Source organism: Pyrus communis, chromosome 12 (genome assembly GCF_963583255.1).
Source record: "Pyrus communis chromosome 12, drPyrComm1.1, whole genome shotgun sequence".
Lineage (NCBI taxonomy): Eukaryota > Viridiplantae > Streptophyta > Magnoliopsida > Rosales > Rosaceae > Pyrus > Pyrus communis.
Window position 1 is genome coordinate 15,347,662 of NC_084814.1, and position 70,579 is coordinate 15,418,240.

General features: G+C 36.3%; 6 protein-coding genes and 1 pseudogene across 7 annotated transcripts; 4 read left to right on the forward strand and 3 right to left on the reverse strand.

Moving 5' to 3' along the window:
- The first annotated feature begins 4,245 nt into the window (after positions 1-4,245).
- LOC137710963 (transcription factor EGL1-like) lies at positions 4,246-8,731 on the forward strand. The gene is made up of 8 exons (XM_068450137.1): positions 4,246-5,385; positions 5,833-6,087; positions 6,329-6,425; positions 6,573-6,587; positions 6,773-6,829; positions 6,922-7,785; positions 7,865-8,308; positions 8,404-8,731. Exons 1-8 carry the CDS (start codon positions 5,285-5,287, stop codon positions 8,470-8,472), a joined length of 1,902 nt encoding a protein of 633 aa, XP_068306238.1. The 5' UTR covers positions 4,246-5,284; the 3' UTR covers positions 8,473-8,731.
- Positions 8,732-14,849: 6,118 nt separating this feature from the next.
- Positions 14,850-17,817, reverse strand: LOC137710771 (uncharacterized). The gene is made up of 6 exons (XM_068449895.1): positions 17,170-17,817; positions 16,231-16,481; positions 15,746-16,121; positions 15,510-15,641; positions 15,243-15,418; positions 14,850-15,092 (listed from the first exon to the last, which is right to left on the reverse strand). Exons 1-6 carry the CDS (start codon positions 17,713-17,715, stop codon positions 14,969-14,971), a joined length of 1,605 nt encoding a protein of 534 aa, XP_068305996.1. The 5' UTR covers positions 17,716-17,817; the 3' UTR covers positions 14,850-14,968.
- A 544-nt stretch (positions 17,818-18,361) lies between these two features.
- Positions 18,362-19,315, forward strand: LOC137710061 (probable carotenoid cleavage dioxygenase 4, chloroplastic; annotated as a pseudogene).
- A 13,053-nt stretch (positions 19,316-32,368) lies between these two features.
- LOC137711460 (uncharacterized) lies at positions 32,369-37,791 on the reverse strand. Of its 2 annotated transcripts, XM_068450705.1 has the most exons (6): positions 37,340-37,791; positions 36,251-36,468; positions 35,923-35,990; positions 33,893-35,510; positions 33,404-33,808; positions 32,369-33,302 (listed from the first exon to the last, which is right to left on the reverse strand). In XM_068450705.1, exons 2-6 carry the CDS (start codon positions 36,441-36,443, stop codon positions 32,764-32,766), a joined length of 2,823 nt encoding a protein of 940 aa, XP_068306806.1. In that variant the 5' UTR covers positions 36,444-36,468; positions 37,340-37,791; the 3' UTR covers positions 32,369-32,763. The 2 variants fall into 2 exon arrangements, with proteins under 2 accessions (XP_068306806.1, XP_068306807.1); XM_068450706.1 differs by lacking the exon at positions 37,340-37,791 and having other exon boundaries at positions 36,251-36,602.
- Positions 37,792-47,320: 9,529 nt separating this feature from the next.
- LOC137710757 (UDP-N-acetylmuramoyl-L-alanyl-D-glutamate--2,6-diaminopimelate ligase MurE homolog, chloroplastic) lies at positions 47,321-51,513 on the forward strand. The gene is made up of 6 exons (XM_068449877.1): positions 47,321-49,229; positions 49,563-49,679; positions 49,911-50,086; positions 50,604-50,749; positions 51,000-51,207; positions 51,320-51,513. The coding sequence occupies exons 1-5, from the start codon at positions 47,384-47,386 to the stop codon at positions 51,016-51,018; spliced, it is 2,304 nt and encodes a 767-aa protein (XP_068305978.1). The 5' UTR covers positions 47,321-47,383; the 3' UTR covers positions 51,019-51,207; positions 51,320-51,513.
- A 4,924-nt stretch (positions 51,514-56,437) lies between these two features.
- LOC137709776 (signal peptide peptidase-like 2) lies at positions 56,438-61,981 on the forward strand. The gene is made up of 14 exons (XM_068448760.1): positions 56,438-56,761; positions 57,655-57,813; positions 57,917-58,028; positions 58,333-58,452; positions 58,697-58,848; positions 58,964-59,146; positions 59,371-59,405; positions 59,847-60,003; positions 60,143-60,196; positions 60,682-60,774; positions 60,898-61,040; positions 61,169-61,239; positions 61,334-61,417; positions 61,638-61,981. Exons 1-14 carry the CDS (start codon positions 56,612-56,614, stop codon positions 61,754-61,756), a joined length of 1,632 nt encoding a protein of 543 aa, XP_068304861.1. The 5' UTR covers positions 56,438-56,611; the 3' UTR covers positions 61,757-61,981.
- A 151-nt stretch (positions 61,982-62,132) lies between these two features.
- Positions 62,133-62,993, reverse strand: LOC137710062 (ribosome-inactivating protein bryodin II-like). Its single transcript, XM_068449018.1, has 2 exons — positions 62,753-62,993; positions 62,133-62,635 (listed from the first exon to the last, which is right to left on the reverse strand). Exons 1-2 carry the CDS (start codon positions 62,991-62,993, stop codon positions 62,133-62,135), a joined length of 744 nt encoding a protein of 247 aa, XP_068305119.1.
- Positions 62,994-70,579: the final 7,586 nt, after the last annotated feature.

Below are 70,579 nucleotides of genomic sequence, written 5' to 3' on the forward strand. Positions count from 1 at the left end.
CTGTGCCGTCGGCCCTCTCTTCCTATTAGTTAAATATAGGTCACAACACAATTAAGCTACAACTAATTTTCCATAAAGCATCGCAGCTAAAAGACATAGATTGGGATGCTCCAAATATTCCAACCACTTAATGTTAAGCCCAAGAACAAAACAAGTTAAGCACCAAGTAAGACTTACCTACATGACGAACTTACTTGAGTGAATATTTCTAAAACACTTGATATTCTTGTGATTGAGAGTACGAGAAACAAACTTAAACTTAAATAATTAAAACTGAAAACATGCACTAGTCTAAGATATTACACACTTACGTGTTTTGTTAAGAATTGCCTTGCACAAATTTTTCTCCCCATGTAGATGCCTAGGCACTAGCCCTTGGTCACAGCCTGACTAGCGCTTAGCGCTTAGCATTTTTTTGAACCTTGGGATTAGTTAGCTTATCAATTGTTAATTGAGATCAACGACCATATGGTAAAATATTTGAAGCTGTCTTATGTATTTATTTTTCTTAAAGGGATCGACTCGCAATTTGTTTAATTAAGTAATTGAGACAATGTCTACTTGCTTTGAAAAATGTCATCTGCACTAAAATACAATTCTTTCTTTATTACTTTTATAAGAGAGGAGTGCATATTACATTTTTAGAGTATCGGTACTAGTTTATTCATTAGTAGTCACATTTAAAGCATTCATTTTAATTAGTTAAGCTCCTTTTTCGATTAAAAAACGAAATTAGTTAAGCTCCTTTCATTTAGTTTAGAATGAAATTCTCTCCCTTTGTTTAGAATGAAATTCTCTCCTTTTGCTTTTGTTTTTGTTTATGGTTTTTTTTTTTTTTTTTTTTGTTTTGTTAAAGCAGACGAGTTGAGTTTTGAATAACAACTATAAGAAAAAGGAACGACAATCACTAAGCAAACGTGATTATTGGAATAATTATTGCTAAAAGCGTGACGCTATAAAATAGAATGACAAAAAATTCTACCCAAAATATTTGTTATCATGAATAAGTTAGATTTTGGAATAAACTCCACCATCTACCACAATATAAATTTAGGTTGAGAAGCAGTTTATGCACAACCTTTTAATTTGGACTGATGATTCTCTTTTTATTTGTTCAATCTCACTAGAAGACATAAAGAATATAAGGAAAAAAAAAAAAAAAAGTGTGCATAAATTATTTTCCTTTATTTTTTTAATATCGTTAATATTCACATTCCCATAATCTAAGTAGTAGTCATTTTGCCACTTAGAATTGCGGTCTTAGGTTCACTTTCTGCCAAAGTCGAATTTATACAACAATATTTGTGAGGCTTAACCACTCCTCATTCATTTAGTGTAGATAATATCATTTGTTCAAAAAAAAAAAAAAGTAGTGGTCCTTTTTAGAGGGATTTATCAAATCTACAATATCATCCAATATTAAAAAGAAAAAATATGAATAACCTTTTTTTATTTTTTTTTATTTACAAAAGATGAAATAATTACATTAAATTCATTTAAATTACAAAGAGATGGCTTTAAACTTGGGTGCAATAGGCGGAGCGCACTGCTCTAGTCAATTTGACTAAACCTAAGTCGGTTACCAAATTACGTGTTTACTTATATAGAATAAAAATAAGAATTTTTTTGTCCTTGAGTTCCATGCATTTACTAAATTATGGTATAAGTATCATTTCTTAACTTTTTATTGTGTTTGTTAATGCATATGGAATATAAAAAAAAAAAAAAGTGTGATTTTCCCTTCAAATTCATAATCTAATACCTAATAAACATTGAATCATATCAACTAGGAGGAGCTAGTCCCTCTTCTTACTTATTTCTGAAATCCCTCATTGCTTCATTGCTTCATTGTTATTCTGCTGAGTAAACGTGTCTTAATAGTTTAATTGGTTCATTGCCTCATTCCCTCATTGCTTCATTGAATCTATCCATATACACTACAATGCGACACATCACATTTAAAAAATAAGACATTTGTAAAATGTTTAGAATATTAGAGAGTTTAATTGGTGACGAACTTTTGATCTTCTATTACAATACTTACTTCCACCTCATAAAGCCACATTATATATGTTCACTGTGAATAATGTATTTTTACTGTACAAAGATGAATAAATTTGTACATCGTTTAGTTATTTATAATGTATTCTCATTATAAACCATTCCCCTCCTCCAAAAAAGACTAATTGATGGCTTTCATCTTTTTTGTGCGAAAATAATCTTTAAATAATAAAATATTTAATTATTTAATTACAAAGTGAAAATACATCAATCACAACTGAATAGACAAATAATTGAGCAAGTATATTCCATTTCCATAAAAATAGACTTGGCATTGATAAATTTCAAGTGGCGTGGACTTAGCATGAACAGTCCTCTATTTCTCCTGCCTAAAAAAGAGAAAGAAAAAAGAAAAAGAACAAATTAAAAAATAAAAAATAAAAAGATTCTTATTTGTTGATTTCTCCCTCGAACTTGTAAGGATTTGCCAATTTTCCTCCTGAACTTTAATTTTAGCCGATTACCCTCCTAAATTCTTATAATTAGCCAAATTCCCCATGCCGTTAGATTTCCTAATTTTTCATCTAATATTTCATCCATCCTGAACCAAAACGTCTTTTTATAGGTAGGCTAACTCGCTCAACTTAACTCACCACAGCCTCTTCCTCCTTCGAATCTTATGAGCCCTTTTCATTTTCTATGCTTCTCTCTCTCCAAAGTTCACAACATATTACACATAGAGCAATTAGCTAGAAATGTCACTCCTGCAAAATTCCCCACTAAATTCAACGCTTAAATCCCATTTCCAATTCTTTCCACCCCACGTCTCTAAACCTCAATCTTTCTCCCAAAACCACCTCCAAAAATCTGCTTCCACCAATTAACACCCAAATCCTAACCTGCCCACCACCGCATGCTTCTTTTCTCTGCAACCACCCCACCAACACCCATCAATTTCCACTTTTACCCACCTCTTTCCTCCTATTTCCCACAAACTCCCACATCCCTCAAACCCAATGTCACTTCCACTCACCGACCCCATGACCTCTTCACCGTTAACGCCTTCACATCCTCATTAAACTCTAGAAACCCCCCTTCCTCACTGCCCGCTACGTCATGTTACTCCAGCTTCGATGGCAACCCCAATTCCAAATCCATGGTCCCTTGACGTCCGTCGTCGCCTCCTAGCTTCCACCTCCCCCATTGACTTCTTGCAGAGGTTCGAGAAGGACCAGAAGATCATGCTCCCCAACCCCCACTTGCCAAATCGTCGACCCTGATGCTCTCTCTTGGTCAGTTTGGCTTTGGTGAGTGGCCAAATTACTTTATGCTCGTAGAATTTTCTGCGTTGACAGATGGATGTAATATTTGACGGAAAATTAGAAAATCTAATAGTATGGGGGATTTCAGCCAATTATAATAGTTCAGAAGGGTAATAGGCTAAAATTAAAGTTCAAGGAGAAATTAACAGCGACTTACAAGTTTGAGGGGGAAATAGACAAATACCTCAATAAATAAAAAAATAAAAAATAAAAATAAAAAATAAAAAGCTAGGCAAAGGAGACAATAATTTTTATTTATAATTTTTGTATAAATAAGTGTTTGTTTATACTTAAAATATATATCATTTCATCATAAACTATAAAATAGAATGACATATATATTTTGAGCTATTGGAACATAATAAAAACGTGGGAATAAGCATATAATGTTTGTTCATTTAAGTATTAAACAAGCCTCTTGTAATTTATTGAAAAAATAAAATTCAAAATGAAAGTTATTTATTTTCTGTCTAAGTGAGTCGCAATCTAGGCGGGTCTGGACGGGCTAGATGAGTGTTTAGACGGTCTAGACGGGCACTTTAGTATGTCTAGGCGCCCTTTCTTAACAAACGCCTAAACTAATTGGAACTGTTACTAGCCGCCTCCGCCTAGACGGCGCTAGGCGGGGATTTTTAAAATAGTGATAATTCCTCGCCAAATCCCACCATTAAAGCACATACAACGCCTAAAGAGATTTTTCAATGTGACTGATACTCGGAGTGATAAATCATGTGTCACCATACAAATGATGGGGTATGTGCGTTAAACAGTTAATAATTTAAAAAATAAAATTTCTCATCACTTATATAAAAACACGTAGTATGTCATCTATGTTCCGATCATATTGAAAAATTTATCTGACGTGTGCTAGCAGCGACTGTTTGGACCAGTTCACATTGAAAATTCTCTCTCTCTTTCTCTCTCTCTCTCTTTCTGCATCTCCATGTAATTTGGGTCAAATAAAATTCCAACAGAATCTCTCTCTTGCCAGTCCAACATCAATCTGTACATCTCTCTTTTGGGTTTTAAGGGTAAAAATCCATGAGAGTAAGTAATGCAGGTGAAACTCGGACAATCATTTCCTACCCGTTTTCCCAATTTTCACAAGCTTGGATTTTGAGCTGGTTTTTGAGCTTTCTGTGGTGACAAAAAAGAACCCAGATTGGTAAAGTTGGGGTTTTGGTTCTTTGTTTTGTGTTTGTAGGCCCAAAATGTTTCAGTTTTGGGGGTGATTAGAAAAACCCAGATCATTAATTGGTGGGTTTTATTAACCTATTAATTTTATGTTGGTGTTTAAAGCTCCACAGTGTTGCTGTTGCTACTCCTGCTCCCGCCCCCGCCTCCTGCCTCCGTTAACAGATAGCTTGTACCTCCTTTTACAGCAAAAAATAAAAAATCTAAGCAACTCAAATTCTTTGATTTTCATAAGATATTGTTTGCTTTTATTTTTTCTTTTATCTTTTATTTATTTTTTTTTTTTTTGTGTGTTTTTTTTCTTGAAAGTGAGTGTTGTGATTCTGTACAAAAAGGGAAACTCATCTACTACTGGTCCAAGTGATGGCCATTATTACTTTCTATTAACCAGGTTTTTTTTTTTTTTTTTTTGTATTTTTGATAATAATAATAAGCATTAGCTGCTCCTCCTTCCTATCTGGAGTACCATTTTAGAAGCAAATTTTCTCTCAAATTTCCAATCTTGGGGGCTGCTTCTGCTTCAGTAAGATCATGCTGCTGCCTCTGAGAGTCAAACCCGATATCGGTTCTTAGTGTTTGAGAAATAGCATCAAGAATTTGAGCTAAAACACCAGCTCTTCTGAGTCTTTTGACAAAAGAGCAGAAACCAATATATTTGGGTTCTGCTGCTTGGAAGTGAATAATCAAAGGAAGATTTTATCTGCATCTGGTGGTGATTGAGTGGCGTTTATTTCAGTTTCCGAAGTCAAAAGTTTTAAGCTTTGGATATGGCGGTGCCTGAGAACCTGAGAAAACAGCTTGCTCTTTCTGTGAGAAGTATCCAGTGGAGCTATGGAATTTTCTGGTCCATTTCAGCCAGACAACCAGGGTACTGACTTTTTATCATATTTTTCAACTTGGGTTAGTTGAACTTTAACTATATATATGTTTTGGCCTCCAGAAAAAAAAAAAAAAAAAAAAAAAAAGGGGTCCAAATTTGTGTACAAAGTTTCCCAGAAATCTTTGTTGTTTGTTGTTGTTGGATATGTTTGTGTTTTGAATGTCTAATTTTCTGCAACTTTTCCCTATCTTTTTGTTGTCTTGGTTTTGTTTTTCACAGTTCAAAAAACTCCTGTGCTTCTGCATTATCGGCAGGATTTGAACTTCCTCAAATGAAATTGATGTTTATTAAATAATTGGACTAAACCTTCACATTAAGATTAAATCCTTCAGATTAAGGCTAATCCCTTCACTCCCTGATGTATAAATCTCTTAAAATCTTATGGCATTGTCCTTATCTTATCTGCATTACGAATTGTAGTGTTTAACTTTGTAGGGTGTTAGAGTGGGGTGATGGGTACTACAATGGAGATATAAAGACTAGGAAAACAGTTCAAGCCGTAGAGCTTGATGCTGACCAAATGGGTTTGCAAAGGAGTGAACAACTTAGAGAACTTTATGATTCCCTCTCGGTGGGCGAAGCAAGTCCGCAGGCTAGAAGGCCTTCTGCATCATTATCACCCGAAGATCTGGCTGATACAGAGTGGTATTACCTAGTTTGTATGTCGTTCGTCTTCAACATTGGCCAAGGGTAACTTCATTCTTCACAATTCTTCAGTACTCAAATAGAATCTTAGTGCCTTTCTGATATTATATGCATTGACCAGCCATAGCGTCAATTGCGAACTTTAGAAGTTAAAGCTTGAAAAGAGACTTTGATTTGGTTAGACAAGATGCACTGTATTTTGTAAAAGACGGACTATAATTTGTTCTACATTCATGTCTTCATGGTTCATATAGCTTACATTGCTCTTCCCAAACTTACTTTTCAGGTTGCCGGGAAGAACATTAGCAAATGGCAAACCTACCTGGCTATGCAATGCTCACTATGTGGATAGTAAACTGTTTTCTCGTTCACTACTAGCAAAGGTAGCTTGCTGTTTCTTTGTTCATATAAGTATCATGATTGATTTCTGGTTCGTGTTACTTGACTAGTTTGCTCAGAGTGAAGAACTAAAACATCTGTTTTCTGTTTGGTTTTCTTTCGATGGCTGGATTTGTACCTGTCACCCTCAGAGTGCATCCATTCAGGTACGGATACAAACATAACATTAATTTTCTGGTATATGTTGTCACAGTTTCAGACAGCAGATTCCGAATTGTCAATATAAGTTTTCTGCAGATTTATTATATTGGGCAGAATCAATGCACAAAGATTATTTCTTAATCTAAGCATGTTTTTTTGTTTATTTTTTATTTTTTTGTTTTCTTTCCAGACTGTTGTATGCTTTCCATTTTTGGGAGGAGTGATCGAGCTCGGTGTGACTGAGCTGGTAGGTATTATTTGCTTTAGAATATCTAATTAGAATTACATATTTTTTTCCAAAATATGATCTACTGCATACCTTTTGCATTTTTTTTGTAGGTTCTAGAGGACCCTAGTCTCATTCAGCATGTTAAAACATCTTTCTTGGAGGCTCCATATCCCATAATCGCTTCCAAGAGAACCAATCCTAGTGCAGGAAGCACAAGACACGACAATGATCTTGCTTGTGCCGTGCTTGATGATGATATAGTCGACACCAAATTAATTCCTGTTGTTGGGTGTCAAGAAATGGATGTGACTTCACCTGATGACAGTTCAAATGGTTTGGGCCCTAATCAACCGGCTGATGATTCATTCATGGTGGAAGGGATGAACGGAGGAGCTTCCCAAGTGCAAAGCTGGCAATTTATGGACGATGAGTTAAGTAATTTTGTGCACCATTCCATGGATTCCAGTGATTGTATATCTCAGACTTTGGTGTATCCGGAAAAGGTTCTCTCTGGTCCTAAGACTGAAAAGGCAAATGATCACTGCCCGCAGGAACATAAAGAGTGCAATAGCACTAAAAGGACCTCCTTGGATCCTCAAGGCAATGACTTGCAGTATAAAAGTGTTCTTTCTGCTCTTTTGAAGAGCTCACACCAATTGGTTTTGGGGCCACACTTCCAGAATTCTCATCAGGAATCCAGCTTTACCAGTTGGAAGAGAGGAGGGTTTGTAAAATGCCGGACACAAAGAGGTGGAACCCCGCAAAAATTATTGAAGAAGATTTTGCTTGAAGTTCCTCAGATGCATGTTGACTGCGTGCTCGAGCCCCCAGAAGATACCAGCAATGTAAATGAGGTTTGTAGACCAGAGGCCGATGATATTGATACGAATCATGCATTATCTGAGAGGAGGCGGAGGGAAAAACTGAACGAAAGATTTTGCATTTTGAAATCAATGGTTCCCTCGGTTAGCAAGGTAGGTAAAACTCCATTTAAGATTTTTGTTTACTGACATCAACTGCGAAGTAATTTGTTTTTCGACTTTGCTTACACAGGAGGACAAAGTATCCATATTAGATGATACAATAGAGCATTTGAAAGATCTTGAGAAAAGAGTTGAAGAGTTGGAATCGTTTTGGGAGCTAACAAATTCAGACTCAAAAATGAAGAGGAAACTCCAAGAAACAGTTGAGAGAACATCAGACAACTGTTGCAACCCCAAAATTAGCAATGGGAAGAAGGCTATAGTTTACAAGAGGAAGGCCAGTGACGTTGATGAAACAGAACCAGAAATCAATCACATTGTATCGAAGAACGTTTCAAGTGATAATATAACAGTTAATACGAACAACAAAGATGTTCTAATTGAGATGAAGTTTCCTTGGAGGGAGGGAGTGTTGCTAGAGATCATGGATGCCACAAGCCGGCTTCATTTAGATGCTCACTCGGTTCAATCATCCACCGCGGATGGAATTCTTTCCCTGACCATTAAATCCAGGGTATGAAATTTTAGTTACATGAAGCAAGCACTTGATAGATGCTCACTCGGTTCAATCATCCAACTGCAAATAACTAACAATTTCTTAATATGCAGTTCAAGGGGACGAGTATTGCATCGGCAGGGACAATCAAGCAAGCACTTGATAGATTTGCCAGAAGCTGACGAATCTCGCGTTCTTAGTGATCTCTTGAATTCTGTTATTGTACAATTGCGTAACGTTGAAAGTCTCTGTAGATTTACGGTGTAAGAAACGCGAGCCTCATTGAGGATTTTTGTTTTCCTGCAGGTAGTACTAGTCTAGTGAAAGGAATTAGAACTTGTGTTACATATGCTTAATTTTCTCCCAAGTATTTATTTATGTGATGACAGAGACGAGCATTATTGTCATTTGAATAGATAATGGAGATGACATTGCTTGTAAGAATGACGTGTTAGACGTTTCAAAAAGTTGATTGTCCGCCATACGAACACGTACAACAAATATATGAACACTGTCTTAGCCGTTATATCGGTAGAATTACATGCGGAGAGTGCCAAAGTTCTGTTGATGATCTAACGGCTCAGGCAAGTTCATATGTTACATGTGTCATGTGTGTGTGAATTTTGAGATTTAACGATTCAGATTTCAGACAGTGCTGATACGACATAATTTCCATGCTTGAGGTTCGCATACGACTCGAAAGAAAATACCACCAAGAATGGAGTAGACAGAAAAGAAAAGGTCGAGTGTGATGTGCACAATGTTTTCTGTAGTCCATTATTTGACAACACTGGGACAAATAAATAACTGTGGGGGAGCCCCCCATTAGAACGTGTCTGAATCATAATTGGACTCGGAAACTCTCTCTCTCTCTCTCTCTCTCTCTCATGGGGACTTATGTACTGCATGCCAGTCTGCAACTTGATATTGTTCACTCAATCCAATCGTACATGACATCAGATTTGGAGGACTGAATACGGTGCATGCAGTTTTTTTTGTTTTTACTACTTAAATCTAATAGTATTTCTCTTTATTTGTAAATAAGAGATTTTAGATTCGATTCTCACCAAATGAAACTTTGAACCATATTATTGCCGATCCATTATAAGGTTTAACCCACCCCCTCCCCCGATTGTAAGGCTTAACCCACCTCATTTCTCCTAAGTTTAGATAATATCGTTTGTTCAAATTTTTTGAGCCAATAGTAGGAATAGTCTATTTTATTAAATAAGTCTAATTTGTTATGTAGGGACTGTTATTGGTACTCCAAAAATCTTATTCTACACTCCAAACTTTCTATATTTGGAAAGAAAAATACACTTGTGATAAGTGTAGAATATGATTTTTAGCGTGCCAATAACACTTTTCATATTTAATTATCAATAGTTATCTATTCAATGATAAAATTTATTATAAAAATCAAATTTCTTTCCAATTATCTCTTTGCTTATTTCCTTTTAGTTTTTTTTTTTTTTTTTTTGTTATTTCTCGTTCTTCCTCATGTTTTAAATCCCATTTATAGATTTTATTTTTAATTTTTATATTCAACTAATATCACAAGTTAATTATATTTATCTACCTATATAACAGATTCTTTTATTATAATCAACATGTCACAAATTAATGTGTCTTGCTTGTAGGTATGTTATGTTTTTTCTACCTTTTAATTAGGTTTCATATCCCACGTATAGGTATAATATACATTCATATATTTGTTACTTGAGTTATGGTAGAATGTTTTGCAGATAAATTTATCTTAGTATATTAAAATTTTTTGTTATAAGATATTAATTAGATTTTGGAGTTGGAAAATGCATAATATTAGAAGATTTTAATTGATTTTTAATATTTTTAGAAAATATAAAATGAGTATAAAATAAATAAAAATATATAATTAGATAACTGGACTCACTCCTAAAAACACTCATATTTTTGGACCTAAATCTAAAGTCCCTTAACTGGCTGATGCTATTGAAATTATCTATTTGAGTTATATTTTATAAACTACATGATATAGTAGTTGATGGTTGGTTTCTTTGTTTAATCATTAAAAAATGCCACATTATGTGGTTCACTAAATATAGTCTCCTAACTTTTTCCGTATGACTATATTTGACTATTAGGTGGTGAATATATTAAGGAAATGCATGTGCTGAAACAAAAATTCTGGAGTTTAGCAAACGTGGGACGCTATGACGCTTTATTTATTTATTTATTCTCTTTATACCTACAGACACTCAACATGAAACATAGACATGACATGAATGTCATTTTTTTCGTGTTTGTGTCATTTTAGTGACATACCCGATATCTTAACGGGTCGCGTCGTGTAACACCCATTAAGGTACGGGCAATATGACCTAACCCAAAATCAACTTGTTAATATTATCAGGTAATATGACCTCACACGTTACCCGTTAAAAAAATATTTTTTAAATCAATAAATAATGAAAATGAAGACATAATTTGACCCAAAAACTGAAAAATATAATACCAAATTAGTATATGCATACCACATTGTCACATAAGTATTATTTGCAAAACATAAAACAAAATATTTGTCTTTCAAGTACTACATATCCCAAAATAAGAGCCTAATGAACAAACATTACTACAAATACCAAATGTTCAAGGATATGCAAAATCAAGGAAGTTGCATTTCAAGGTTGAGGAACCTTGCACCTTTTTTTTTTTTTTTTTTTTTTACGTGTTTGGTATTTTTATTTTTAATGTGTTTTATAATTTTTTTTTTTAATCTCACCCTTTACCTATAGAATACTATAAAAATAAATAAAATTTATTTTTTGAATTTATAAACAATATAATACAATAATACATATAAACATATACATATAAACATATACACTATGGCGATTATATTTTAGCGTATGTTTTTTTAGTAGTTTAAAAAGTTAAAATAATCAAAATAATTTACGGGTTACCCGCACGTTACCCTCATGCAAACTTGTTAAAAATCCATTATTAACATGTTCTTATTTTGTGACTTAATAGAGATCCTATTTCTTCTTGTGTAAATAATATAGTTTGTTTCATAGAAAAAAAATTGATTTAGCCACAAAAAGAGAATATTTCTCATCTTGGCATAATTTGGATGGTCAAAAAGGAAGCGCCAGGCGAAAAAAGGACTTGATATGGTAAGATGCGAAAGCTGACAAGCGACAAACTGGCACAAAAAAGTTACCAGCATAAAAAGATTCAGCAGCTATTTAAAATCATAATAGTTTATATTTTAATTTTATGATTTTGTTAAAAAGAGATTTTGATCACATGGCCTAAAAAGGTGGGAAATATTATTTCGGTGGCAGAGAGGATGGTAATATTTAAATAAAGTGAGAGCAGTTGAGCTGTCGCAAGAGAGTGTTGTACTTATTTATACCTTCTATAAACTCACATTTTGAAACGATGAGAGCTTGTAACTTTAGCGGTTAAATGTATTTGTTTGGAATGTGAACCACACATTCCAAAGATACCAGGGGATCTAAGCTGACACCAAATTTTCCCAACCCAACCATAAAAGAAAATTTATCCTAAATCAAGTAGTAAGACAACTGTATTTAATACTTAAGTTGTCACCCGAGTCGTGACAAGAATCATATAAACATTTGTCTCATTTAAGATGCTAAAAAACGTTAAGTATTAGTTGATCGGCCGGCTGGGTCTTAATATTTAAGCAGATTAAGTAAATTTATTATATATTATACTAATAAGCACATATTTATACTTTAAAAAACACATAACCGTATTGGCATGCATAAATTGGAAAAAAAAAAATGACATATAGGTTATAAAGTATTAGAACATATGAAAAACATGGATAACAAGCATATAATAAGTGTTCATCCAAGCATTCAACAAGTCTCTTACATTTTATTGACAAAATAAATACACAAAGAAATTTATTGACTTTCTGTCTAAGTGAGAATCGCAAGCTAGGAGGGTGCCAGAGCAGGTTTAGGCAGGCTAAGCGGATACCTAAGTGGGCTAAGCGGACGTTTAAGTGGGTCTAGGTGCACTTTTTTAATTCTCAAATGCTTAGGAACTAATCGGAGCGATGATCAACCACCTAATGCCTAGGCATCGTTAGGCGGAAATTTTTAGAACAGTGGTCTCATCACTTAGTAGGTATTAAAATCCACAATTCATAAAAAGAGTTAAAATCTACGAATCAAGAGATGATAAATTTGACCTATAGAACCCCTCGGTTAATCACATTTTTTATGAGTAAAGTGGCACATCAAGTAAATCATTGTGACCTATTTGTCTTGTTTTCAAAGGTGGAACCTAGATCCTCTCTATGAGCCTACAGATCAAATGATCTGGATCGTTGAAATTTAATCCAGCAGTTATAATTATTTTAACTTTTAGAGAGGCCTCCTATTTGTAGCTGTTTGATCAAATTTTAACAGTCTGAATCATTTGATCTATAGGCTAAGATTTTTTAGATCCGGAGAGAATGTGGATTCTCAAAGTAGGGCAACAAGCAACTGTTTCTGTGCATGTGTAAATTTACTCGTGGCCTTCCATAATCATGATGGGTTATCATCCACGTTGATGCATCATTTTCTCAATGTTTAATCAACCTAGGATATCTTTTTAATCCTAGATTAGTGCTTCAGTCAAATTTTCAAATCCTGAGTTCGAAGGACGGTGATAAGGTTGATGCACTCATGATTAATCTATGAATCTCTATCATTACCAATCTCAAGAGTTCCCCACTCCCACTCCGGTCTCCCGTGTGATCTAAAAAATTCTTTCATCCGGAAGCCCGAACGACATAGTTGTTTGGCTAAATCAAAGACATATTGAACGGGATTAAAAAGTGTTGAATGAAGAGAGCAATTTGCATTGAACGAATTCACTGTCACGTAAATGTTCCTATTATATCATGTGCCAAATATTATAACTAGGAGGAATAGACCAGAGTTAGATGTTTTCAAGTCCAAATTTTGTGTGTTCAGCTAGAGTTATTTATACGGACACTCTTGATGTTTTCCTTGTTTTAACAAAAACCCCTTGAAGTTTAAAAGATTATACTATCATCCTTTAAGGTTTTAAATTGTTCCACATAATCCATTCTGTTAGGCCATCTCCAACCATCCGGCTAAAGGGCAATAGGGTTAAAAATAACCAGTTTTGACACGAAAACCGTCTTCAACCGAAGATTAAGAGCTTGTAGACTCCACCTGGCCAAAAATCTCAAAACAGGCCAGCGGGCTGGCCAAGATCAGCCAGCCAGCCAACGGGCTCTCTGATTGCTTTCTGCATACTTTTCTCTTCTCTTTGTATATCTGAAGAAAATCCATTGCAAAACAACCAAAGTTAAAACTACCAATTAATCCGATTTCTTGATCCATGAACCTAAACCATCATAGAAATTAACCCACAACCCAAAAGTTCGAAGAAAATTGAAAATTATGGTAAAAATTAGAGCAGGGTAAGTTAAAAAATACCTCGAATTTGTCGTTCATGTTGCGATACTCTTGACGAAGCTTGTGCTGCCAATCTCTCAATTGCTGCTGTGGATTTGGCTTTGGCTTGATTATGTTCATCACCCACTCCATATTTTTTTATTATAATTTTTGAATTTGAAAAGTTGGGGTTTCTGATTGATGGTGAGGAACTCAATTCTGCGATGCTTTGCTTGATTTTGAAGCGAGGACGAGGAGGACGATGATCAAACTCAAAATTATTAAAATTAAATTGTGAAAATGGAGAAAGGCAAAACCTATCTGGGTTTTTTTTAGCTTTTGAGGATGAGTTTACACTTTACGGACAACGATGGAACATGTTTTGTTTAAAGCCCATACGCCCTTAATATTCTTTGGGTCCGTGTGGCCCGTTTAATATTAATTGGCGTGGATCAAGTGACTACAGCCCAAAATAATTTGTAAACACAGGATTTTTTATTTTAAGTTGTAGTTTTTAAATTAAAAATAATAAATTATGTTTGTCCTTATGATCCTTTGGCCCCTTCGGTTGGAGATGGTTTTTCGTCACAGGACTATGTTTGGCCTATGACCCTCTGGCCCCTCAATCGGAGATGGTAAGAAATATGGTCTAACATTGTTCATTAAAATATTAATTTATTGGAGGGATATAGGATTAAAACGAGCCATCTAGCTCTCATTCGGTTCGATATGGCCTTAATTTCCCATCCATAAACTGTCGATGGTGTCATAAATTTTCTCTAAATGACAAACCAAATTGGAATGATTTGAGGGTTGGAAGTCGACTTCGTAAGTATAATTTGGGCGATGAAGAGAAATCCTTGAGTTTCAAAGAGATCAAGATCATACGCAGGCGTGCTTAATAGCGTGAAAAGGGTCTCGGTTAGCAATCATTCGATAAGTTATGGACTATAGTGAAGGAAGATGCTAGCATCAATCGTGCATAACCACGTAATCCTGACACCACTCTTATAGAGTAAAAGTGTAAACTGCGACATAAATAATAATCGGTGCTACCTATTCATATGCATTGAATAATCATTTTCCTTTTCCCCAACGGCACTTGAAGAGTATCTTTACGCCGATAATGCTTCTGGGGCCATCCCCAAAAACAAACATAGAATACAACTTACAATCATGATGTTTCACATAATGTTCATGGAATTGCCATTCAAAACCCCATCGAAAGAAGCATCAAACAAACAGGACATCACTCCCACTCAATTGTTGATGGGGGCTTTGACGTAATGTCTTGAACTATTCTGTTTACACCCCGGACACTATTGCAAATCTTTCGGGACACATCATCAAGGAACTTATGTTCAAAATAGTACCTGAAATTTTCAAATGGTATTCCGTATCATCAGGGAACTTATGACATCAACAACTGATGCTAGCATGCCTAACGACTTAGAGAATATAACCAACAAACATAAAAGTAAGAAATGATAAATAACACAATATTGGCACAATTGAGAGCGTACCAGTCAGCTGTCATCCCATCTTGACTTGTTACAGCTCTGAGGGCAACAACGTGAGAATGTGTTCTTTGATCGCCCTGAACCCCAACTGATCTTACAGGCAAAAACACCGCAAATGCTTGCCAGATTGTATCGTACAACCCAGCATCTTTGATTGATTCTATGAAAATCTCATCAACCTAAAAATAAGTAAACAAAGAAAAATGTGACCCACAAATATTAGAAAACCAAAGCAGTCAAGCATTTAACTCCAACGATAAGCAAATATACCTGGCGGAGGATATCCAAGGCATTGCCTTGTGTTACATCACCCAAGACTCGTACTGCAAGGCCAGGGCCAGGAAATGGATGGCGCTTTAGAAATCCCTGAGGAACATCTAAGATCCTCCCTAATTCGCGAACCTTTATATGTCAGGGAAAGAAAGACGACAAAATCAATATATGTGCACCAAAGGAAGATTAAAGCATAGCATATGCAATTATAGTAGGAAGGTGGAAGCTGAAACCTCATCCTTGAATAAAAGTTTAAGAGGCTCAATGAGCTTCAGTTTCATGTCTTTGGGAAGCCCTCCAACGTTGTGATGGCTCTTGATGGTGTGGGAGTGGGTCCTTCCACTTCCAGGTGGTGGGCAAGATTCAATCACGTCCGGATACAGGGTCCCTTGGACCAAGTAAGTAGGCCTCTTCCCTAATTTTTGCTCCAAATCATGTGCAAAAGCGTCGAAAATGCAAATGAACTCCTTTCCAATCATTTTCCTTTTCGTCTCAGGATCAACAACGCCTTTAAGCTTACTAAGAAATTGTTCTGTGGCATCCACACAAGTAACAGGCAAATGAAGATCTTTTTCAAAGGTTTCCATCACACGTTCTCTCTCCTTAAATCTACACAAAGAAGAAAGTTTTATTAGGGAAACACAGAACATACAATTGAAGTCTACAGCAACCACAAAGTGTTAAGACTTCCATGTGGTTAAACTGCTTCTGCTCTCACCTCAATAAACCATTGTCAACAAAGATACAATGAAGCCTATCGCCAATTGCCTTATGAACAAGAGTTGCGGCAACTGTGGAATCCACACCTCCTGATAATGCGCATATGACATGATCTTCAGTCCCTACTGTGCTTTTAATCACTTTTATTTCTTCATCCAATACATTTTCCATACTCCATCCTGCACTGACTTGACAAATATCAAACAAAAAGTATCGAAGTGTCTCCATCCCTTCAGGCGAATGTGTCACCTACAAAGGATTTTCAAATCTCATTCACTGAAGCAACTTTAAATTGCCAATAACATTTGAAATTTCCACCGAAAATACTCAAATTTTCAAATGCTAGTACATACAAGAATGACAATAGGCATCCAAGAGCAGTTACTCTTAACATTTCCTATCACATTTTATCCCAGAAGATGACTAAGTTCCAAACAAAACGGACTCCTAAAAAATTGATATTTTTTTATAACAATCCAAATGAATGAAAAAGGATTTTATTATAGAGGAAAGCCATTCGTTTAAAGCAACTTACGAAACTTTGCATCAGAGTTTCGTAATTTATTTTGACAAGATAACAAAGATAGTTACTGACGATAGTTAATGACGAAATTTATTTTGATGCTACGCCAAGACAAGCATAGCCATTCCACAATAACCAAATCTGTAAAGCCCAGTTTAAAAGCATACCTAAAATCAATAATCCTAAAAAAAAAACCGATTGACACAAATTTTTATAATTAACATAATCTAAGAACACTAAATTTAATGTACCGACAATGGAAAGCGTTCAATTTCTTATTACCAAATGATGACTAACACCAAAAGGATTCAATGAAATAATAACATAACCATTCCAGCATCATACACCAAATTTCCAAATCAAATAACTATCCAAAAACCAATTAAATCAAAAATTCAAACCAAACCCAATTACCTCTGGGTGGTACTGCAACCCATAGAACCTCCTGGCCGGGCTCTCAATTGCAGCGACCGATCCCTGCTGGCTCCGCGCCACGACCTCAAAACCTTCCGGCAGTTTTACCACCTCATCCCCGTGGCTCATCCAAACCACCTGTTTATCCCCAACCTTCTTGGACCCAAAAATCCCAGAGCTCCTCTCCACCTCAATCTCCATCCTCCCATACTCCTGCTTCTCCCCAACCTTAACCACTCCACCGAGCCTCTGCACAATCAACTGAAGCCCGTAGCAGACGCCGAGCACGAACACGCCGTTGGCCTCGGCCCACTCGGTGAACCCAGCCGGGAAGCTGGGGGAGTCCAGGGTGTGGACCGAGTGGGGCCCGCCAGAGAGGATTACGACGCGGGGGTTGAGGTCGGTGATGGATTTGAGAGGGCTTGTGCCGGAGATGCAGACGGAGAAGACGGAGAGAGATCGAATTCGGCGGGTGATGAGGTGGGTGTATTGGGAGCCATAGTCGAGAATCAGGACCAGCTCCGATTTCACGGCTTTTGGGTCCATGGATTTGGCGGCGGTGGATAGGTGCCTAGGGTTTATACAGAGGTGTGGGTTTCGGAGGTTTGAGTGTGATTGGCTGTGCTTAGGTTGGAGGGTAGGGTTTAAGGAAATGGGAAATTAGGGTTTTTGTGGGAGAGAGAACCACGCCCTCGAAATGTTTGGCGGGAAGTTGGGCTTCGTTACGATTTTTTTTTTTATTGTGATGGAATACGGGTATAACATTATATGTTTTTATGTAAATGATAATGAATTTTATTTTTTAAAATTATTAACTTTTTAAAATATATATTATACTATTTGTATAGTAATTGTCAAATCTCTCCTTGGTTACTAATCCTACTCTCTTTTTTTTTTTTTCTTTTTTTCTCCTTTTCTTTTGAGTAATGATAGTGGCGTTTTTATTTGTTACGAGACAATATTTCCACTATTCTAATTTATGAGAAATAAGGTTTGAAGTCTCATGCATAACTCCCACTCCACTATCTATTCTAATTTGGTTTCTAATGCATGGAACAACAACACTTGTCATTTTTCTACTGAAAGTAACTACAATTCGAGGGACCCATAGAAAAATGGTTTAATATATAAAAGGGGTCACTTGCTTGTCCCGGAGTTCATACTTAATTACCTCAAATTCCTAACAGCTCTTATGGATGCGTTGCATTCTTGTTTTCTGTCCACAATTTCCACTCGTAAAAATCTCATTCCAAACACAAGAAAATCACAACCTCCAAAGAGCACTAGTTCTCCATCCTTGCTGCTAGCAATAACAAGAAAAGATCATGATTGTCATGACGATATTGCTCCAAGTACAGGTACTAAACGATGTGCGATGATCTTGAAAACTCTGGATGACTTCATAAACAACTACTTAGAGCCACCAACTCTCCGGCCTTCAGTTGACCCGAGGCTCGTGCTCTCGGACAACTATGCTCCTGTAACCAAAGAGCTTCCCCCAACTGAGTGCGAGCTGATACAAGTCCCCCTACCACAGTGCCTTGACGATGCCTACATTCGCAATGGCCCCCACCCACTGTACCTTCCCCAAGGGCAGCCTTACCACCATTTTGAAGGGGATGGCATGCTTCACTCCATCAAGATCTCCCAAGGCCGAGCAACACTTTGCAGCCGCTACGTCAAGACCTATAAATATACCACATAGCGCAAAACTGGTTATCCATTCTTTCCCAGCATCTTCTCTAGCTTCAACGACCTTCTTGCCTCTACCATGCGCGCAGGTCTCTTCGCTTCCCAAATCATTACTGGTCAGCTCAATCCTGCAAATGGTTCTGGTGTCGCAAACACTAGTTTAGCTTTGTTTGGCAATCGTCTCTATGCGCTTTTCGAGGTTGACCTCCCTTACGCTGTGAGTTTGACATTGAACGGAGATATTCAAGCCCTGGGGCGCTGTGATTTTAATGGGAAACTCTCCGCGAGCATGATAGCTCATCCGAAGATAAACCCAGAAACAGGCGAGACCTTTGCTTTTCGCTTCAGCGCGGTGCGTCCATTCCTCACCTATTTTCGCTTTGATGCAGATGGGACACAGCACTCGAACGTGCCCATATTCTCTATGCGTCGACCATCTATCTGTAAACTTTAATAAAACCTAGGGTTAATGCTACAAGGTTTTGGCGACATGCACACGTGGTATTTTTACGAACCGGTGTTAGTAATAGTTCAGGATTTTACCTGAAGAAGCCATTACACAGATTGAAGCCTCTTACTTTGATCTTCTACTCAATGGAAACCTTATGTTCTCTTCTAGTAATGGATCTAGATTTTATCTCAGAAAATGGAACCAACTTTCGTGCAGGGACCAAGTATATATAGACATCTACAAACATCTCATCATAACTGCCTCCTCCCATTAAGGATGGTAGTTTGATAACTGCAAGCATTACGCTTGTCTTTCGATCATGGTGTGTTTCTCTACTTCATCACATAATCCTTATGGTCCTACATTATAGGAGATTCAATTAACCAAGTCATTAACTCCTAACTGAACTCTAGTGTCTGATATGGATAATTAACCTTAATTATAATTAGTAAAATCCAAATAAGTTCCAACATTCTCCCACTTTGGATTATACTAATTATATATGTATAATTATCATATCCCTTCAATAGAGTTCAATTCCTTAGTGATCACATGAGTTAATACATAGTCAAATTGTCTCCTTACACATCAGTCACGATCAGCTTGTAAAATCGAACTCCAGAAAATCTTGCATAACATCTTAATGCAAGCACTCTGAAATCACAATTTTCTTTACTTATCACACATGATGAAATATTCACATTTTGAAGAATGATAGCTCGTCCTCATGCTCCCACTTAATCACCCTCTTTCATTCTCAGTCTTGGCATTCAATTGCCTCCTTGATATTTATAGTATATATTTGTATATACATATAAATTATAAGCAAAATCCCATAAACCATAATCAGCAAACTTAATCAATGCAGTAAACATATGTTCACATCAGTTCATACATGACAAAGCAACTTAAAAACATGAAATTATGAACTGGAAAGTCTGAAAAGACATACTAACTTTCACTCCCACATTTCTGTTGATTCAAAGGATTCCAAGATTCCCATGTTCGCCACATGCCCTTTGAAAACTCCCACTGATAAAGGTTTTGTAAGAGGATCAGCTACCATCAAGGTTGTATCAATATGTTCAATAGATACAACACCTGCTCGAACATTATCTTTGACTGACAGATATTTCACATCCATCAATCGAGTAGCTGAAGACCTCTTATTGTTCTTGGAATATAGCACAGCTGAATTATTATCACAGTAGATCAATAAAGGTCTTGGTACTATGTCAACAACCTTTAAGAATGAAATCATATTTTTCAGCAACATTCCTTGTTCCATGGCTTCGAAACAAGCTATATATTCTGCTTGCATTGTGGACGTTGCAAGTGTCTTTTGTTTTGCACTCCTCCATGATACTGCCCTTCCTGCCAAGAAAAATATGTATCCACTGGTGGATTTTCGATCATCTTGACATCCTGCAAAATCAGAATTTGTATACCCAAACAGGTCTAGATTATCAACTCTCTTATACACAAGCTTGTAAGTCTTGGTTCTTTGCAGATACCTCATCACCTTTTTAGCTGCTACCCAATGTTGTTCCCCAGGATTGGATTGAAATCTCCCCAAAACACTGATTGAGAATGCTATATCAGGTCTTGTGCACACCTGAATGTACATTAACCTCCCCACAAGTGATGCATACGGTTTATTTTGCATATTTTCCCTTTCCAGATTGTTTTTGGGACATTGATCTTTGTTGAGTCTGTCTCTCTTTCCCATTGGTACTTCTCCTTTCAAGCAACCTTGCATGTTGAATCTCTTCAATACTTTATCTATGAAAGATCTCTGCGACAGTCCCAAAAGCTTTCTTTTCCTGTCCCTGGTTATTTCTATGCCAAGGACAAATGATGCTTCACCTAAGTCTTTCATATCAAAAGTCTTGGTAAGCAATCCTTTGGTCTCCTTCAACAGATTCATATCGTTGCTAGCAAGAAGAATGTCATTGACATACAGTACAAGAAATATGAATCTTGAACCACATACCTTTATATATATGCAATCATCAGCTTTATTCTCTATAAAACCAAAAGTTGTTACCTTATCATCGAACTTTAAAAACCATTGTCTCGATGCTTGTTTCAATCCATAAATGGATTTTTCTAACTTGCAGACCATTCCCTCATTCTCTTCTTCAATAAAACTAAGTGGTTGGTGCATGTATATGTCCTCTTGTAATTCACCATTCAAGAAAGTCGTCTTTACGTCCATTTGATGAAGTTCTAGATCATAATGCGCCACTAGATATAGTAATATTCTTAGTGAATCTTTTGATGACACAAGAGAAAATGTATCAGTATAGTCTACCCCTTCAACTTAGGTGAACCCCTTGGCCACGAGTCTCGCCTTATGTCTCTCTATGTTGTCATTTGAGTCCTTTTTAGTCTTGCACACCCATTTACATGCAATCGGCTTTATATTTGCATTCGATTCTACCAACTTCCAAACTGAGTTTTTACTCAATGAATCCATTTCCTCTCTCATTGCTTCCTGCCAAAACTCAGTTTTGTTCCTGTTAATGGCTTGATCAAATGTCAATGGATCATCATCACAACCTTCTTCATGTTCCACTTCATGTAAGTACAACAAAAAAATCATTTGGAATAGCTAATTGTCTTGCTCTCTGAGACACTCTTCTTGGAACTTCAGTGACTTGACTGCTACTCACATCACTTAGTTGTTCAACTGCAGGTGTTTAAGGTTGCGGAGCATTCACAGTAGTAGTTATCTCACTATCCAAAATTTGTTGTACTGGCATTGGTTACACATCCACTACGATTTCTGAAGAAACTTGGTTTGATAATTGCGTTGGTGGCACCACAAACATTTCCTCCTCAAAAGCCACATCTCTTTCATGCAAACAACTTTGATTATTATCATCTTCAAGGAATTTCGTATTATTTGTCTCAAAGAATCTTGTGAATAAAGTGGGAGAGTAGAACTTGTACCCCTTCGATTTCTCTGGAAAACCAACGAAGTTGCAACTCACAATCCTTGAGTCCAACTTTTTCTCTGCAGGGTTGTACATTCTTGCTTCTACCTTGCAACCCCAAACATTTAGATGATTTCAACTAGGTTTCCTCGTAGTCCACATCTCAAATGGAGTCTTCTCTGCGGCTTTACTTGGGACTCTATTGAGAATATAATTTGCCATTTTTAACGCTTCACCCCAAAGAAACATTGGCAGACTTGTTCTACTCATCATGCATCGAACCATTTCTTTTAAACTCCGATTTCTTCTCTCAGCAACACATTCTGGTGAGGTGTACTAGGAGTGATGTACTGAGCTTGTATGCCACATTCTTCCAAAAACAAAGCCAAGGGACCCTTTTGTTGGCCTTCTTCTATGTACCTGCCATAGTACTCCCCTCCCCTATCGGATCTCAAGATTTTAATTTTCATGTCTAATTGGTTTTCAACCTTCGTTTTAAAGATTTTGAAACACTCTAAAACTCTTGACTTTTCTGGAATTAAAAACACATAACCATATCTTGAAAAATCATCTATAAAAGTCACAAAATAGACATTTTTTTCATATAGTTTGAACTGAAAAGGGACCACACACATCGCAATGGATTATCTCTAACAAGTTTTGATTATGTTCGCACTAAATTTCCTTTTATTTGTTAATTTGCCCTTATAACAATCAATGCAGTCATGAAGTTTGGTAAAATTCAAATTCGGCAGTATATTATCTTTGACCAATCTCTCCAATCTTTTCTTAGATATATGTCCCAATCTCCTATGCCAAAGCATAGTTGATTGTTCATCCAATAAAGGTATTTTAGTATGTGTTACAGTGTCAACAACTAAACAATTTGGAACCACACAAACATCACAGAATAACTGCCAAAGATCACTCTTTAAAACGCAAACACCAAGAACATTGTTCAAGTTGTTTTTCTCATAAATCCTGATGCTTTTATCGTCACCAATGAAAGAGAAACCAGACTTTACAAGTTTTGATGCAGAAATTAAACTTCTTCGTAAGGAAGGTACATAGAGTACATCTACTAACTTTAAAATAAAACTACTGGATAAACTAAGCTTCAGTGTGCCTAGCGCCTCCATTGCAACTTTATTTCCATTCCTAACATGCACTTGAAAAACTTCATTTTTTGTTGTAATCCTTCTTGTGAAACCCTGTAGGGAATTGGTGATGTGCACCGAGCAGCCAGTGTCAAACCACCAAGTATTTGGAGGAGCTTCAACAAGATTTAACTCAAAACAAACAAAAACATTTTCAATTTTAATACCTTTCTTGTTAGCCCATTTGATGTATTTGTCATACTCCATTTTCATGTGACCATACTTCTTACAGAAATAGCACTTAATGTTTTCAACATTCACCTTAAAAGCTTGAGATCCTTTGGAAGAGGACGGAGTACCAATGGCATGAGATTTAGATAAGTTATAGGGCTTGTATTTCTTACCAAAATACACCAAAGGCTTCTTCCAATTGTCTACTTGAACAAAGTTCACCACATCAGCCTTGCCCTTTTTGATTATGTTCTCTTCATTCACACATATTGATTTCATCTCATCCAGTGCCCATTTTTCCTTCTGTGTGTTATAGGAGATCTTAAGCTGCTCAAAAGATTCAGGCAGAGAATTGAGAGCCATGTGTACGACAAAGGTTTCATCCACAAGGACATCCAAATCCTTCAGCTTTTCTACTGCACTAACCATCTTCAAGATATGCTCTCTCACACTCCCATTTCCATCAAATTTCAATGAAGTCATAATGGTCATGAGATTTCCCATTTCAGCTTTCTCAGACATTTTGAACTTGGCTCTCGGCTTCAAGGAAATCCTTTGCATTGTTGCTGTCTGGTATGCCACCTCTAATAGTCTCACTCATGGACCTTTTCATAACCATAAGTGATATCCTGTTAGCCTTGTGCCACCTCTCGAACATGAGCCTTTTTTCAGTAGTGCTAGTGTTAGTCACTGCAGCAGGTTGAGTCTCCCTAAGTGCCAAATCCAAATCCATCAGCCCCAGCATTATTTCCACATCCTGACGCCATTTCTTGTAATTGCCCCCGTTCAATGGTTCAATGGATGAGAAATTAAGAGAACTAGGATTCGCTGAACAAGCCATTAACATTTGTTAACCATATTATCAAATGAGAATATATTTCACACAGTATAACAACACACTTTTGAGCAAGAGTCATTATTTGTCATTCATGCATTCAATGCATTATCTATATGACAATTTTATTAGAAAATTGAATTACAACAATCCTTAAGTCTTTGAACAAAACGATGGTTGGTTCAATCTTCCACTGAGAATTTCACACACTAATTCAAGATTTGAACCATTTAATTATTTCTTTCTTTGAAAAGAAATAGAAACATGTTATAAACCAAGAATCACAATTTGATATCACCTTCAAGGAACAATATTTCATAAAAGACTCACTTTGATGAGTATTTTCAAACAATTGATTCAAAGATATCCCATATATGATTATCAATCACAGTTTGAGTTCTCCTTGTAAGGCTCGCTGCAAAACAAATATTGAAGAAGCCAACATATATAGATACACATACACAATGCAGTCATGTCATATGAAAAGAAAAACCACAACCAACTAGGTTGGCTCTGATACCAAATGTAAACTTTAATAAAACCTAGGGTTAATGCTACAAGGTTTTGGCGACATGCACATATGGTATTTTTACGAACCGGTGTTAGTAATAGTTCAGGATTTTACCTGAAGAAGCCATTACACAGATTGAAGCCTCTTACTTTACTTTGTCTCATTTAGATCCCCGTACCGTTCAGGTTGAAATTGAAGTGCAGCGCATATTAAATCTCCAGAGCATAGCTCAGAGCATGCCAGATGCTTTCACTGATCTAATGCGTGTGACAAGATCACATATTCCAACTGCTAATACGCCTGCAAAGATGGATGTTCCAAATGTATGACGGACTACCCTCCTAGAAGCCTGGGATGCCAACTTTGGTGATCCACATACATTAGTGGCTAGCCAATCATCTGCCCATACACAAAAGCATGGTAGACCTCTTGGTTCAAATGATTCATACCCCCAGAAGAGGAAAACCATGGCACAAGGTCTCAAAGAGACTACCGTGAATCCGATTATCGCTTACTCATTCTATCCAACTCATGAGAAAATTCTAAATTATGGAAACGTCCTTGAAGAGACAAATTATCCTCCCTAGAATCGTGAGATTTCGGTCTACTATGCTAGCTTAGATGATATGTGGCGTAGAAATGAGATGATTATCGACGATGCATTAGCATTTGCAGTAGCTACTGAGATCATGTTGAGCGATGACATTGAACCGCGTTCCGTTGATGAATGTTGACGTAGAACTAATTGGTCAAACTGGAAACAAGCAATCCAAGTTGAACTCAATTCGCTTGCAAAACGTAAGGTGTTTGGACTTGTAACTCATACTCCTCCACATATGAAGCCCGTTGGTTACAAGTGGGTTTTCATTCGGAAGCGTAATAAGAAGAACGAAATTATGCGTTACAAAGCTCATCTTGCTGCACAAGGCTTCTCACTTCGCCCCGGGATTGACTATAACGAAACTTATTCACCCGTTATGGATGTTATTACTTTTCGTTACCTTATCAATTTAGTAGTTTCCGAAAAAACTGGATATGCAGCTGATGGACGTAGTAACCGCGTATCTCTATAGGGATCTTGATATGGAAATTTATATGAAAGTTCCCGAAAGACTTACATTGGCTGGTTCAAATATTTCCAAACCCCGAAACACGCTCTCAATTCGGCTGAGGCGTTCACTCTACGGTTTGAAATAATCTAGAAGAATATGGTATAACCGTTTGAGTGAGCATTTGACTAGTCAAGGATATGTGAACAACAAACTATGCCCTTGTGTGTTCATTAAGAAGTCACATTCCAAATTTACGATTGTTGCAATATATGTCGATGACATAAATCTTATTGGAACTCCTGAAGAGCTCGTGAGAACTATCACGCACCTGAAGTCAGAATTTGAGATGAAAGATTTAGGTAAGACTCAATACTATCCCGGTCTCGAGATAGAGCATTGTTCAGATGGAATCCTAGTACATCAATCGAACTACACCCAGAAGGTGTTACGCCGTTTTAATGAGGATAAAGCGAAGCCTTCGAGTACTTCTATGGTCGTTCGATCACTAGATGCAAAACGAGATCCATTCTGTCTGAATGAGGATGATCAAGAGATTTTGGAGCCTAAAGTTCCTTATCTAAGTGTGATAGGCACTTTATTGTACTTAGCTCAATGTACTAGACCTGACATCTCATTCGCTGTTAATCTTTTGGCAACATACAGTAATGCACCTACACGCAGACACTGGACTGGCGTGAAGGACATCTTTCGTTACCTTAAAGATACTAGGGATTTGGGTTTGTTTTATTCCTTCGAATCCTCTAATGATGTCGCACATTCTACTTCTCGAGTCAATTCTTGCCTTGCTGGTTATGCCGACACAGGATACTTATCTGATCAGCACAAGGCGCGTTCTCAAACGGGTTATATCTTTACTGATGGAGGCACCGCAATCTCTTGAAGGTCAACTAAACATACTAGTTGCCACTTCGTATAACCATGTTGAAATTCTCGCCTTACATGAAGCAACTCAAGAATGTTTTTGGTTAAGAGCAGTAGTGGACCATATTTCTTTATCCCACCATTAATGCCTTGATATGATTTTTAAAGACAACGCAACTTGCATCGATCAGCTCAAGAAGGGTTACATCAAATGAGACAACACCAAGCACATTGCGCCGAAGATTTTCTTTACACATCAACAACAAGAGCATCAGAAGATTGAAGTCACGCAAATCCGTTCACAAGACAATCTGGCTGATCTCTTCACCAAATTACTGCCGAAGATGACGTTTCCAAAGCTTGTTCATGGAATTGGTATGCGTAAACTTTTTGAGTTGTAACTTTGCTATTTCTCTTTTGGAACTATGTCAAACTCAGGGGGAGTATCCTATAGATACTTGCTTGATCTTAATGTACTCTTTTTCCCTATGATTAGGAGCATTTTTCTCATTGGGTTTTTGTTACCTAACTAGGTTTTAACGAGGCACCTACCTTGGGTTGGTCATATCCCTAAATGACGTCATGTAGACGTTTCTTTGACTTTGTATTTCTCATACATTTTTCCTTAAACTATGAATTTTGTCCCTCCTCGGGCTTTTGCCATAGCCTTAGGGTTATTTAGTGAGACTTACTACTTATGCAAGTTCCTACCTTATTGAGAATAAGCGTTGTTCCTTGGATTCAGTGCCGATGAGTTGACTTCCTCAACTTCTGCATGATTTTAAATCTACCTTGAGTATTTAGAGCAGTTCCACCGGGGAACTGATAGGCCGACACCCAACCAAAAAAATGGCCCGGCACCCAGGCTTTCCCCTCCAACCCAGCAGATAGGCTGGCACTCAGCCTAAGCCAGGCAAGAGACTGGCTCAAAATCGACAGACCCAGATGCTGGGCTATCTGACATCAGCCGGGCCAACCGTGACAACCTCCGATTCCGACAAAACAACGATAAATAAACCCAGAAAGCAACCCGGCAAACCAAGAAAAACCCATATCACAATTTGCAATACCAAGCTTAAGAAATTAATTTTCTGAAAATTTGGATAGAAAAAGGCCATTTCTAATAAAACCCATGAGGAAAAACTGGTTTTCGTGAGATTTGTTGGCTGTTTGGTTGATTTTCTGGGAAAAACCAGCTGAGGATGGAAAAGGTGGGCCGAGGAACCTTACTGCTGCTGCGGTGTTTCATTTTTCTGTGGGGAAGACCGGAAGAGTTCCTTAAATCCGAATGGGGAGAGAGAGAAAGAGAGAGAGAGAGAGAATGTGAGAGAGATGCAGAGGGAAGTTCCAGGGAGCGACGCGACATGGTGAGGTTTTGAGGGGGAGTGGGAGTGATGAATTGGGGTTTAATAAAATTGATAATATTTTAATAAATGAAATTATTATTTTATAATAAAAATTAATAATATTTTATTAAAATTGACTAGGCTATTAAGTTTTAAGGGTGGAGATGCTCTTGGCCTATTACTGTTCATTGAGGTCTATCACTGTTCACTGAGTGGATAAATGCGCTGGGTGCTAGCGCAAAGTCTTTAGGGGTGGAATTGCTCTTACACACTCAAGGAGGAGTGTTCTAAACATTCCTAGTTTAAGTATAATCGTGTAAGTCCTAGATTATATTTGATTCTAGTTATCCTTTCCTATTGCAACTTGTATTCCTTGGGGATGAAGGAATATCTTCTCTCCCTTTACTACTATAAATAAAGGCATAATGTAGGAGGGATAACAACACACACATTCCCCTACAATTCAACAAACACATATCTCTCTTCTTCTTGCCGTCGGCCCTCTCTTCTTGTCAGATAAAATAGACCACAACAAAATATACTAATTGTAACATTTTTAACACTAAAGGAATATATTTAAAAATAAAAAATATTTTATTATTGAAATAATTAATGATGTTATTAATACCCAAGGACCTTGATAAAAAATTGAAAAGAAATAAGGTTTTAATCAATGGAGTAACAAAATGAGGGATGAGAACCTAATTTCTCCTATAAAAAAAAGGAAAACTAATGAAAAGGGCTTCAAAACTTTAAGTTTTAATCAAAAACCACCTAATAACTTTATTTAATGATAAGGACAAGAGATTAAAAAGAAGAAAAACATAAACTAATCCAACCAAAGCGCATGCAACGCACGCCAAGCAATTCATCAGAGTTAGAACCGAAAAGAACCACGTGTAGTCTGTAGTGCAAAAGCTCATCACCTTCTTCAACCTTTTCTCTCTCTCTCTTTACCCGTCCATATTCATCCATTTCCAAGGGACTTGCTTCATTAAATTTAGATAAAAGTTAGAAAATGGTGGGTTACAATACCAAATGAGGCGACTTGCTTCATTAATTTTGGTAGACATAGATGCCTATGCCATCTTCTTCTCGAGTAGTCCAACGCCAATGTCAGCATCTAAAACTGTAACAAATTCTGCTAAAGTTGTTCTTGTGACTCTCTCAAACTCGTATCTCGGTGGGTTTACAAGGGGTGGCCTAGGTTTAATTTGGTCTAGGTTATGGGCAACCAAAACTGATGTGGGTATTTTTGTATGCATAAATGGAGAGAGAAGGTTGAAGAAGGTGAATAGGAAAGAGGAGGGGAAGAGATGACTCAATTTGTGTGGAAAAAAAAAAATTAAAGGAAAGTTAAATAAATTGATTGAGAGGAATGTCAAATAACAAACACGAATGTGATAGTACTAGTTACGAAATAATGATAGTATTAGTGTTCGGTTTAAAAAATAGTCAGTGTTTAGTTTACGAACTAGTGATAGTACTAGTGTTCCTTTTAAGAAATAGTCAGTGTTTAGTTTACGAAACAGTGATAGTACTAGTGTTCCGTTTAGTTTACGAAATAGTGATAGTACTTGTGTTCGTTTGATAAATAGTCAGTGTTTAGTTTACGAAATAGTGATAGTAGTAGTGTTCCGTTTAAGAAATAATCAGTGTTTAGTTTACGAAAAAGTGATAGTAATAGTGTTCGTTTGATAAATAGTCAGTGTTTAGTTTACAAAATAGTGATAGTACTAGTGTACGGTTTGATAAATAGTCAGTGTTTAGTTTACGAAACAGTGATAGTACTAGTGTTCCGTTTAAGAAATAGTCAGTGTTTAGTTTACGAAATAGTGACAGTACTCGTGTTCAATTTATGAAATAGTGATAGTACTAATACTCAGTTTAAGATATAGTCAGTGTTTAATTTAATAAATAGTGTTCATTTTAAGAAGTAGTCAATGTTTAGTTAAGAAATAGTAATAGTGCTAGTATTCGTAAAACTGAAAAATTACGAATTTTCTTTATTTTTGGTCTTATAGTATTATTACTTAATTTGTTCTAAAAAAAATTACAATTTTTTATTTATTTTTAATCTTGGAATATTATTACTTAATTTGTTTTAAGAAAATTACGAAACAATGGTCAAATTTAAAAAATAAAAAAAGTATATTGTTTATTGAGTAAGAGTTGAAGAAGAGTGGGGAGTGGTGAAATGAGAGAGGAGAAAGAAGAGAAAAAGTTGACGTGGAATGGTGATTTAACAGAGAAAATTAATAGACTATGTGAAAGAGTGGGGGGGGAGAGGGAGAGACAGAGAGAGAGAAAGAGATTAAGGACGATGGGCGTAGTGAGTGTGCGTGAGTGATGTGACGTGCGAGACTCGGTGCGTCAGTTTTTACTTTTTGGTTTTTTTTTTTTTTTTTAATTCTTACGTTAAATTGTTGTCCTTTATATTAAAATTTAAGTCCTTTTAATTAAAGTTTAAGATCTTTTTATTAAATAAAGTTAGTGGATGATTTTTGGTTAATGAAAAGTTTAAAGAATCCCTTTTCAATAAAGTTCCGAAAAAAATAAGTAGTCCATCAACACTTGAGTAATAATCTAATTACCAACAACCACTTCATTTAGTTTACAAAATTTGATTTCCCTAGCAATTATCCATATTAGATATCAACCCTAGAACAAAACCGACGGCACTAGCTGACATTGGCTTGCATTCATTCAGTAAAATCTCAAATGATGGAATATATTGAACAATGACTATAAAATCTAGTAGTTGAGATGTTTTGAGTTAGGAACAAAAAATTTGTGCACTTTAGGAAAAGCGGTACTCGGAGAGCGAGGAATCAAACACATAAACTCATTGCAAGGGTGAATGCGCTCAATTTCTTGAACTACTACTCTCTTGCACTCTAGAGAAATTGAAGAAACTAGTTAAAACCGACTGTCATTAGTACTTGAATTTCAAAGGAATTAAGTGTCAAAATTCAAGTTCGAAGGAAATTAAGTGAGACTTAACTTGAGTTTCAAGAAATGTAAATATAATCAATCCTCGTATACGTATCAGTGTTTCACTTGTTCGGAAAAGATAAGGTTCCAAAACCTCAGTTTAATTAGACTTGGTACATATCGGTATTTCACTTGTCCGGAACATATGATTACAAGGGCCGCAGCCAAGGGAAGTACAGAAAGCCAACTCAGGGCTAACAACGTCTGACAGAAACACAGTAAAGGAAAGCCGTCTCAAGGACCATTTGTCATAAAACCCCATTTTTTGAATGGCCTTTTAGGATATCGCATGTACATAATATGAGAAGTGAAGAGTTAAATGGCTGTTACCAAAATTAGGGGGATAGTGGATATACAATTGCAGATGATACTTGTTTCGGCCAATGCCTTTAACACTTGTGATTTGGCACAAATATTGTGTTTCAAACTTTGTTTGGGACGGTGTTCCGATCACGACCAACCTCAGAGCTAACTTGTACAAATCCTGGATAGAGAACATTAAAGCAAACCAGTCCATTGGTCGCCATCTGCGTGCAGTACGATTTCCCAAAATGTATAAGGGAACGGCAATAATATGGTATGATCGGGAGCACATTATACTGGGGGACAAAGAAAAATAGAAAGGTCAACAATACGAGTTTGAGGCTTCAGAGTTAGAACGAGCTAGCGTATGTACTTCTGAGTTTTGGTGTAATATGAAAGCAGGCTATTATATAACAGAGCCCTAACAATTAGTGTTCAACTTACCTAATTTTCCTATTCAACATGAATATACATTTTAGCCCAAGTTAAATGTACAGAAACTATTAGTACCATTTGTCAGCAATAAGTACCTCTCATACATGGAAACATTGATGGGTTCCGAGTTTGCTTACCAAAAGAAAGAATAGGGTTCTTATTCATTTACCCAAAAAAGGTTTCTAATTTAGAAAACTCTAGCATTCAGTAATTAAGCTCTCGTCCACAGAATCGTACAGTTCGTAGTTGTACATATACCCAGACTAGCAGGTGTTCATGAATAACAGGTTTAAGTTTCTGATGCATTAATAGGTATCCTAAAGAGTGTCAATCTAAGAAAATTAAACGACACTATTGAACGGAAGCAATGAATACATGGACAACTCAACCTTTTATATGATTCCTTTCTTCACTTTGTTTTGTTAGCTAGTTTGAAATACATTGTTGGCTTATTCCGTCGACACTAGACCATAGACAAAGCATAAGGCTTGTTATCTTGCTTGATATATACATTGACCTCCCCTTACAGAATAAAATGACACAAATAGCTAGTAGCTACAAGAGGTTTGATATAAACTATACAGAGTATACTCAAAATTTGATCCAAGGGTACCTCATACCGATCTTATGCACGTTAGAAAAGAAGTTCCTTGATCCAGCTCCACACGTAGTAACCTTGTTTTTGCATGTTTGTTCAAGGAGTCATAAGACATTACTCATGTGGCTTGAAACCAGTTCTTCCAACCTGCCTGAGCTTGCCAAATTACTTGGTCTAACTCAGACCAAAGCTAATATATAGTGGCACTATAAATTTTCTGAAGGGTTGTTAAAATATAGTTTCCATGATCAATTCTTCTAAAACGCCTTCTACCATCTTAAAAATGACCTCCTCAGAATCATTCCGGAGATCTAGCCATGCCCCAGAGCATGCTATGTCCTTTTCAACAATTTGTTGCAATGTCTGTGGCAATGAATGCGGTAAGAGGTACCAATCAACAGACTTCATCACCTCATGAATCACAGCATTCTCGGAAAATTGTCTTGAGGCAATTGGCTTGATAAATGACACCCAAGGGGAGCATGGAAGATGAGTATGATATACCCCGTCAAGGACTTCATTTATACAGTCAAAGAACAGCATCCAATCACTATTGAATTGGTTAGCCTGTAACTTTACTGCATCAAACAAGAATGGATCAAGCAGTTGATCTGATGAATGGGGCATCAGTGGGAGCTCATTCCAATTTGGGGTGGAAGCTTGCAACACTGCCTTAATGTACTCAGAGATAACTTGGTGTTCCCTCAAAGAAGAAGTTTCAGGGTCCAAATGGGACCTCGTAAGAGAATGAGAATGGTGCTCTTCAGCTGCAGAAATGGATGCATGGTTTACCTCAGTCAGACTCACATGAAGTGGATAGGGGAAAAGAAAAAGAAAGGAAAAATGGTAGGTCTTGGTGAAGGCTTACCAGGTTCAAATATGGTGCTTGCGGGACTGGTGGCGTCTAGAAAATACTGCTCAAGTACAGAAACTGGACTTGGCTGCTCTCGTTTACCTTTGATGTTATCAGAATCTTCCACCCTCTGAATACTTGGAGTTGATGAGAAAACATCTGGTGAAGATGTTAATGGCTGATCCTCAAAATGATTAGTTTCTCCTTGGTATGTAGCATCACTAGTCTCTATGGTATTGGTCTTCTCCGTGCTCTCTGGTTTGGATAGAACTTCCAAAGAACTAGTTTCCCCTGATTGGATAGTATCCTTGACTTCTATGGTAGTTACTTTGTCTGTGCTGTCCGATTCAGAGGGAAATTCTAAGGAATTTGCTTCTCCTCGGTGCATGGTGGAATTATTCTCTAAAATTTGGACACAGCCTGCAGAAGATTGATTATTAGCTAAGAAAATAGAACATAAGTAAATATCAAATAATGAAAAATATGTAATTACTAACTCCATACCTTTAGGCCTTGAATTATCTCCCAGCCCTTTGATGTCAATATTTTGCAGTATATCAAGAACTTGCAATTGATCATCAAGTTTCTTATTCTCAGGCATGGCCTCTTCGTCCTGCCTCAGTGGAGTCAAGTAGCAGGTTTTCTTTTCTTTCTGAAGCCTAGACTTGTTCTCATATACCAGTTGGTAATTGCTGTAGGGTGAAAATCGCATTGGTTCATCAACAAATGTATTTTCCCAGTCCCTCTCCAGACTGCGTGTAGGCAAAAAGTCATCCTCAGGAAATGATGCCACCCCTTCGCAGGTTTTTGGTGTCCGTCTTACAAAGTTGTTCTTATCCTTGTTTCCCTTCAGTAACAATTCTGACAGATGCTCCAAAGACTGCGCAAAAGTCTCAGATTCCTTTTTCTTTGGTTGGCTAACAAGTGAAATGTTGGGGTTTTGAAGGCCAGTTCCACTGGTTGATGCAGTTGCACATCCAATGCTTGATTCACATTCATTCACCTTGCCTGTGTTGTTTCTGTTCTCAATATCAAAAGAAGACTTGCTAACTACTCCACTGTCAGCAGAATTATTGGTGCTAGGCGAATTTCTTCTCATGATCTTGACACCTTTTCCTTTAGAGTCTTCTGAGCCTTGGCAAGGAGATATTTGAAGTGTACCATTGATTGTTTTCGAGTCCTGCTCTTTGCTGCTTACCCCTATAGCACGTCTCAGTTTCCTCTTCATACGGCTGAGGGAAAAATTTGCAGGCCTCTCACTTTCCCCATCTTTGTTAAAGCTATAATAAGATTGCATAGAGGAGCAAGAATAGATACCGTCTGAAGAATTTTGCAATCTTGATGGGCCAGCTGTTAAAACTACAATTCTCTCTGCAAATTCAGAATCACTACTTTCCTGAGATAGGTAAAAATCAGAGGAATTTAAATTGTGAATGCCGGGAGGACCTTTAGATTGCCTTGCTTTACTTGTCCTACATTCAGAAATGTTCTCTTCACAGACAGATTTACTCTGATGTTTTCTTGTCTGAGATTCTCGGGGGTCCTCGATGTGTTTAACTATCAGAGAATTCGGGTCTTGTAGGAGTTCTACAAATAATTCTTTATTCGAATTCAAAATCTGCAACGCATCTGATAATTGTTTAGACTGGTGGTTCACCCCATCAATGAATTTCTGACTTGTGATGGCATCCGCTGCATTCATCTGTACCGGCAGATGATTATTTTCATTAATCTGGCCATACTTAACGTAATCAATACTTTTACAGCCACATCCTCGTCGCTTTTTTCTATGCACCTCCTTGCTTAATACTTCCGGCAATGCTGCTGAGCTGAGCTTATTTAAAGGTTTTTCCGCTGAAGTTGAATTAGAAGGTTTTCGATGCTTAGTGTCATTCTTCAGACCATGAAGAGGTATATCATAAGATCTCTGACAATTATTGCTGGTCTTTCCATTATTCTTTGGTAATGGACCAACAAATTTAGAATCAGATTGCAGATGTTTCACTTCATCAGCGGCAATGTTCTTATTCAACCGCAGCTCAGTGGACAACTCTTCCCCCTTAAGCTTTCTTTTACTTGCCATATCAGAATCAACTGTTTGAGTTTTGTTCTTCATTCCGTCCTGGAACAATTGAAGTTGCAAATCAGCTAATTTGCTTTAGCGTATACTATGTCAGCAGTCAGATGTGTGAGAGAATATTAAAGAAAACAGAACAAAAAATGAAAGAAACTTTGTCAAACCATGAATGTTCTCAAACTCCGAAATTTTGTCTACCATTAATATTTCTCCCAGATGCTTTGAAGAGCCTATTAATATATCGGTTACATTTGTTTCTTTTGCATAGTACTCCAGTAATTGATCAAATAGCATATTGGCAATGTATATACACGCACGCACGCACAGAACTCAGAAGAGTCGAAACAGAAAAACTAGCAGACATCAGGAATCATAAGAATCGGTCCCTTGAACAAACATTCAGGTACATGAAAATATACACCAAGTTTGATTGTAAAAGTAGACCGGTGGAACTTACATCCATGTTTTCGCACTTCTCATCTATTTTGTTAGGCAAATCAAGCTTGGTCCTTAAATTTCCATCATCTGCATACAAAGAAAAATTATGAATCTCTTCAGTACTGCAGGAAAAACAAAATTCGGAGTATGTCTTATTCGGTACTTTTCATTACTCAGTAAGTCTATCACCAGTTTGCAAATGACCAACTTAAACCAGAAATAATTAAACAACGTTCAATTCACAGTTGTGCATGCGGTAATTTATAAAAATGTAGCAACCGGGTGAGTAAACAAAGTTCTTAAGAACTTGCATTTGTGATTGTGCAATATGATTGAAAAATCCTTACCAATTCTCTTTAAATGCCTCCTGTGTGAAAGCAGCTTCTTATTCGAATGACCTTGACGAAAGTTAAAAAGGCCATATAAATGCCACATGCATCCTGTCTCGTACTTTTCGCAAACCATAGGGCTCTTTGGCATAGGGCTCTTCGGCATAGGACTTCTCGGCATAGGGCTTCTTGGCGATGCCATCCTTGCCATGATGAGTGAAATTGGGAGAGCTTGGCTATAGAAAATAACACCAAATTTACATCACCAAACTAGAGATTGTGCAAGGACGAACACCCAAGTATATAACATACAAGTTTTAGTCATTTCAAACCCAGTGACCCCAATAAGAATGCAGTTATTTTTCTCTTGGGTTGCATATAAACACACAAAGAATGACATGAACTTAACCAAGATAGCATATAAACATATATATATATATATATATATATCATATAAACACACACATATATATATATATGTATGTATGTATGTATATACATACATATACACACACACATAAATATGTTCGAAGTCGACAATTGCGGACCCTGATCTGATCTTCTATAAATATATGATTGTGGTGTAGGTGCAGCCTGCACCAATAGTCTATGTTTGTGTCCTAAATTTTCTGTGTCCCACCATGTGAGTGTTTTTTCAACAATTCATAACAATAGGGATTTGTTTATTCAGAGATTAAAAAAAAAAAATTCAAATCCCCACGAACTCTTTTACCTTAAAATTTGAAACAAGTAAATAAATTTTCACTTTTTCAGCAGTGACATTAAAAATTAAGGAATAAAAACAGGAAAACGAGGAAATTCAAGTCAAAATATCTTCTACTATGTGTTACCTCAATTCTTGCTAGCTAGCTGCCTCCAACTGTGATTAGCTCTTGATTAGCTAAAGTAGTAATTAAATTTTGTATAAACAGGTATCTTCTGTTTGTTTCTAGGGAAAGTTTTTCCACTGAAATTCTTGTCCAGAAATCAAACCAAAAATATGACCATGTAACAAAAACTTGCATACCCAAGATTTCAAATTTCACAAATATCAAGTAAACTGAAGAAACTTAGACAGAGAGAGAGAGAGAGAGAGAGAGAGGGTACCTGAAAAAACTTGAGAAAAAAAAAAATGGAAGCTTTATGCTTTTGGGCTGAGCAGAGAGCAACTATATATAAATTTCAAATCTTTAACATGAAACTGAATTAATGGCAAGAAACCCAGAATGAAAAATCAAATGGGAGGTGGAAAACCTTGAAGAATAAGAAGAATAATGGAAAATTAATGTAAAAAATATGGAAATAGAGATGAAAAATAAAAGCAAAGGATGTGAGAGATTTTATGGTGAAAGTGACTGGTAATTTGCAATTTGCATTGACAACGAGGATGAAGACTCGGGAGGAAAGCTTTCAACTGAAGAAAATATTAAGTTGGGTTGCTTTCCACTTCCCTCTCCCTCTCTCTCGCGCTCTCTCTCTCACTCTCTCTCTGGCTTTCTGCATTTCCAACTTCAACCGTCATCCGACAGACTCTTCACCTCCTCTCCTCCTATTTTTTTGTTTTCATCAAGACTCTCTCTCTCTCTCTCTCTCTTCACGTTAAGCTAAAGAAAGATAAAAGATGTCTGTTTACGTGTTTGAATTTTATAATAAGATTGTTCTGCTATAAGCCTATAAATGCTTTGTTATATTTTATGATGTTAATGTTTACAAAAACAACGATATTGTTTACCCAAAAAAAAATACAATGATATTGTAAACAGACGGCCGTTGGACTTTTACAATGTTTTTTAGGGAGGTTCCACACTTCTTTTTACCTTCCAGATCTTCTTTGTCAATTTTTGTCCTTTAATCTTTTTTATTTCATTTGATCTCTGAAAACCGAAATTGAGGTGTGTGTAGAAGGTTAAAGGGTGTTTGTGGATAGCAACACCATTTTCTTATATACAAGATATTTCACACTAAGGTGTCGTTTGGTATAGAGGATTTAGGCTAGCTAAGCCACATAATAAGTCCGTTATAGTAATGTGATACCATACTTGCAATTCACGAAAGTTGAAACCAAACTTCTCGCTTATAAGTGATAAGAAATATCATTAAATCGTAATATTAGTGACTATTTTATGAGACTTGCTAAATTAATGATAGAGGTTTCCTTCATTCTCGACAGGAAGAGGGTAATACTTTCATCGTACCTTATTGACGTGGCATCATTTTAATCTATAGTGTCATAATCAGGACTATTCATTCTTTTATTATCATAAAAATCAAATCTAGAAAGAAAAAAAAATCATTCAATTTGTAGACTGTTTAGTAATCTATACGAATCAAAGAAATTGATAGTTTATCATTAAGATTCTACTTCATAATATAATTCTCGATGTGTTCAACATGTATAGATGGGTAAACTGTATCCCAGTTGAATGAATTTTTCTAGAAACTATCTTTAAATAATGTTAAACAAAATAAACAATTATTGTATGACGAAACGATACCAAGTTAGTTTGTTTTTTTTCTTTTTTCTTTTTTTGACTTGTGCCCTCTCACCTGTCCAAATGATAGCGTGCTAGTGGGGAAGAAGGAAATGAAATGAAAGAAGTATTCTCCTTGAATTATGATAATGGTTGATGGTAGCAAATTACACATATTATATATCACGAAACTTATTAAATTAGTATTATTGGTGGTATTAACAAATTACTCGTCATATTCCATCAATTCAATAATTTTTGGATAATACTTGCATCCTTACGAAAGAATGAACATATTTAATTTTTAGTAAATAATGTACTTTTATAACTTCTAAGTCGAACAATTAATACTTGCATCCCTGACTTGGAAGGATGAGATCACTCCTATTTGATATAAATTAGACTAAAAACAGTAAAGTTCTGTAAAATTGAAAACATTTACCAAACTATTGTTTCAGTTTATAAAAAAGTGAACAAAAATTGAAAACCAAATAGTTATTAAGAGAATCTTTAATTGGAGACCCTAATGTAGGGCCTCCGCCACCACTTTTGATGACCACTTTAGGGTTTCCAAGAGAATATTCAAGTTCATAAAGAAATATTGGTTGTGACGGGGAGTCCTTATTGTTAATCTTTAAATTTATAGACTAAATTAGGGTCTCCATCACCACTTTTAACGATCATTTTAGGATTTCCAAGAGACTATTCGGATCCATAAAAGAATATTGGTTCTGATGGGGCAGTCCTTATGGTTGATCTTTAAATTTAGGGACTAAAGGTTTGAAAAAAAAAAAAATCATTGTTAATAATAGCCGTTGATCTAAAAAATAAAAAATAGAACAATAACAAGAAGCTATAATAGCTGTTGGTTCTCAACTTTGAAACAAAAAGAAAAAAAAAAAAAAAAAAAAAAAACAGCATGTGTTGCGGGGCCGCTGAGGACGCTGCGTCACAAGTTATCCTCGAGTACATGCTTTCCCGCGTCCATCCCGGCTTTGGTGTATACATCACTTGGTGGGGTATGTTTTCTCATAACAATAACGATAGGGCTCCACCCTAATCAGTCCTTACCCAGTCCTAAGTATAAGGATTTTTTGAGGTTTCCGGCGAGATCCTATAAATTAGAGTACTTTGAGGACTCTTTTTTAGCATATTGGAGGCATTATGGTCCCTATAAATGAATTCTAACTTCGGATGATCCTAATTAAGAGACGTTAGGTGCTAGTTTGCAAGCGGGCTGGAGCACCTATGTGCCCAGACAGGATTTAGGCAAAGGCCTAGGTGGACTAAGTAGATTTAAGTAAACTTATTGTGTATCATTACAAGTAAGTGCCTTTTTACACTTACAAATAAATATACTTGCATTGAAGATTTGAGGTTTATTATTTAACTAGGTTCATTATTCAACTTATAACACACAAAAATATCATAATTTTTGCTTTAGTATTTTATGAATTTGATAGTATGAGAGTAAAGTGCAAGTGACTACGAATTCATAATACTTTACGAAATACTTTTCAGATGTCGTATGAATTTATAGGGAATTTTTGTAAAAGTAACATTGTCAAACATATGGTATACAAATATTGGTTGAGATATAACATCCGTTTGCTAATTAAAATGCTAGGGAGGCATAACTTGATTGGACAATGATTTAAAAAAAAAAAAAAGAGTTGGTCACATGGGAAATGGAGAGAAAAAGTCTTTCTTCTTCGTTGTAACCAATTTCCAAAAATAGCAGAGTCATAGTGGTCTTCTTTCTTCCATTACATCTTCACACCGTTAGATGGCCCTTGGAGATTTTAACAGACGCTTCTTCGGACGTCCGGATGACCATGAAATGACTTTTAAGAACTATATTGGAGATGCTCTAACCGACCTCTAAACCCTCAAATCAGTTTTTACCCCTAGGAGGAGGATAAACGTATGAACAAAAAGAAAAGCTGCATTTTACATTGTGACGATGGAGACTTGTGGGATCATGAAATAGGGTGCGTTTTCGGATTTAGTGGGAGAGTTGTCGTCGTTGGTGACAAAACACTGATATTGTCAATCTAATGACGTGATTCTGAAGGAAGCAAGCAGCCAATCCATGTATAGTTGATTGGTTGATCAGAAAACTTTTTAAAAAATTTGTCTGTTCTTACTCCCGAAGTTTGAATTTCTTGTCTCAGCTTTTCAAATTTTGACCTCCATGATTTCACCTCACCGCCATGGATTCTGGATGCCTGGACGCCTGGACAGTGGATTATGAAATGGTTGCCAAAGATCTAAAACATAGAATATATCCAACCTTATTATATAAACATATAATTTATATGTACATGTTACAATAACTCCATGATTAAGTTGGAAGTCAATGCAACGATTCTTACAATGCGTATGCAAATATATACATACACATATATATGAGTAATGCTAAAGAGATTAAATTTATAGACAAAGTTTTGAAAACTAAAAGACATGGAAGTTGATGATTGATTTATCATTTACATGTTAATAAATATCTTATTTTTATTGATAACACATTATTTAGTTTGCAAATTTAATCTTCAAATTAGATCTCTATAACACTACCTTATATATATATATATATATATATATATACACACACGCTTATGCGTGCAAACTACTCTTGGCGTCGCATGCGATGGGTCGCTCAAGATTCCACTTGGGACCGCAAGCACCAACAGCCACGTGGCTAAAACAAGTTTGCAACAACAAGGAGGCTTAAATTTTTGAGCAAATTATTGTTCCTAGTGCACCGAAAAGTCTACTAGCTAATTTAGCATTGGATAATATTATTTTAAACTAAATTTGTAAATTAAATAATGTGTCACCGCATGTTAATCGATATTTAATTAATAATCGAATCATTTACAATCACATCATTTGATTTAAAAAATTTATTTTTCCTAACATTACCCTTTTATATACATTGTTGATTTCCTTCCTTACAATTTAAGTTTTTGGCGGGGTTTAACATGATATTAGAGTTTTGGTTTGATTGAGTAGTCATGCGTTCAAAGCTTCCAACTTTCATTTTTACAGATATTATATCTTTGGATGATGATAAAGAAAATCAACAATTTTGATCTTATAAATAAGGGAATTTTAATGAAAAGTTCCTAGTACTGTTCATTTTAACGAAAAACCATATTTTTACATTAAAAAGTAAATCATGGTACTATTCACTTCTTTATTTTGTCATTATCTTCAAAACTCAAAGTTTTCAAGCATTTTTCATTAGTTTTCCTTATAAATAATCATTCGAATCGAAGATCGTTTAGTCATCTGAATGTATCAAACAAATCAATAATTCTCATGAATATGCTACTTGGTACTTACACTGTTAATTTATCTTAATATATTTGAATAACTAAACAGTTTCCGACTCGCATTATTTTTTGTAAAGGTAATCTTCAAATGGAGAATAAGAGATTGAGTGATTCTAATTATGAAATTTTTATGGTGAAAATACGTTATTTGCAAGTTAAGGCATGAGCTCATCCCTCCAATGGAGGAATATAAGTATTATCCGTTTAAAAATACATTGTTCACTTACTTGTATGAGATTGCCTCTCTAAAAAGCAATTATCTTACTTGTATGAGATTGCTTCTCTAGAAAGCAATTACGCTCATAAAGATTTTTTTTTTAATTAAAAATCTTCTTGAAAAGAAAAAAGGGGCATTTTGATTTTCAAGTCCAAAAAATAGGATAAGTTTATAAAAAAACATTTTGAAAGGTAGATAACAAAATTAAAAACTTGTGATGTAGACAATATAAGGGGCATTTAGATTCAGGTCTGAAAAATTCAACTGCATTTAGATTGAATCTAGTTCTATGTTCTTACTAGTTTAGGTCAATTGATCTTTTTTATTCTCATCTTACCCTTTATAGTAAAAATCAAAATACAAGTAAATTTTTTAACTTATGCATCATTTACTCAAATTTAAATTTCAAAATTTGAATCTTCATATTCCTTCAATATACCCACTATTTAAGAAAAAAAAAATTAAAAAGTACGAACAAAAGCCTGTGATAATACGCATTTATTATATTTTTGTAAATTGATATTGTGGGTCTACTTCCTGCAATTAAACATGGCTGTGTGTGTCTTATCCAAATGGACCATTCCCCCACTAATGCCATGCAACATACGTCAATCTTGAAAATTGAAAAATTTTAAAAATGACTAACCACTAACAACTTAGAGTTTTTTCTCCGTCTGAGAGTCTTTCTCACCTTCTGGTGTGAGTCTTCACAAATCACGAAAATCCGGTGGCGCCGACCCTAACCGTGGCTAGGGTCGGTCGCCGTTTCCTCCCTTCTTTTTTCCTTTCCTTTGTTTTTTGTTTCTACTACTCTCTCCCCCTGCTTTCAACCCAGATCTATTCTATCCCTCTTACCTAGTTGGTGCCCCGCTTTTGTGTTCATCTTTATTCCGGTTTTCAGCCATGAATATCGTGGAGATCATGTGTAGAGCTCCGGTGGTTTTTCCGGCTCGAGTGTTTCTAACACCACCAACTTCTCCAGCTTATCTGTCTTTTGCGGCAGCATTGTTCGTGGGTTTCCATGGACTTCATCCTGATAGTTGCCTTTCGTTGTGTTGTTGTTGGCTATCCGTTCCTTGTGGTTGTGCTCGTGTAGCAGATCGGGGTAGGGTGCTGCGTTTGAAGAGGAGATACTCGGCTGGGGATGAGGGATTGGACGGATTTTGGTTGCTGCAACGGGGATGGTTGCAGTGGATGTTTCTAGTGTTCTTAAAGTTATCTGTGTGTTTGGGTTGCAACAATTGGTTGGCCCGTTGTACTTTGTTTTGTCTTGGCCCACTTTTTGCTTGTTCATGTGTCTGTTTTGGGCCCTGTGTTGTTTGCTTGTTTGGTTTGTAATAAAAGTTGCACTTTGACCCCCCAAAAAAAAAAAAAATCATGAAAATTGAAAACGATACATATCTACCTAGGCTTGTATTTGTATATATATTAAAACCATAACATATTATGTGGGAATAACCAAATAATTAAGACAGATAAGAGTTGGACTGGAATATTTCGACATATAGACAAATATGCTTTAGTTTAGTATCCTTGTAGCAATTTTTTGGTACGAAACTCTAAGCTCATGACAAGGATCACAAGAACATGGAGCATGGAGTGGTTTTTTTTTTTTTTTTTGGTTTTTTTTGGGTAATTCCAGATTTTTTCTTTTAACATCGAGACTTTTGACATCTAGAATAACTTGCTATTTTGCTCATTCCTTCCGACTCTACATTTTTTTTTTACCAAGGTTTAGCTGTTATAATGAGTGTGAGGATAAGTGCTCTGCTATAAAAGTTACGCAAACCCATCACTAGCTATGTTTGCAATAAATTTGGGATGCTGTTTTGGTTTAAAATTTGATCAGTCTCTCGTTTTCTTAGTATCTAGTGTCCAAAAAAGTTGTGGTTAAGCTAAAAAATAAAAGTTTAAAAGAACATTTATCTCCACTACAATTAGACTAAGATCGAATGGTAGGTGTCATGTGATCATAATTTTCTTGGATCCTAAAACCCAGGAGGGTGAGACTCAAAATTTAATGGCTAAAATGCTCTATAATGGGGGCTGAAGCTGTTGTCGTGGAGGCTTCTTCTCATGGGTTAACTATAGCAAGGTGTCATAAAGTTAACCCCCTTTTCTTTTTCTTTTTTCTTTTTTTTTTTCTTTTTTTGTTTTTTGTTTGGAAACTTCATAAAGTTAACTTTGACATGGTTGTTTTCACAAATTTGACGAGATCGTTGACTGTCGAGGGAAATTTATAGTCTAGGAACAAGTTTCTTCCAACACATTTCATCACTACTAAAAAAGAATAGGTTTTATCACTTCAGTTCAGACCAATTCAATTTTAATAAAGAATCTCTTAATTACTATCTCTTGTAACAGATGTCTAAACAAACGTAATGTCGGGGATGGTTGTTTGTTTACGTTTGTTTAGTTTTGTAGCTGCACTTAAAATAAATCCCAAATTACGTGTATGAACCTAAAATAATCTCAAAAATCTTAAAGACGACACGTGAATTTTTTTTTTCTTCTAAAGAATACAATATTGCTCTCATTAAATGGGTTGGGCACACAAATCTTTCCATGCCCAGTTCAACATACCTGGAGGTCAAAGCAGCTAACTATGCCTCCTTAAAGTTCCCTTGCTCGTGGCATGGAAAAGTTAAAGGCATTAAAGATATAATTCATCACCAATTCATATCTTTACTACATTCTCAATTGAAAATCAACTCAAACAAGTAAGGAATCTTTATCACAATCAATTGAGGATGCTTTCATCATCATCTCAAGATATTATCTTCTAATTAATATCTTGGGATAATTATTTCCTCATCCATCCTACGGATGATATAACCTTGGCCAATAGGAAACAACCACGTGTACGACAAAACCCTACACCTAGGCTGGCCACCTCCTTATAAATACCTCATCTCCATCAATTTTTGGTAAGTTGTTGCTACACATACAGACCCTAAACACTCACTCTTTTCAAAGTTACGGACTTAGACATCGAAGATCCTTTGGTCAAACCCATCCCCCACCTCTCGGGCGTGTGTGGCTTTGGCCTTAATTGAAAGTGTTGCTTGTTTTGTTGGTACAAATTCGTCAAGACCGAAGACGGTGAATTCTTGTTACCACAAAAATGGTGTTTTCATTGAGAGCTTGATTCAAACGCTCGAAGAAGGCTCTCGCATTTGCATTTCAAAATTTTCCGTTACATACATAAAATCTCCACACCTTCCTAAATTTATTTTATAAGTTCTTTGAATAGCCCTAGGGAAACAATAAAATGGCGAGAAATTCCAAAACCACGATGAATGAAACATTCTACGTTGAAGAATATGGACCAGATGATGGAGATCGCGACGTGGCCTTACGTCGTCACTCCTTGAGGCTCAACATGGCGATTGGAGTTTCACTACCACTACAGGGCACCACCATGGCCATAACAACACCGGCATCAGCTACTGCAATGGCCCACGGTGCACCCCTAGGCCACGATAAAGAAGTTGTAGAGCAGCGACAAGCCCAAGGTGCAACCCTATGCGAGGCCCAAGGCATTCTTGTCCCAGCCGTTGTGTAGGAAGCGCCTAATCTAATCCCTGTAGCAGTCAAGGCCCAAACCTAGTGCAACCCAAAGCTAGGTGGGTCACACCGACGAGGTCAAGCGCCTGTGGCCCCAGATTGTGACCCGACCTGTTCTAGTTGCCTAGTACGTTCTCTCGGCCCAACTTTCATCCCAGACCAATTCAACGATCCGACTCTAGGTTTCCAGACCGATCCAGGCCCAAGCAAGACGGGCCAGAAAGACTGTCGAACGACAATTGAACCGTGGGTATTTTAGTTCCATTTTCCCCAGATTTGACTCGTCTTGGCGCAAATTTTGCACCAGAAGTCATTATACTTCCACTACTTATGGAGATGCCTACCCTTCAATCTCTTTTGCCCCAAATGGTGAACACCTATTTCAGTAGGTTGCATATTTGACAAGCACCTTCGAGCAACAAACGACCTTGGTGAATAAGCTCTTGGAGCACATTGAGACTCAGCACACTATTGATGAGATATCACGAAGCAAGATGAGGGTAGGTGACAACGTTTCTTTCCAGCAGCTTCCAAGTAAGCAGCTACTTAACTAGCCATTAACCTATCATTCTGGCAATGTGCATTCTCGCTTGGGCCCTTAGGGTAATGGTTTCTCTCACCTTAGCATCCAAAGAAGAGTTCACTCTCGACTAGGTCCACAGGCAAGTATGCATTCACGGTTAGGCCCACACTTTGATAAGCGCATTCATGGTTGGGCTCACACTCTGACAGGCATTCCAGACCCAATTCTAGATGAAGAGTCCATTCACGGCTTGAACCGCAAGAAGTATCCTCCACCTCACATCGGAATAGGCAATAATTCATGGGAATTATTGTAAAGAAGAAAGGTGAAGAGAAAATGGGATTGTGAGAAAATACTTTCTTAAAAAAGTGATTTTGTAGTTTGACATAAATCTCCCCAATAAATAATTTTTGTTTAATATTAAGGGAAAAATTGGAAAAATAAGAACATAATTGAAAATTGTGAAATGATGTTGACAAAAGCTCTTTTCTTAATAAATAGCAAGTATAGATAGATAATTACAATAAATTATATCCATAATAATAAAATTATTATAGAGGGTTGATTTTCACTCATCCTCCTTAGTCTTTCACACATTTCTCTTCTTTATTGGTCGTGAAATTAAATAAATCAAACCAAAAGCCAAAAAATTAAATAAAAATGTGTCAGAAGCTAACATAGATGTGGGTTTATCATCTTTAAAAATAGAGTGGGTCTATTCACACACCACTTTTTACGTTTTACCACCCGTTACATTTTTCGACGGTTGGATCAAATAAATTAAAAATAATCAAATAATAGAAATTAACTCATTTAGATGTGTGGATATAATCGTTCTAAAAACATGTCTAACTCATTATGGTGCACTTTGGCCCAAACACTTCGCCAAGCCCAAAAACTAAAATCCAAAAGAAAACAAAAACCGCGAAAACAAAACCCGCCGCTCGCCACGTCAGCACTAAACCCCCTATCCCCTTCCCCATCGCCAAAACCTCTCCCTCTCTCTCATCAGTCTCTGCAACCTCAATCTCTCTCATGGCCTTCACTTTCCTCTCAATCCCCCACTTTCTCTCTCCTCAACCCCACTTTCTCTCTCTAAGACCCAATTTCACCTCCCTCAAATCCTCAATTCCCTCCCTTTCCACCCGGCCGATTAAGCCCACCCACGCAATCGGGCCGGACGGCAAATACTACCCGGACCCGGCCGACGACGACCCGCCGGAAGCCCCGGAAGACTCGGGCCACGGAGTGTCCAAGTTCCAGCAAATCCAGCGGCAGGCCTCGCGGCACCGCAAGCTCCAAGAGGAAGACTACTTAAAGCACCAGGACACCTTCCTCAACGCCATTGCTGACGTGGAGGACGCGCCGGAGAATCCCAATTCCGTAGTCAACGACAACTCCGGGGACGATTTGTTTGGCGACATCGACCAGGCGATTGCCTTGAAACGCAAGGAGTTTGTGAAGCAGGGGCTTCTGAAGCCAAACCCTAAGAAAGAGATTGTGGCGGTTGACGAATTGGACCCTGAGGAGGTAGTGGATTTGGAGGAGATTGAGGAGCTTCAGGGGATTAGGGTTGTTGGTGAGGACGAAGAGGAAGACGGGCCGGAGAAATTCGATCCCAAGGTCAGTGATTTGGATGGTAAAGATGGGATTTTGCGTTTGAATTCTGAATTTGATTTGGATTTTGATAATTATGGTAAAACTAGGGCTAGGATTGTGGAACCTAAGTTTAAAATGAGCTTGGCTGAGCTTTTGGATGAGAGTAAAGTGGTACCCGTGTCGGTTTATGGTGACTTAGAGGTTGAGATTACGGGAATTCAACACGATTCGAGGGTGGTTAATGCCGGTGATTTGTTTGTGTGCTGTGTTGGGAGCAAGACCGACGGGCATTTGTATTTGAGTGAGGCTATTAAGAGAGGTGCGGTGGCTGTTGTAGCGAGTAAAGAGATATACATGGAGGAAAGTCTGGGGTGTAAGGCATTGGTCATTGTGGAAGATACAAATGCGGATTTACCTGCATTGGCTGCGTCGTTTTATCGGTACCCGTCGAAGAATATGGCGGTGATTGGGATAACGGGAACAAATGGGAAGACCACAACTGCATATTTGATAAAGGGTATGTATGAAGCGATGGGATTGAGGACCGGTATGTTGAGTACAGTTGCATATTATGTGCATGGGGATAATAAGTTGGAGTCACCTAACACGACCCCGGATGCTGTTTTGGTTCAAAATTTGATGGCTAAGATGCTCCATAATGGGGCTGAAGCCGTTGTCATGGAGGCTTCTTCTCATGGTCTTGCTCTATCCAGGTGCGATGAAGTTGACTTTGACATAGCAGTTTTCACAAATTTAACGAGAGACCATCTGGATTTTCACAAGACTGAGGAGGAGTATAGGGATGCAAAGGCTAAGTTGTTTTCAAGGATGGTGGATCCGGAACGGCACAGGAAAGTTGTGAACATTGATGATCCGAATGCAACCTTCTTTATTGCACAAGGCAACCCAGATGTTCCAGTTGTGACCTTTGCCTTGGAGAATACGAATGCAGACGTTCACCCCTTGAAGTTTGAACTTTCCTTGTTTGAGACACAGGTTTTAGTCAATACTCCAAATGGTATATTGGAGATATCATCAGGCTTACTTGGAAGACATAATATATACAATATACTGGCTGCTGTGGCTGTTGGGATTGCAGTCGGAGCACCATTGGAGGATATCGTTAGAGGAATTGAAGAGGTTGATGCAGTTCCAGGGAGGTGTGAATTAATAGATGAGGAACAGGCCTTTGGAGTAATTGTGGACTATGCTCATACTCCTGATGCCTTGTCTAGGCTATTGGATTCTGTAAGGGAGCTTGGTTCAAGGAGGATTATTACTGGTATGCTTCTTATGCCTCGTTTTGTGTATTTTCACATCTGAAGTTAGCATAACTGTTTAACTGCAGACTTGCAATATGTATACAACTTCTCTGCCCACGTCAAAACTGCAATATTGCTAATAAAATGTAGCAGTGTCTAGGTTGAGTAAATTGTAGGGTTGAAACCATTTTGTAAGAAGGCTATTCTTAATTCATGTTCTGTGTTTAAGAGTCTTTTTATCATAATTTTTTTTCCCATGATGACCAATTATGGAGCACTAATAATAAAATATTTATGCGAAAAAATGTAGTTGTTCTTTCTTTGCTGACCAATTATTTGTGCTTTATGTGAAGTAATTGGTTGTCCTGGAGAGAGTGACAGAGGGAAAAGACCCATGATGACGAAGATTGCAACAGATAAAAGTGATGTGACCATACTGACGTCTGACAATCCAAAGAATGAAGATCCATGTATGTAGAGCAAACCTCAACACTGATTTTTTATTTGTTTGCTATTATTGACGTTGTAAAATGTTACTCGACTTAAAAAAAATCCATCGATGGGGTAACTTCTATAATGTTTGTGTGACTCTAAATTTAGCTGTGGCCGGTCTCTCTAGAAATGCTATTGTTTAATGCTTATTGTTCTCTTGTATTATCAAGTCTTGGTGTCCTAAAGCTTACGCTTGTCATTTGTTTCAGTGGACATCTTGGATGATATGTTGGCTGGTGTAGGATGGACAATGCAAGATTACTTAAAACACGGGGAGAACGATTACTACCCACCTCTTGCAAATGGTCATAGGCTTTTCCTTCATGATATTAGACGAGTAGCTGTACGTTGTGCTGTTGCCATGGGCGAGGAAGGTGATATGGTTGTAAGTTTATGAAGCCCCAAATCTCTTCCATATGCAAGATTTATGCATATACAGGAAAAAAGTCACAATATGGCTATCCACTCTCTCAAAAGATTTAATTAGTATCATTTTTTGCTTCTATGTATATTATTGCTTACACGTAGAGTTCAATCGTACCCTGCATCTAGTCATTTCAAATCCCAAACGCAACCCCTCAAAATTGGCAATTATTTTACTTTTGTCTTCTAAGAAAAATAAAAGAATTAGTATGTATTTTGGTTTTGCAAGATGATGGAAGTGGTATTCCTTAAAAGATTCTGAGAGAACGCTGGTGGTGAAAACTAACAAAGAAGCTTAAAGGTTTTGAAAAAGAAATAAGTTTGTACGTTTGCAAACAAATTATGATTACTCTAGCCACTATAATATAGATTTTCCGTGTGAGATGAATTACAAAATATGGGTACCCTCCCTGGAATTGTTTTCCAGTTGTCATGACTCTCCTTGCTGCTCTTTTTAAGATTATGTTGCATTACTGCAGGTGGTTGCTGGCAAAGGGCATGAAGCATATCAGATCGAAGGTGACAAAAAAGAGTTCTTTGATGACCGGGAAGAGTGCCGAGAGGCATTACAGTACGTTGATGAGCTTCACCAAGCTGGAATAGACACAAGTGAATTTCCATGGAGGTAGGTTAACTGACCGTAATTTTGCATTTACTTGGGGTATCTCTGTTTCTTAGCATCTCCAGAAGACCTAACAATCCCTATGAGGGAAAAAATGGCTTGAAAAACAGCATTTCTATTTATGATTGATTTTTCTCTTTTATCAATAACGCTGTTTAAAGAAAAGCTACATGCAATTGTTCTAGATCTTGCAGGTGAGGAATCATCGCTATGTGTGCGCAAAGTAATCATTGTTTTCGTTGATCTGATGCAGGTTACCTGAAAGTCATTGATCTCTTATAAAAGGAGTACATTTTGTTAAGGCGAACGGAAGTATACTTCCACGTTGTTTTGACGTACAATAGGAGATACTTTATCTAGAATGCATGTCACCAAGTGTGTATCAACCTTTGTCTGGTCAAGTCAACGATATACATTATATGCGAAGGCAGTCGATAACAGCTTCTTGGTTACTAAGACTGGTATACATTCAACTTACTAATTGACGTTTATTTCTTGGTTACTAAGACTGGTATACATTCAACTTACTAAGGCTGATATATATATATCTTAACATTTTCTTCACGTATGCAGGTTGGTGAGGAGTTGGTCTTTTGAGGCAGTGTTGTTTTGGAGAAAGCTGAAAAATTTTAACCCTAGAAAGGTTATTAGGTGACACAATTTTTGTAAGGCTATGCTTGTGTAGAATGTAGAATGTACTCGTATCTGAGATCCTGGATTTGCCAATGTCACAATTTAAATTAACCCAATTGATTGGTCCAGTTAGCGCTCTCTCTCTCTCTCTCTCTCATCAGTGTTAATTTTAATTTTTTAGTACAAGTGATATTCTACGCTAAGTATTGTTAAATTTTAATTTAATGCGTCAAATACAATCGTGGTCAACCCCTTTTAAATTTCTTTTCCAACGAGTATATTTTCTACTAAAAATGAAAATATATTTCCAAGTTTGTCATTCAAATTTACTGTTCTATTGAAATTAAGAAAATAGACAACTATGTACAAACGCACCATAAAAATTTCTTCTAAAGTTTAATGGGGAAAAATATATATTATAACTTTTTTCTGCATAACAATATTCTATTTGAAATTATTCCAATCTTATGAAAAAGAATTGAACTTGAGTAAGCGAGGTGGTCACACTATCATAATTAACTAGCATAATTTACATTTGTGTTATAACTTTATGTGAGAAAAACCCGAAAAAGGAAAAATAAAATAAAATAACTCCCAAAATAAGAGAGGGAGGGCCGGAAGAAAAGGCAAGATATATAAAATCTTGGCAAGGCAAAGTTTTCTTGGCATCATAAAATGGAGGGAGGAGGTTTGGTGGAAACAGATAACAAGCATTAGTGTCGTGAATTTGGGTGCAGAATATCATTAACTCTTTTACCAAAATAAACAACTCTTTTACCTATCAAGGCCATATGCTTTTTATACTACTAAAATAAAGCTTTAGATTAAACCAAATAATACGTCAACAATCATAACTCGCAATTTACGAAAGGAATATGTAACGCTAATCACAATCCCAATTCAAGTCAAAAGTCTAAGTGCACACGGTTTATGTGGTGACAAAAAATACATTAATATTTATTACACCCAAATCCACATACATTTTTACTTTCCTTTTGGAGAGACCCAGATATATATTCTGAATTTCTGATGCAAAAATAAAAAGCTAATGCTGAACCACCTGGAGAGCTGTCAGAGTTTGAGCAGAGGAACTTCATTGTCTCATCAGATTCTCATCCACTGATGTTATGGTATGAAAATTTCCATCCCACAAATGAAGAAAAAAATGAATAAAAATTTATACATTCTGTAGGTGTTTGTATGTTGCTCTTGATAATTCCTCCACTTTTTTATGCCAAATTTGCAAGCTTTTTATGATCATGTTTCTGGGTTTCTGAATTTATACATGGATGTTGTGACAGTTAAAACCTGCATATATATATATATATTGCTAATAACTATACGAACTGTTAGCGTTTTGTGTCAAAAAGGTAGCTTATTGTGCTAGTATTTCTGGGCTGTTATAACTTCTGGTGTTACAGGATTTACAGAGCTCTTAATTTTTAATTTTGTTCTTGATTATTTGCTTAAGTTTGGGACTTTGTCGAAGTTGGGGGCTTGGGTTTGTAGGAGTTGAATTTCAATTTTCCCTGTAGCGCTAGACTGACTGATCGAGTCACTCTGGTGTTCTTATCAAGGTCACATTGTGTTGCGTTTGTATGTGGTTCAAAGTTACTGAATCTAGTAATCCTTTTCTGTATCGAATTTCTTAAACCAATCAACGTTTCCGCTACAAAATTCGTGGACGACATTTGGTTTTCAATCATGTGGTTGTCTTTGTCAGTGTTTAATTGTTATTTCCTGTTATTAAAGAAGATGAATACTATACTCGATTTGTTATCCCATTTGTTCATTCAACTTGACCCTTTGTTTCTTATTTCCATGTAGGCTTGAGCAAAGAAATCAACGGAAGATGCCAGATAAATTGCGGTTCTAGCCACCGGTGTTTTCAAGCAAACTTCTTTCTTAGAGCAAGTGCAGTATTCAGAGTTGTATGACAGCAAATCAGTAAAGCTCTGACGTCGTCTAGCTTTGGGATGGGTGATGAGGTTAAACAGCAAAGGTGGGAGTTCAGGAGGAAGGACAACGACAATGATTCTTCAAGTGACGATTCTAAATCAAGTAGTGAGGCGGCTCACGAGAAGCGTAAACTGGTTTCCGGTTTGATTTCACTTGAAAACGATGAAGCAGTCGATAACTGCAGAGCTCAGCAAACTGGCATGTTCATTCCTTGTGGGGAAGATCAAAACATGTCAAAGAAAACCAAAAGGGTGCACCTTAGGAGTAAGAAGAATAGTAGAAAAAAGAGTAAAACTGGCGTTTACAATTCTGCTGCTGCTTTGGATGAACTTAAAATCTTCAAGGAGTCCCTATTAGAGAATCTTAAAGTGACGAGAGAAAATTTGCTTTCATGGATGAGGAAGGAAATGCAAAAACTGGTGGATGATGATGCCGCCCCGCAACTTGAACGGAGGGAAGGAAGTTCTGGAGGGAAAAATGTTCAAGTACAACATGGAAATGACTTTGAGAAGAACACCATCTATAAAGAGAACATACAGGTGAATAACGAAAGAAAAAATGAGGATAACATTCAGCATCAAAACAACTTTGGGAAGAATGTCCCAGTGCATCGAGAAAGCAACTCTGAGGAGAATGTATTTGCACACCATCACAACAATGTGAAGGAGACGGTCCAAGTGCAACATCCGGATGAAAAAGTAAAATTTCAAGTGAACTATCGGAACAACTTTGAGTTCGGCACAAAACCTCGACAATGCGATATTGAATCTTTAGGGAGGAGTGTTAAAAGCAATACAGCAGCTGGTTCTGATAATTTGTATCATGTTAAGCCAAATTTTCAATCCTATTCCACAGACAAGAACGTCCTGATGCAGCATCCCAGTCAAGTACCTTCTTCGATGTATTTGACATTGCCCACCGTGTTAACTAAGCCACGCGGTGAGAACTATACGCTCAGTACTTCATCAAGCAATTATATTGGAACACCATTTGACATAAACAAACTAGATGTGAACTCTGTGAAGGTAAATCCAATGCTCAAAGTAAAGTGTGGAAAATTATCCGGCATGCAGCAGCTCGAAAGGGATGGAAGCTTTCCTCAAATAAGGTCGAGAAATGCGAATTGTTTTGATAAACAACGCATCCCAAGTTCAAGCATTGGAAATGGATTCCCAGTTCCATTTCATCAGGGTGATGATATCGGTCTTAGCATTCCGAGCCAAGTAAGTTCCGAATACTTGCCCCGGGAAGAAAAGAACATAATGGGTTTAAAGATGGAAGAAGGAGCTTCAAGCTTCTTCGGCGGAAGCTATACTAAATCAGAAGACTATTTCGCAAACAATGTCTACCGACACTCCATGAGTAAAGCTCATGGTACACACAAGGCATTTCAAAACAAAGACCTTGAAGAGGGCTATTTGTTCCCAAAGTAGTAACAGTTGCAACATGGTTGAACAATGGACCGGATTCGAACTTCTGCAGAAAGCACTTTCTGTATTTAACTTTTCCAAAGCCGGCAACAATTGAACTAAACTTCTACTGCCTTTCAAATTTCTTTAATTCTAGAGGAGGTACTTTCCTGTGATATGCTTTGAAAATTTTGCTTCTGCACCCAATTTGTCTGTTGGAAAGAACAAACTGCGGTTGTTTAGAGAATTCTGGATAACATTTTGTTTTCTTGATTTGGATATGATTTGGGGTCTGTTGATTTTGTTCTATGAATGTTTAAATTTTCTCTAACATCATCAAATTCTCATTTGCCTAGCAAAATCTTAGTTCTCTGACACTAACAAAGATACGAACAGAACAAAACAAATAAGTTTTTGGCACAATTTTTTATCTTCTACACTCTTTAGTAGGTGAAAAATGGTGTGCCCAATTCACTTCGCAGAAAATAAATATTCGCTTCAACCTCGCTACCACCGAGTTGTCTTTTTGCTTTGTAGAGTTACTAGCCGCCCATACATTAAGATTGAAATCCACTTGTGCTCATAAGTACATTTGCTGAAAGTGCTTTTAAAATACTGTCAAACATGCCATGTAAACCAATAGAAATGGAAAAAAAATGTATACACAAACAAATTATAAATTATGAGATGGACAAGCTGAGAGACAAAAACGTGATGCTCCTGCAAAACCATTTTCTGTTAGATATGTGGGGTCAAGGAATAGCATAGAGGTATATGGAAACGTAATCCTTAACCTGTTTCAACTTTTCTGTTTTGTTTGATTTGTAAATTACGATTTTTATATTAATAGTGAATTCGTCATTCACATGATTTGAACTTAAATCTCTCATCTACAAGTAAAAATAAATATTATTCGACTGCAATATCATATGACATTCGTAATTTATAACTTTGTTTTTATTGTTTTATTAGCGTACTAACTTACGTTAATTTCTATCTATGGAGTCATGGACATTGCCACATGCAAGTCGAACAACAAACCAACAGAATGCCTTGTGGGAACACGTTTATGTTGGCAAAAACAAGAAATCTGTATCTGCCTTTTGGTTTTCCCAACATGAATGTGCTTCATCTACAAAAGGATATTTGTAGTATGCTTTGACAAAATTTGCAAATTTGAAAATGATTACTAATTCATAGAGTCGATTCTTATAAATGTCATCCTCGAAACAGCTAATCAATTAATCAAGAGAGAGAAGATAGATAAGATCTTGTCACATTGATATAGTGTGAGCTAAAGATAATTTAATGCTTAAATTAGATAATGAATCATCTCTTATGATCGAACTACGAACTATTTTTTCATCATAACTTGTAACGTTTAATCGTTGTTAGGCATAGTTAAGCGTCTTGATAGGCTAGCCTGGCAACGAAGGCTTCCTCTGGTGGCCTATACAACGAGATCTAAACTGCCTCATTACATGGGATCAAAATGAAGATGTAAAAAATTGAACTTTGAACTTCTTTCAACAATGAAACGAGAAATATTACTAAAATAATAACTGGCCCACTAAACAACTGTTTTTGATGTCAAGAAGTCCAATTATACGTCACTCTGCACCAGAACACACAGTCGATCCAAACACTTTCAATTTTCAATTTATTAATACTTTTTTTTTTTTAGCTAATATTTTACTTCCTTGATTCCTTCTTCTGGTAACAATCCCAAAAACCAAAAACAAAGCCCCTTTCTCTCTCTCTCTATCTTTCTTCGATGTCTACAATCTCTGCAAATCTGTGATGCAGAGGAGGAAGAACCAAAAGGGTTGTTCTTGAAAGATCGCCGGAAGGGGTTGAAGAACTGATGGATTTGCAGAGGCTTTGTGGGTTGGTTTTTGTTTCAGCTTTGACTGTTATACTGGTCGGTAATCCGAGCTCAGTCACTGCCGGGGATATAGTGCACGATGACGATTCTGCTCCGAAGAAGCCCGGGTGCGAGAACAATTTCGTTTTGGTAATCTAATGCTGCTTTTTCTCTCCAACCCTTTTAGGATTTTTTTTTTTTTTTTTTTTTGGATTATGAGTTTTGCTTTTTATGTTCATGGGTTTTGTGTAAAATTGGTTCATTTGTATATTTATCCGATTAGAAGTTCCCATCTTTGGTTAATTTGGAACTGTTAATTTACCCCCATGAAGTTAAAAGTATTGAATTTTCTTTGTTTAGGTTCTTTTTGGATTGGAATTGGGTGGTTGTTGTTGTTTGATTTTACTGAAATTGATACGAACAACATGAGTTACTGTTCAGTAAGTTTCTATATCCTCCCTGTTTCGGCATCCTGCTCATACTTATATATTTCCTTCTATTTTTTCTCCTGGCCTTCGAAATGTTGCCCTTTTAGGAGTTTGGGTAGGATGCTTATTGTTTTCCTCTATTAAGTTGAACTTTGGTAATTAATTTGAATCTGTACTTAATATTTTGTACTATCTCGTGATTATAAAGAACTGGCAATGGTAATGGTATTTGAGCTATGAATTTTTCGGGGACGGAGACATTATGGATGGATAAACTCTCCGTTCTTTTGGGTTTTGTCTCATAATGATGTTTCTTTGTCTATTTGTTTTTTAATTATATTTCGTTTCCTGTTTTAAATTGATAGTGAAATATGTAGACTTGTGGTCAGCTGTTATTGGCTGGGACGTATACCGTTGTTTCCATAAAATTCATTTTTTTCTTCAACTTGATAGTTCGTATCTGGATTTAAGGAAAGTTGGTTTTAATCGGGTTTATTGAAGCTTTTTTTTTTTTTTTTTCCTTTTTCTGGAGGGATCATGCAAAATAAACGACCTTTTAGCAATTTATATTTCTATGTATACATGATTACTGCTCTTTCACGAACTGTTTTGCAGGTAAAAGTTCAAACTTGGATTGATGGAGTTGAGGCAAATGAGTTTGTTGGTGTGGGTGCTAGATTTGGAACTACGATTGTTTCAAAGGAGAAAAATGCACAGCAAACTCACCTTGTTCTTTCTGATCCTCGCGATTGTTGCAGCAAACCAAAAAAGAAGGTTTTATGTTTAAACTATATTATCTTGACATTCATGGTCACACGTATCAAGCATATACATTATAGGTTTGTCAACATCAATTTCACATTTTGCTTTTTTGCAGCTTACTGGAGATGTCATCATGGTTGACCGAGGCCAATGCAAATTCACAACTAAGGCAAATATTGCCCAAGCTGCCAATGCTTCTGCTGTCCTCATTATAAATAACCAGAAAGGTAAGGATTTTGTGTTTCTGAAGTATGATGTGTAGCATTATGTAGTAATGATGCGTTCGGAAAGCTTGAGTATCTAAATATTTTATCTGTGGGTGTGTGTGTGTGTGTGTGTGTGTTCTTGTTGTTGTACTGCTTAGAGAGATTGAAACTATCATCCTAGTTCTCATTTTCCTGGATAAGAGACTAGTTTTTGAGATTTCAATTTGGTATATATGATGGTTGAAACATGGAAATGTAACAAGCGGAAATAAAATGCATTACAACCATTTTCATTTCATATCAAACTTGTCTCTTTTTGTTGCAGAACTTTACAAGATGGTGTGTGAGCCAGATGAAACTGCTCTAGATATTCACATACCAACAGTCATGCTCCCACAGGATGCGGGTTCGACCTTGGAAAAGATGTTAATGAGCAATTCATTGGGTAAGGTTCTTTACCCTCAGGTGATTTCTAAGCTGCAAAAGTTTGTAACTGTTCTCTGGGGATGGGTTTTTTTTTATTTTTTTTCGTTTTTTATTCTATAACTGGCTTATCCATTTGTCTCATCTGTTTGTACTTTCCACTCAGGTTCCAGGTTGCAAATAATTTTAGAACTTTTGTTGGGTATACTATACATGTGTATCTAATACCTTTACTGGATAGCTTTCTAATTGTAGGCTCTCTGCAGTGTCTGTGCAGCTGTACTCTCCAAAGCGACCTGTAGTTGACATTGCAGAAGTATTTTTATGGTTGATGGCAGTCGGCACCATCTTGTGTGCATCCTTTTGGTCTGCATGGAGTGCCAGAGAAGCAGCTATTGAACATGAAAGGCTATTAAAGGTCTCCTTTTCCCAACCTTGGCTAAATAGTTGTAGGCTTATATGCGCCCTCGCAGAGTGTTGTTCTACTGACATTTCGTTGTAAGTATTGACTTCAACATTATCTTGTCTTGTAGGATGCTGCTGATGAAATCCCACGTGCCAAAACTCCTTTAGGTGCTAGTGTAGTAGACATCAGCACAACGTCAGCAGTCTTGTTTGTTGTTGTTGCTTCATGCTTCTTGGTTATACTGTACAAGCTTATGTCATCCTGGTTCGTCGTGCTTTTGGTGGTTCTTTTCTGCATAGGTGGTGTAGAGGTATGAGTCCTCCCATTTCTAATTAGCGACACAATATACCTCTGCATGCTCACTTATATACTTACACAAAGCATTTATCTCTCAAGTTCCCTGCACAGTAAACATTTACGTTCTGAAGTTGTGCAGGCTTTAGTTTTGTAATGTTAACGTATTTGACATTATATATTTTGTGCTTATTGCTTTATCGAATGATTATATCTAACTTCATCAATCTTCATATCCAGGGATTGCAAACTTGCTTGGTTGCATTGTTGTTGAGGTACAGTTTGTTTCATCTCTTATTGAAACAATCTCTGACACTTTATTATGATTCTCCTTTTGGTCACCTGACTAGTGACAGTGCGCTTGCTGTCCATCAGTTTTTGTCTATTTATTTTTCAGTGTCTGTGTGACTGTATGCATGTGGGCAAATCAAATTTTTAATGGAATACTTCTTTATGTCCCTTTTATCTGGGGATGGTTTATCATAAGATGATTGGGAAGTTGTTTTCAATGTGGGAATTGTTATTCTTCTGATCTTCTGATTCTCTGAATATTTTCTAGAACATTATTCAAGACACAATCTCAAGTTCTAGTTTAATTTGACTAAATCATTTCAGTAAAGTAAAGACAGACCAGAAAACTGGTGGCAGTGTACATTGAATGAGTCACCCAGTGTGAACTTGCTTTAAGGTCTTAAATTAATTATGCATTTTCGCAGGTGGTTCAAACGTACCGGAGAATTGTACATTAAACTACCTATCTTGGGAGCAGTCTCATACCTAACTTTGGCTGTTTCTCCGTTCTGCATAACATTTGCTGTTCTTTGGGGAGTTTATCGCAACCTTTCCTTTGCCTGGATTGGTCAAGATATACTTGTAAGATTATTTGTCCTATCAAAAGAATTTTTCCCAATGGCATCATAGATTTTGCCCCTTCTTTCTTGAACTTAAAGCTATGCAGTATAGATTTTGTCTCAACTGATGGTGGCTTTAATTTTAATGAATCTTTGATCAGGGAATTGCGTTGATAATCACAGTTCTTCAAATTGTTCGAATACCTAATCTGAAGGTAATACTTTGAACTTGTATGTTTGACTGGTATTCCTCTTTTTGGCCTGAAATTATTGTGGTTGGTAAAAACAGAGTAGGCAATTCGTTTTCCAAACACTCTAAATCACTGCTCATTTGTGGAACTAATTGACTGTAATTATGGGGTTGTAGCATTTAAAGTACAGGGTGTCCACGTGTGCAGCTGAATATCTCTGCGTTTGAAAATTCTACTGGAATTTGATTGACTTAAGTATTTACACGTATTCTTCTTTTTGATTTGCTATGGTGTCTCTACTTTACTGAATCAGAAATTTCAGATGTGTATTTCTTCCTTAACAATTATCTAGTCATTCTAAAAGTTGATAAAAAAAAACACTTGTCTTTTTTGACAGTGGATGGTAGCTGTTCATCTCAAAAGCTTTAATGAGAAGATACCGGATAGTATATACTATATATATGTGTAAGCTTTCCTAGAAACTGATGAGAGGTGGTATTGTTAATTAGGTGGCTACGGTCCTCCTCAGTTGTGCCTTCTTGTATGACATCTTTTGGGTGTTTGTTTCTAAGAAGTTGTTCCATGAAAGCGTGATGATTGTGGTAAGTGATCCTTGCATGTTTCTCCACTTGCTTTATTTAAGGCCCCTATGACATAAACATTTCATTTTTGAAGGATTTGAAATGCCTGAGAGTCATTTTAACGGCTTGGTCTCCCTTTTACAGGTAGCTCGTGGCGACAAAAGTGGAGAGGATGGTATTCCAATGCTACTAAAGATCCCACGCATGTTCGACCCATGGGGTGGTTTCAGCATCATAGGATTTGGTGACATCCTATTACCAGGCCTGCTTGTAGCATTCTCGCTCAGGTTTAACCTCTACGTCCTATCCCCAATTTGCAAAAAGACTTGTTATCAGCATTTCTCCATGTGTCAAATCTTGGGGCTGTTTATATGCAGTGAAATAATAAATTTACGACTATTCATGGTTTTCCCAGGTATGATTGGTTGGCAAATAAGACTCTCCGTGCTGGATACTTCATTTGGGCAATGATTGCTTATGGATTAGGTAAGATATAATAAAGAGCGTTTTTCGACAGCTACTTTAAGGTTTTAGACGTGTTTCGCGGAAGAAAAACATGATGTTTCACATTCTTTGGCAGGTCTTCTCATCACATATGTGGCATTAAACTTGATGGATGGGCATGGCCAACCAGCACTTCTTTACATTGTTCCATTTACACTTGGTAAATCCCTTTCTTTCTCGTTCACTGTAAACCTAGTCCAATGCACTTTGGCATTTAAAGTTTAAACACATGAATATAACCGAAGGGCATCACACGTGCAATAGTTTTTCTCTTATCAAGCGATCAAGAACCAGTGCGGATACTTTGTTTCCGTATAATATTGGGATGCTAGATGGTGTGGTTTTAAGTTAAACTGATCAAAATTTACACTCCAATGCAGGCACTTTGCTGACATTAGGTAAGAAGAGAGGTGACTTGCAGATTCTGTGGTTTAGAGGAGAACCGGAATGGCCCTGCCCACATATTGAGCTTGAAGGTAGTCACGAAGTGAACGAATAAAAGTTTAGAAACCATTTTCTTGTATGATATTTTAGTGTTGGCATTGTATAATTAGTAGAAATCTGGTAAAGAACCGACGAGCTTCGACTAATTTGGTAATCTTGCCCGTAAGCTTATTGCTCTTTAAATTGAACGAGCGCGCTCTCTTAACTATAATTGCGTTCGTTTGGCATCGTCGGTTGTCAACTTGATGAATGGTAAGGCAAGGTGGATAGCAAATTTGCAGAGTTTTATTGACATAAGCAAAGAACATATAGAAACTCCGAAATCATATGTACTTCAACCAAGCAACAACAGAAGTGCAAAAAGACATATAAAGGGTACAAACGACGATAAGTATTAGAATTCATTATGACCGCGACGATGTCCAGCGGTCTCACTGCAGGTCAAGTGTTTGCACCTGACTCGCATTCAGGAGCATCACGATACCCCGCCGCTGAACCATGTCTGCTTCAACACTGTCAACTACGAGGGGACGATAGTTGACAGTTGTGAGCTGAATAGACCTACTGAATCGGTTTCCATTGGCCGGTACATTCTGGATCTGCTCCGAGAGAGCAGACCACTCGTTTTCCAGGCTCCGCATTGCAGGGTCTGGTATATAAGGAGGGTTGTCTATCCCCATTCTAGTGCCGACTTGACTCTCAATGTACCGGAACCTTGCCGCTTCCGAGACCATCTGAATGATCACAATAAACGCTGCGGCTTGGTCGGAGTGGGATGCCGCATAGTGCAACTTACTGATGGCGTTATCGAGTTCATTGCGTCCCAGGGGGATTTGCTCAAGCATAGGTATATTCTCATGTATACGTGACCCTGGAGCACCTGATGCACTTGATTGTGCTGTACGTCGTGCATGTGGTCCAAGCTCGGGGTAGTCTCCGGTGAAAGGGAGCACAGTCCGCGTGGACTGGGTGGCGCCGAGGGCGGTGGGGAATTAAGTGTGCGTTGGAGCTGGTTTTTTAGCGTCATTTGCAAGTATGTAGGATTTATTACCAGAACGATATCCCACCACATAAACGTTTACTACATCGATTGCGACCCTGACGGTGTCGCCGTTATAGTTGGTGAGATCAACATAAAGAAAGCGCTGCGCGTCTGGCACGTCTTTTATTCGGGGCAGCACCGGTATACCATGTGATGTCGGTCGTCCGGCTGTGAGTCGGGCTCGTAGTGCTTCGATGAATGCTGTGTATGTCCTAGGGGTTGCCTTCAAAAGAGAGAGGGCAAGTGCCATGTTAAAGCAAGAACAAGGAAAATTGTATCAAAAACTATCCTCGTTCTATTTGAGGGATTTGTGTTATTTGATGAGGAGCGTTGATATATATATATATATATGTGTGTGTGTGTGTGTGTGTGTGTGTGTGTGTGTGTGTGTGAATCGGGTTGGTAGTTCAGCATTGCAAAATATCCCAATTACAAAATATCCTTCGAACACGCAACACTATTTTGACAGCGGATTTTTTAATTAAAAAAATCTATTCCAATCTTTTTTTTTCTTTCTACTAAAAAAGATTTTGAAATGTTTATATCATCAACTAAGATGTTAAAAAGGAACTCGAAACTAATACAATCCCATTTAAAAGAACTTCTAAGTTTTTGAATAAACGCTGCGCAGAATGTTGCTTTCTTGACGAACAAACTCGAACGAAACAGACCCCACATCATTTGTAATAGCATGCTTTCCACCTCCGCATCAACACCGAACTCTTTCCTTATCATCCTAATAACTTTACGAGCATCGGACTCTATGATAATGCTTGACAAACCATGTCTGCTGCACTCCTCCAATCCTTTACTTCTAGAATAAAATCATGTATAAGATAAAAACTAACTCTAGTCTTTGGCTTTTAATTGTAATTTTTGAATATTAATTAGGTTTAGAATAATTATTGAGTTTTTTTATGTGTAGGTTATATATTAATTCCCATAGACAATAACAATGTTGGCTAAATCGCCAAAATGGTCCTAAGATTTGCATAACACATCATTTTGGTCCCTGAGATTATCCACCATCTATCATTTTGATCATTCCGTTAAAAACTCCGTTAAGTGTCTAGGAGCTCTTGGTCGGAAGTTTGGGCAATTTTTAAAGTTTCGTAACTTAATCGTTTCTTAACCAAATTCGATCCATAATATATCAAAATGAAGATAGGAAAGTGTAGAATAAGATTATACATATTTGGAAGCCCAGTGGTTGCCGGAGATGGCCAGAAAATAGCCTCAAAGTTGATTGGTTAGAGGGAAAATTTGAAAACTCGCCGGAAACTGGGTAAACTTTAAACGTTCATAACTTCTTTAATACTCAACGAAATCAAGTGATTCAAAAATGAAAATCATACTTCTCGACGAAATCGAGTCATTCAAAAAGGTATTTCTGAATGGTACCTTTTTGGACGGCCAACTCGCTGTGGTTTGGCCGGAAAACGGCTCGAAAGTGGCTAACTCGAGACCAAGATAGCCATTTTTGAGCCATTTTTCGGCCAAAACACAGCTAGTTAGCCATAGAAAAAGGTACCATTCTCTTCGTCTTGTCAAGAAGCATGATTTTTGTTTTTGAATCACTTGATTTCGTTGAGTATTGAAGAAGTTATGAACGTTTAAAATTTACCCAGTTTCCAACGAGTTTTCCAATTTTCCCTCGGACTAGTCAACTTTGAGGCTATTCTCTGGCCTTCTCCGTCAACTATTAAGCTTCCAAATAGGTATAGTCTTATCCTACACTTTCCCATCTTCATTTTGATATATTATGGGTCGAATTTGGTTAAGAAACGATTGAGTTACGAAGCTTTGAAAATTGCCCAAATTTCTGGCCAAGAGCTCCGAGACGCTTAACAGAGTTTTTAACGGAATGACTAAAATAATGGATGGTGGAAAATCTCAGGGACCACTTCTATTGATTTGAAATCTCAGGGACCAAGGTGATGTGTTATGCAAATCTCAAGGACCATTTTGGTGATTTAGCCTAAAAATGTTACTTATCACTGATAAGTGTTTTTAAGTTCCCATAATAAAACAAGTCATATACTTTCATCTATTCTTCCTTGTGCATAAATTTCTCTATATATGTATTTGCATATTACGTACTTATGTATGTTTAGATATTGAGTTATATATTGATACATTCATAAAAGTCGTACTAAAATTTATGTACCGATACATTCATACTGAAGCTTACGTCACAATACATTCATAAGAAAGCTTGTGGACGATACATTGTAACCTATGAGCTTTTTATAAATTGTTTTTTATTTGTTGTTAACTTTTTATGTATAAAAATTTAAATTTTGAATTTGTTTTTATCCATTAATATGATTGGAGCACAAAAAAAGTACATTACTTGTGTATGAATGTATAATTTAGAGAACTTTAACGAAAAACCACATTTTTATACTAAAAAGTCAATTATGATACTATTCACTTTACTCTTTATTTTGTCCTTATCGTTAAAACTTAAAGTTTTCAAACCCTTTTCATTAGTTTTTTTTATAATTTATGATGGTAAATTTATAAATATTGAATGTGCTATAAATATCTAGATATGATAAGTATTGTACAAAGGACTTGAATTTGATTTAGAAAATTGTTCAGATTATTATTTTATACTACATTAAGAAAAGACAAAAATATTTGAATTCGACACGTCTCGTTAGTTTTATCCAAATGAGACCTAGCTGAATTGGTCTCCTTTTTTTCGGAAAACGAACTGGTCTCCTGTTTTATGGAAAACGAATTGGTCTCCTGGGGTTGGGATAAGTTGAACTTTGTACTTCTTCTACTCCGATCTTTTAATTTTTAGGGCAGACCAAATGATTATCCACTACACATGTGCATGGAAACACATGTACATCTTCAGAACCGTTGGATTCTCTTTGAAAACAATATATGCTTAACAAATTTGTTCGATCCCTAGTTACTATTGTTCATTGATCGAGACCTTACTAATTTTCAAATTTTTTTTTATTGAAGTCCCTAGCTTAATGTGATAATGAATTTACATGTTAATTACATATTTTTTTAAAAATAAAAATTAGTATTTGATTTAGGGTTTGAATACTCACACCTTTATTAAACTCCTAATTAATTTTCGATTCAAACATTTCCCCCCAAAAAAAAAAAATTAGAATAAGTTTGTACCCCTTAGTTTTTTTTTATAAAAAAATTCTCAATTTTTTAGTCTTAAATGTACCCATTCATATAATTTTCATTTTTTAAAATCTTAAATGTATTATTCTTAAATATACCAATTTGTTATATGTAAAATGTACCCTTTTTTTTTTTTTTGGTAGTATCCCACATTGGCGGGGTGAGGGTTGGTCCCTGGCCTTATATGTACATACCCCTCTCTTCCTAGCATGACGCGTTTTGGGTAGTGAGGTTCTCTTGCGCACGAACAAATTCGTGAGGATGTGGCCCAAAGCGGACAATATTGTGCTACGGTGGAGTTGGGATGTGACAGTTTGGTATCAGAGCCAGACTCACCGCCCATTCAGATGTGCCGACGAGGACATCGGTCTCTCTAAAGGGGGTGGATTGTAGTATCCCACACAGGCTGGGTGAGGGTTGGTCCTTGGCCTTATATGTACATGCCCCTCTCTTCCTAGCATGACGCGTTTTGGGTAGTGAGGTTCTCTTGCCCAGGAACAAATCCGTGAGGGCGTGGCCTAAAGGGACAATATCGTGTTACGGCGGAGTCGGGATGTGACATTTTTAATATAAAATGTTCCCAATTTTTCAATATAAAATCCATTCAAAATTTTTTAATCCATTTTTAAAATTATATGGGTACATTCTTTTTCATTGATTTGAGAATGTATCAATGTCAAGTTTAATAGAAGAAATTTATTAATCTTATTAAGCCTAATATCTTTTTTTTTCCTGCGGTTTTGAAGAATGTACCTATGTTTTGGTACAATATATATATATATATATATATATATATTTTGTTAATTTGATGAATGTACCTATATATATGTATGTATACACACACACACACACACACACAATAAAATAGAGAGTATAATTTATATTTTATTATTTTTAATCCCACAAATTATGAGTTTTATTTAAAATCTCATTAATATAAACAAATACACATTTCAATTTTTAATTTTTAATTTAAAAACTATAGTAACTTACATTATTACATTAATGTTAGAGACTTCGATAAAAAACTAAAAACTAACAAGATTTCAATCAAAGAATATTGATAGCTAGGGTGTCCCTTTAAAAAAGTAGCATCAGACACAGATGTATACCATTTCTTAACACGTTGCTAGGGGAGAGATTAATTTTTGGTGGGTAAAGACTATGGACTCGTTTGGATGTGCTTTTGAAATGACTGAAAGCTCTTTTAAATAAAATATTTTTGGGTTCCAAAAGTACTTTATCCAAGAAGCACTAGTTATATACTTCTTTTAAGAAGCACTTTAAGTACTTTTCAAGGATTTGCTAGCATTTTTTCTAAGGATTGCTTTCAAAAATATTTTCATCAAAAACACTTTTAATTATTTTAAAAACACATCAAAATGAGCTCTATATCATTTCTTTATGGTTACTGTCTCTATCGGCTTCAAACTACTAGTCCCTATCTTGACTTGGCTTGCGGTGCATTATACCTAATACCATTTTAAAAGAATATCATCGTCTATAATTCTATCAATGCATTTGGTCTACATTTATCAGGAATATCTTCTTAATACACTGTTCGGAAAAGCTTTGATGAGAAGCTTTGATGCATATGTATATTATATATGGATATTTATGTGCCGGGTTAGTAGGTCAACATATGATCCTAGGTTAGAATCGGTTCTAAACTTTCTGAAAGGATGTGTCAACACAAAATATCTTTATTTTGATACCGCCAATACAAAATATCTTTGTAACACGTAACCTTGGCTTACAGCATTATGGACATCATAATTTGGTATTAAATTCTTCATCAACGAAATTTGAACATAAAATCTTTCACTTTTAAGTGAAAATGAATACTATCAGACTATAGTACTAAGTAATCCGATTTTTTAGTTAGAAAAGTCTATTCCAACCCTTAAAAAAAATAGGATGATAATGCTAGAGAGATCAAATTTTTAAAGGTAATACTAAATAGACTAAATTTGTAGACTAAATTTACGGACTAAATGATGCGTCTACCATAAGAAATAAACACGTTAATTAATACTTAAGTAATAACCCAATCATCAACTTCCATGTCTTTTGGTTACAAAATTTAGTCTACAAATTTAGCCTCCCTCGCATAATCTAATTTTTAAATCAAATATTGTGTCACAAATAAAAAATAAGCACATTAATCAATAACTGATTAATAATCCAATCATCAAGAATCACATTATTTAATTCACAAAATTTGGTTGATTGCATTACCCTAAGAATATCAATTTTAGAATAAAATCATGTAAATACATCAAAAACTAACTCGAGCCTTTGGCATTTAATTATAATTTTTTAATATTAGTTATGTTGTAATAGTTATTGAGTTTTTTATATGTAGGTTATATTTTGATTCCTATAAACAATAAAAATGTTATTTATCACTAATAATTGTTGTTAAGTTCCAATGATAAGAAAAATCGTATATTATCATCCATTCTTCATTGTGTGTGAATTTATCTAAATATATGCATATGCATATTACGTACCTATATATGTTTAGATATTACAATTATGTATCGATACATTTATACTAAAACTTATGTACCAATACATTTGTACCGAAACTTATGTACCGATATATTGTGCCGAAACTTATGTACTAATACGAAACTTTTGTAACGATGCATTGTGAGGAAGCTTACAAACCAATACTTTTGTACGTATGATTTTTTTTTATTTTTTTTATTATTTAAATATAACTTGTTTTTGGTTTGTTGTAGACTTTTTTTAATTATAAAAATTTGAATTTATGATAATTTTTTATCTATTTATAGGATTGGAGCACAAAAACACACATTATTATGTATGAATATATACTTTTGGATGGTAAGTTTATAAATATTAAATGTGCTATAAATACTTAAATATGATAAGGTTTAAACATAAGGACTTGAATTTGATTTAAAAAATTATTCAGGTTAAAATTTAGAAAGAATCTTATTTACCCTAAAATCTAAAATTCCCTCTTTTAATTACAAGCTATATCATTCTCTCATAAAAAAAAAAAAAAAAAGAAAAGCTCTTGAATTCAGCACACATTGAGTTGAAGAAGATTCTAACTTACACACGTCTCATTAATTTATCCAAATGAGACCTAGTTGAATTGGATACCTTTGGGGTTTGGGATAAGATGAACATTTTACTTCTACTACTCCGAACTCTTTTAATTTTTTATAGCAGACACTAGTAGAAAAAACAGTTTGCGCGACGAAGAAGATTTCGTCGCATAAGTGCACATCGTGCAAACATTGATGAATTCAAAAAAAAAAAAAGAAAAACTTTGCGCGACAAACAATTTCATCGCGCATGATAACTTAGCGCGACGATGGCTATTGTTCGTCGAGCAAGAAAAGGCGGGTAAATAAAATTTCGCGCCAAAAGTTTGCGCGATGAGTTTTTCTACATATTCGTCGCGCAAAGTGTTGTTGAAAGCCACATAGTAAACGCTCAACGCTCCGCATTTATAGCCCGCAATTATAACAACTTTGCGTGACCAAGGGTTTGTCGCGCAAAGTTGTCGAGTTTTATATAAACACAGTTTCAGAACCCTATTTAGCAAAGGTCTTATATCAAATGATGGCCGCTTCGATTTCAGATTCAACGAAAGGTTGGGAGGGAGAAGGCTTTCTTGAAGCGAAAGGTAAATAAAAAAAAATTATTGTTGTGTTAATTGTTTTACATTTGATATGGTTGAAATTATTGTTTTAATAGGATATTACATTTAAAATTTTTGTGGTAGGAAAAAAAAATGAAGAAAGTTGTGGTGACATTAGAGAGGTACCGACGTAAGTGTTTGCCCTCATTTGATGACAAAAGTTTGGCTGAAGCATACACCGAACTTATTCTCGATATAGGGTGATTGGTGCGGGAGAAGTGTTCTATTGAATTTAACTCTTGGAAAATGGTGCCTGTGGACTTGAACAACTCCATGGTGCAGGAGTTATCGGTAAGTTTATATTAAAGAATGTGCAATTGTTTTTGTTTAAAAATAATATTTTTGCGATATTTAATTTAATTTTATTGCCATTACAGGTTGTTTGGGATATTGATGAAACCGATGAGAAGCAGCGGAAGTATGTGGACAACCTTTTCAAGAAGCAGTTCCAGCAGTGGAAGTTCGATTTACAGCGGGCTACAGAGTGCACACAAGTTGAAAATGTCGCCATCGATGACCCTGTTGATGACCCAGAGGAAGAGTGAACCTAATTTGATTTTTTTTTTTTTTGGTTTTGTTTATGAAATAAGATTTATTTGAACGTTATGTTGGACTTTATTTTTAAAATTTATGTTACATGCATGGAAGGCTTAAAGTTTACATTAGTTATAATATATATTTTAGTTAATAAATTAGTTTTAATAAATATTTTGGTAATATATAATTGTGTGTGACTAGCGCTCAGTGGATAATGATTTGAAAGGTATTTTCTTCATTTTATTTTAAAAAAAATATGAATTAGTTAAATTATATTGAAATTATGGTGTTATGTTTATATTATGTTGTTAAATTATATTTATTAAAAATAATTTATGTTATAATTATGTATAATGTTGAATTGTATATGTACAAATTTGTACGTGACGTACAAATATGTGTTGTGATGTATGAAGTTAATTGTAATTAACTTCATACTCGGTTTTTTTTAGTAAAAC

What these genes read in the sequence shown, in the direction of transcription:
- LOC137710771 (XM_068449895.1), bottom strand. Translation starts at nt 17,715, where the DNA reads ATGGACCCAAAAGCCGTGAAATCGGAGCTGGTCCTGATTCTCGACTAT. An exon ending in AACTTTTATTCAAGGATGAG is followed by an intron (nt 15,642 to 15,745) that starts GTTTCAGCTTCC and finishes TGACATATAAAG; the next exon opens with GTTCGCGAATTAGGGAGGAT. An exon ending in GATGGGATGACAGCTGACTG is followed by an intron (nt 15,093 to 15,242) that starts GTACGCTCTCAA and finishes TGAAAATTTCAG; the next exon opens with GTACTATTTTGAACATAAGT.
- LOC137710062 (XM_068449018.1), bottom strand. Translation starts at nt 62,993, where the DNA reads ATGGCACTTGCCCTCTCTCTTTTGAAGGCAACCCCTAGGACATACACA. An exon ending in TGTGGTGGGATATCGTTCTG is followed by an intron (nt 62,636 to 62,752) that starts GTAATAAATCCT and finishes CTTTCACCGGAG; the next exon opens with ACTACCCCGAGCTTGGACCA.
- LOC137709776 (XM_068448760.1), top strand. Translation starts at nt 56,612, where the DNA reads ATGGATTTGCAGAGGCTTTGTGGGTTGGTTTTTGTTTCAGCTTTGACT. An exon ending in CATTATAAATAACCAGAAAG is followed by an intron (nt 58,029 to 58,332) that starts GTAAGGATTTTG and finishes TTTTTGTTGCAG; the next exon opens with AACTTTACAAGATGGTGTGT. An exon ending in TTCGAATACCTAATCTGAAG is followed by an intron (nt 60,197 to 60,681) that starts GTAATACTTTGA and finishes ATTGTTAATTAG; the next exon opens with GTGGCTACGGTCCTCCTCAG.
- LOC137710757 (XM_068449877.1), top strand. Translation starts at nt 47,384, where the DNA reads ATGGCCTTCACTTTCCTCTCAATCCCCCACTTTCTCTCTCCTCAACCC. An exon ending in TTCAAGGAGGATTATTACTG is followed by an intron (nt 49,230 to 49,562) that starts GTATGCTTCTTA and finishes CTTTATGTGAAG; the next exon opens with TAATTGGTTGTCCTGGAGAG. An exon ending in TCCAAAGAATGAAGATCCAT is followed by an intron (nt 49,680 to 49,910) that starts GTATGTAGAGCA and finishes CATTTGTTTCAG; the next exon opens with TGGACATCTTGGATGATATG.
- LOC137710963 (XM_068450137.1), top strand. Translation starts at nt 5,285, where the DNA reads ATGGCGGTGCCTGAGAACCTGAGAAAACAGCTTGCTCTTTCTGTGAGA. An exon ending in ATTTCAGCCAGACAACCAGG is followed by an intron (nt 5,386 to 5,832) that starts GTACTGACTTTT and finishes TTAACTTTGTAG; the next exon opens with GGTGTTAGAGTGGGGTGATG. An exon ending in GTCTTCAACATTGGCCAAGG is followed by an intron (nt 6,088 to 6,328) that starts GTAACTTCATTC and finishes CTTACTTTTCAG; the next exon opens with GTTGCCGGGAAGAACATTAG.
- LOC137711460 (XM_068450705.1), bottom strand. Translation starts at nt 36,443, where the DNA reads ATGGCAAGGATGGCATCGCCAAGAAGCCCTATGCCGAGAAGTCCTATG. An exon ending in AGAAGTGCGAAAACATGGAT is followed by an intron (nt 35,511 to 35,922) that starts GTAAGTTCCACC and finishes CAATTGTTCCAG; the next exon opens with GACGGAATGAAGAACAAAAC. An exon ending in AAGCACCATATTTGAACCTG is followed by an intron (nt 33,303 to 33,403) that starts GTAAGCCTTCAC and finishes CCATTTCTGCAG; the next exon opens with CTGAAGAGCACCATTCTCAT.